The sequence below is a fragment of the Neomonachus schauinslandi genome, chromosome 2 (genome assembly GCF_002201575.2).
Source record: "Neomonachus schauinslandi chromosome 2, ASM220157v2, whole genome shotgun sequence".
Classification (NCBI taxonomy): domain Eukaryota; kingdom Metazoa; phylum Chordata; class Mammalia; order Carnivora; family Phocidae; genus Neomonachus; species Neomonachus schauinslandi.
The window spans coordinates 159,889,028-159,951,704 of record NC_058404.1 but is presented as its reverse complement, the minus strand read 5'-3'; the positions used below and the strand labels follow the sequence as shown (position 1 = coordinate 159,951,704).

The window sequence follows — 62,677 nt, the reverse complement described above, 5'->3', positions numbered from 1 at the left end:
CTCAAATACTGAGTACATATATAATTGTGATATCCTCTTAATGAATCAACCCCTTTTTCATTTTATGACTTTGTCTCTTGATACAGTTTTTGACTTAAAATCTATTTTGCCTGATATAAGTATAGCTACCCCTGCCTTCTTTGGTTTCCATTTGCATAGATTATCTTTTTCCATCCCTTCAATTTGAGCCTACATGTGTCTGTCCTTAAAGCCAAAACGAGTCTCTGGTAGGCAGCCTATAGTTGGGTCTTGTTTTTTAATCCAGTCAGCCACTCTATGCCTTTTGATTTGGAAATTTAATCCATTTGTATTAAATTAGTGATAGGTAAGAACTTACTAATGCCATTTTATTGTTTTCTGGCTGTTTCGTGTAGTCCCCTCATTCCTTTATTCCTCTTCTGCTGTCTTTGTGAACTGATTTTCTGTAGTGGTATGTTTTGAATCCCTTCTCTAGCTTCTGTGAATGTACTGCAAGTTTTGCTTTGTGGTTGCCACAAGGCTTACATAAAACATCTTATAGGCGTAACAGTCTATTTTAAGCTAACAATTTCGGTCACATACAAAAAATCCATTCTTTCATGCCCCCTCCCATATTTCATTTTTGATGTTGAATTTACTTTTTATGTGTCCATACAAATTGCTGCAGCTATAATTTTTAATTTTGCCCTCTAAACCTTTATACTAGTTTAGTGATTAACACATATTTTATTGTAAGAATACTGAATTTGATTATATACTTACTTTACCAACATGTTCTGTAATCCCCTAAGTTTTTACATTACTAAGTAGCATCCTTTCATTTCAGCTTGAAGAACTCCTCTCAGCATTTCTTGTAGGTCAGGTCTAGTGGTGACACCCTCAACTTTTTATCTGTTTGGGAAAGTCTTTAGCTCTCCTTCAATCTTGAACAATTTTGCTAGGTAGTTTTCTTGGTTGGCAGGTTTTTCCTTTTGGCACTTTAAATAGATCATCCCACTTTGTCCTCGTCTGCAAAGTTTCTGCTGAGAAATCTGCTGACAGCCTTCTGGGGGCTCCCTTACATGGAAGCAATTTTTTTTACCCCCTTGATGCTTCTAAACTTTTATGTTTGACTTTAACAGTCTTATAATGTCTTGGAGAAGATGATTCTTGGTTTGAAATTTTGGGGGACCTATTAGCTTCATGAACTTGGATGGCCAAATCTCTCCCTAGTTTTGGGAAGTTCTTAGCCATTATTTCTTTAAAAATTAGCATTCTGCTCCTTTCTTCCTCTCTTCCTCCAAGACTTCAATAATGAATAGTTTAATAGTATCTCATCATTCCACAGGCTTTCTTCACTCATTTTCATTCCCCTTTACTTTTGCTCTATCAAGTGACCTGTCGTCATCTTTCTTCTGCTTGGCTGAATCTACTGTTGAATCTATTGAAATCTTCAGTTCAATCACTGTATTCTTCAACTCTAGAATTTGTTTATTTTAATGGTTTCTACTTCTTTTTTGAATTTTCTTTTTGAGAATTTGTTGGGTAATACTGTTTCTCTAAGCTAAGTGTTTATATTTAATTCCCATGTTTAATTTTATTTAAGTGTAAAGCTTACTTCAATTGTCAAACTACAATATATTGATAATTTCAGACTGTCAAACTGTAAAACCTGGCTTAGCCAGTCTATCTGGGAAATTGGGAAACAAATACTGTACCCATTCAACAAGTGACACTGTCTTGATATAGTCTGCCTATGTGTTTTCTAGCAATATTCTCAGATTACAGGGCAAAACTTCTTTTATTTTTCACCCTAACCCTTACCTATATTTCCTCTCTTGTAGTGACTTCATAAAAAGATGTAATACTATATTTTGAAAAAATAGAATAACTACAGCAGTTGTGAATAAATTATACAATACAAAGTGGTACCTTAAATAATAACCAGTACCTTCATTTTACAAATTCTAAAAATTTCATAATTATTTGTCCTGTGTCCTTATTAAAGATGTCATTCCTTCTATTTAAAATATTCCCTAGAAATTCCAATTTCTCGAGAAAAATGCCTTTGAAATGTATCATAAATCTTTAGAGGCTATGAGTACATGTTTTGATTTTTATTTCCTAATCCATTTAAGTGTGCTTTTATTGTTTGAAAGGTATTTATTTAAATTAAAAATCTTAAGGTGCTCCAAATATTTTATTGACTACTGAAATCAAAATTAAGTATTCTTGTCATGTAAAGATAAGCTGTATATGCCCATCACAGAGAACTACTTGCTATCCTCATAAGTAGAAGAGACGACTAGGCTACTGGTACCTGAAAAACAAAAATTGTACTTTCAGTGTAAATTATCTGTAATCAAATCTTAAGAGAACTAGAGTATTTTTCACTTTATACAAAGGAATGAAATCATATTTATTGTTTAATGGATAAAAAACTATTGTACAAGACAGTTTCTAGAGTGCTTTTATTTATCCTACCAATTTCTCAAAACTTACATATGATTGATAATACATATACATGGTTTAAAAAGAAAATAGGACAAAAAGGCTTATAATGGAAAGGCAGCCAGCCTATCTGTCCCTTACCTGCAGTCCTGCTGCCTAGAAATAATCACTGTGTATTTCACTTTTTGTATTTATCTCCATAATTATAGGTAACATATCCTTGTCTTTATTATCAAATTATGTCTACTGACTCCCTGCCATGCAAGTGAATGATTTAGTTCACTTACATTACCTTCAATCTGCATTCTTTTCTCCTCATCCCAAAGTCAATCGATCCTATTGAGGCGTGTGAGACTAAGAGCTGAATTTAACTTTTATTTCATGTTAATTAAATTGCTAGATGTAGCTAGTAGCTACCACATTAGGTGGACAGCTCTGTATTACTCCTATCTTCTGGCATGTATTAAAGTTTTCTTTACAATCTAGTATTAGAATCAATTTTTGTATATGTTCTATAGGTGCTTGAGAAGGTATGGTGCCTATTTTCAAGGTAGAATTCAGCTTAACCTACAAATTTTGCTTATTAATTGTGGTACTTAGGTGTTCTATTGCCTTAAGGTTTTGTTTATTTGACACACTATGGTCTTCTACCAGTTATGCCTTTTGTGAATAAATCCCTAGTGTGCTTTTTGCCTTCTGATTATTAATTTAATTATTTTTGTACAGATATTTGGTACTTCATTATAAAATGAAATGTTACAATTAGAGTACTCATCTTTGTATTGCTTAATTCCATCCTCTTTGTATTTTACAGAACAGTTTTCTGTTACTTTTAATAAGATTTTTATTATTGTACTAATGGACATCTTTATAATCCTATCCATATATAATGAACTTAGTCCTCTATTTCTTTATATGCTACCTTTTAGTTCTCTACTACAAGCTATGATTCAATGTGTTTATTTTTCCTCCTCCCTTTCTCATCACTATATTTCAACCAAACACATTAGCTTTCTTACTGTTTACCTTTCTACTCTTAGGTATACTTCTATTACTACACTTACTGATTTTAAATGCTATTGACTTCTAGTTATTTCATAGGCAGTAATTAGCATACTTGGCACACTTACTCAAGCTCCCACATTCTTTCCCCTTTTCCTTTTGAAACTGATAGTTGTTTCATTATTCATGTACGTAGCAGACTAAGGTCTGCTCAAATACTGACTTCTCATTGAAGACTTCTCTGTTCACCCAATTTAAAATTGTAAACCCTGCCTACTCCCCTCACATTCATATACTACAACCCCCTACAGCCTGATGGGTTTTTCTCCAATAGTACTAATGACCATCTAACATACTTAATGGTTTCTCATTTAGCTTCCTCCAGTTGGAATATAAGCTCCCCAAAGGCAGGGCTTTTTGCCTACTTTGTTCACTGCTATAACACCAGCAACTAGAACAGTACCTGGCACACAACAGATGCTCAATAAATGCCTGCTGAATGAAAAAGATAAAGTCCACTACTAAAAGTATATTAAAAACTATAAAAGCAATGCTGAGAGAAATTACAGGCCTAAATGAATGGAGAGGTTATACTGTGTTTGTGGATCAAAAGACTTGGTATTGATATCATTTCTAAAATGATCCATAGAGTCAATATAACCAATCACAATCCCAGCAGCCATTTTTATATGAGTGGCCAAGTTAATCTTAAAGTTCATATGAAATGAAAGGAATCTAAACAAAAACAATTTTGAAAAAGAAGCACAGTGCTAGAGAACTTCCATTACTAGACTTAAAGCTACAATCATCAAGACATTAAGATACTGATATAAGGATAGACATATAGATCCCTACATAAAACAGATTTCATAAAGACCTAGACAAAATGGTTAGTTGATTTTTGACAAAAGCAGGAAGGTAATTCAGCGGAAAAAGGATGATCTTTTCTCAACAAATGGTGTTAGAACAACTTCCCTATGTGGGGGGAAAATTTTTTTAAAGAATCTCAACCCTTTCTTCATACTATAAAAAAAATAACTTGAAATGAATCAGACTTAAACACAAAAGCTAAAACTATAAAACTTCTATAAGAAAACATGAGAAAAATCTTTGAGGTAGATAAGTATTTCTTTGAACATAAAATTTGAAGCATAAAAGAACTGATAAATTATATTTCATCAAAATTTAAAACTTCTCAAAGGGGCACCTGGGTGGCTCAATCGTTAAGCGTGTGCCTTCGGCTCAGGTCATGATCCCAGGGTCCTGGATCGAGCCCCGCATCGGGCTCCCTGCTCAGTGGGAAGCCTGCTTATCCCTCTCCCACTCCCCCTGCTTGTGTTCCCTCTCCTGCTGTGTCTCTCTCTGTCAAATAAATAAATCTTTAAAAAATTTTTAAAATAAATAAATAAATAAATAAATAACACTTTTCAAAGGCACCATCAAGAAAATAAAGGAAGGCACAGGTTGGGAGGTAACTTTCACAATTCTAACATCTGATAAGAACTTCATATCAAAATATACTAGAGAAAAAGAACCTTTTATGTTTCAATAAGCAACCCATTTTTCTAAATGGGCAAAAGATTTGACTAGACATTTCACAAAAGAAAACACAGGAATGACCAATAAGCACATGAAAACATGCTCACTATCATTAGCTATTAGAAAAATGTAAATTGAAACCACAATGAGATATACCATTACACAATCACTAGAATGGCTAAAATTCAAAACAGTGACAATACCAAGTGTTGACAAAAATGTAGAGCAACAGAAACTCCTATTTCTGAGGAAGATATAAAGTTTCCCACTTGAGGAAACAGTTTGATGGTATCTTGTAAAGTTAAACATACAACCCAGCAATTCCATTCCTAGATGTTTGCCCAGGTGAAAAACCATGTCCAAAAATGTTTAGCAGTTTTGTTCAAGGACAAAAGTTGGAAGCAATCCAAACATCCACCAACTGACAGTTATAAACAAATTATGTCATATTCCATACAATGAAATAGTATTCAGCCATAAAAAGAAACAAACTACTGACAAGAGAAGTATCAAAAGCATTATGCTAAATGCAAGCCAGACCCAGAAGACAACATAAAGTATGACTTCTTTTATATTACGTTTGCAGAAAAGGCAAGAGTGTGTTAATAGAAAACAGATTAGTGGTTGCCAGTGGGGAGAGAATTTTTCAGGGTGACAGGAATTTTCGGTATCTTGATTGTGGTGGTGGATACAAGAACGCATCTGTCAAAATTCAGTAATACGTATACTTACATTGAGTAAACTTTACCACATATAAATAAATCCGAGTTTTAAGAAGTAAGCTAGGTCAAAAACTAAAATCCAACTACCTAATATACAATAAAATACTTAACACAAAATTGCTCATGGAAATTAAGTATTGTGTGTAGCTTTAAAAATAAGAAGTCCACATCCAGGTAAAATAGAATAGCTTACAGTAGGCTAATATTCTTGCCAAGAACAACTAGAAAAGCTAAATAAGTTACAAAAATCCTATTCTGCAGAAAGATGTGGAAAGAGAGAGAACAAGACAGTCTAAAATTCTAGAGAAGAAAGAATCTTTTAAAAGTGTTTAGATGATCTGCAGTTGTCACTGGGTATATTTCCTGATTATGAGCATGGGCTGGAGGCTGAAAACAGACTTGTCCTGTGCAGAACATTGATGCTAAAGAATCAAGAACTCAAAAGAGCTTTTCGTGTTCACACCGGGCTGGAGTAATAAAACTGGAAGACTGCAGGGACTTCAAGATCAAGGCTACTCTCTCCACAAGGACATCTGCTTAATTTTAAAACTGTGTAGGGTAAGAAGGCTAAATAGTTAACTGAAAAAACTGAAAAACTTTGAACAGCAAAGTGAAATTTCCCACCTTTGGCACTTCTAAGAGGACAAAGACCATCAGGCTTTGAAGTGAAAGTCCTGGAAGACCACACTGTACAAATAAGGCAAATAAGAGGAAGAGTATCATCAAACTACTAAAATAGCAATCTAGCCTCCATATAAATTAAGATGATTGGCTCCCCATTCTACCTGCCTAGAAGAAAAAGGGGACCCTGTCTGGCAAAACATACTCAGTAATGCTTACTTTATTTTGTTTTTAATCACAACGTCTGGTATTCAATAAAAGATTATAAAACAATCAACCAACCTGATCTAATTGACATTTACATAACATCAGCCAATAACAACAGAATATATATTCTTTTTCAAATGTACATATAACATTTACCAAGATAGACCATATTCTGGGCCATAAAACAAATCTCAATTAAAAGGATCCAAGTCATATAAAGTATGTTCTCTAATCACAATGATACTAACTTAAAAATAACAGACTTCTGGAAAATCCTCAAATATCTAGAAACTAACACACTTCTAAATAATGTATTGGTCAAAGATGACACCAAAAAGCAAATTAGAGACTATTTTGAGCTGAATGAAAATGGAAAAATATATATACATAAAATTTTGTAAGCAGTACTTAGAGGGAAGTTTATAGCACACAGGACACGGGGGAGGTAGAGAGGCAATCAATGACCTCAGCTTGTACCCTAAGAAACTAGAAAAAGAAAACAGACTAAAACCAAAATTAAAGAAAGTAATGAAGTTCAGAGCAGAAGTAGGAAATAAACAACAACAAAATAGAGAAAACTGGCTAAACCAAAAGCAGATTCTTTGAGAACCTTAACAAAATTAATAAATCTCTAGCTAGACTGATCAAGTGAAAAAGAAGACACAGATTTAAAGTCCTACTGAATCTCTATGGATTATATATTTAATTCACTATAGATTCTATAGATATTTAAAGGATATTAAGATTATAAACAACTTTACCAATAAATTCTACAACAGACATGAAATGGATAAGTTCCTTCAGAAACTTAGCATCGGGGGACGCCTGGGTGCCTCTGTCGGTTAAGCATCTGCCTTCAGCTCAGGTCATGATCCCAGGGTCCTGGGATCGAGCCCCGCGTTGGGCTCCCTGCTTAGCAGAGAGCCTGCTTCTCCCTCTCCCTCTGCCTATCTGTGCTCCCTCGAACTCTCTGTCAAATAAATAAATAAAATCTTTAAAAAAAAAGAAAAAGAAAAAGAAACTCAGCATGCATGTGAAGAGCTACATACAACAACATGACCAATAACCAACAGAAAAACAAACCATATAAGCAGACCAGTAGAAGATGCAAATACTAGAACAGACAAGCATTTAAGTAACTGATTTATATTCAGGAGAATTGGAGTATTAAAAATCTATAAAATAGGATTAATTCTCTAGCACTCAAAATCACAACGTAAAATTAAGAATACAATAGATATGTTTCAACAAAAGAGAAAATAGTTTTACTAATGGAATAAGGGTCAATAGAAGATACCCAAGTAAAATACTGAGAAAAAATTTAAGAGATATGTGGAACATGATCATTGACTTGTAATATGTCTAAATTAGAATCTGAAAAGAGGGAAACAGAAGCAATATTTGAAGAGGAATAAGAGAACATCCACAAATTAAAAAGCATCAAACTATTAATTCCAAAAGCTCTATGAACATAAAACAAAATACTATACAAAGCACACCTCAACACATTATAGTCAAACAGCTAAAACACTAAGACAAAAGAGAAAGTCTTAAAAGTAGTCAAAGAGGGGCGCCTGAGTGGCTCAGTCAGTTAAGGGGCTGCCTTCAGCTCAGGTCATGATCCCAGGGTCCTGGGATCGAGCCCCGCATCGGGCTCCCTGCTCAGTAGAGAGCCTGCTTCTCCCTCTCCCTCTGTCTGCCGCTCTGCCTACTTGTGCTATCTCTGTTAAATAAATAAATAAAAATCTTAAAAAAAAAAAAAAGTAGTCAAAGAAAATAAATAGACACATTATTCTCAGCCAGACTATAAGGTGATAATTACCTTCAATAAGACTGGCAGCCAACTTCAACAAAAAGCCAGAAGACAACAAAACATTTTTTAATAAAGAAAAAAAAATAATAACTACCAACTTATTCAGTAAAAAATATTCTTCAAAAAAGAATGTGAAATTAAGACAGTCTCAAATAAAAATGAAAAAAAAAAAAATCACTGTCAGTAGGTAGTATTGCCAGTATTAAAATATATACTAAAGGAAGCTATTCAGACAGAAGGAAAACGATCGCAGAAACACAAAAAGACAGGAAGGAAGAAACCTAGAAAGCGTAAATATTAACAAAAATTGGCTGCCTAAAATAATACTAATAATGCCTTATGCAGTTTAAAATATGTACAAAAAAATACAGAACAATAATAATGCAAAAAGGTTGGAGGAGTTAAAATGTAAGAAACTTGCATTATTGGGGAATGATAGAAGTAGTCATTTGTACTATAAGTATACTTGTTATAATCTCTGGAATAACCACTAAAGATATAATGAAAAAAATATATAACTCACAAACAAATAGGAGGAAAAAAACAATAAAAATAACTCCAAAGAAAGCAAAACAGAAGGGATAAAAAGGAATGAAAGCAGATGATTCAAAGAAGTCAAAGTTGATGGTAGCAGCAAACTTAGCAGTAAAAAAGTAAATGAACTAAATATTCTAAGTAAAAGGCTAACACTTGATTAAAATAAATATAATCTGTATTCACAAAGACATCCAGAAAACATGAAAGTTTAAAAAACTGCACATATCCCACTTACCATAAAATTGCAACAGGTATACACACATACACACACACACACACACAAATGCCTCAGAAAATACTGAAAAAAAAAATTTAACTGGGCTCATCCCTGAGATTTTAGGTGATTTTTTCCATCATAGATTTCCTTTGTAGTTTCTGGCACTTTAATTCTTTTCTAAGGAGCAAGACCCATTTTCATAAAAACCACAACACTTTTCAAAAGAAAAAAAAAAACCAGTTTACAAATTTTAATGATCAGCTCCAAGAAAGTACCAGACTTACAGAAAAAGAACATGATCAAGCCTAAAAAGTTAAACGATATAAACTTATTTCACACAATGAACTCTAATCTTGAAACTAAGAAACCTTTACACCTTTATAATTATAAATACATCATATCATCACCATCTCTGATGGAGACAAAAATTATCAGGTAAGAGTTGGAAATAGGTTTTCCCATTAACTAATGGTTCCCTGACTTCTCTTGCTTCTAATAAAAATCTGATATTTCCGGGGCGCCTGGGTGGCTCAGTTGGTTAAGCGACTGCCTTCGGCTCAGGTCATGATCCTGGAGTCCCGGGATCGAGTCCCGCATCGGGCTCCCTGCTCGTCAGGGAGTCTGCTTCTCCCTCTGACCCTCCTCCCTCTCATGCTCTCTGTCTCTCATTCTCTCTCTCTCAAATAAATAAATAAATAAATAAATAAATAAATAAATAAAAGAAAAAAAAATCTGATATTTCCATTGTACTATATGTTAAACTTGTAAAATAAAATTTAAGTCCTAACATTTTTCATTTTAATTTGTGGGTTGTTTCCTAAATAATTTTTTCTAATATTACCTCAACTAAAATTTAAGTTTCAACACAGAAGAAAACCAGTTACCAGTTTCATGAATCAAAACTTGGCAAAGGACGTCAAAAGAAAAATATACAACACCATGCATCTTGGAACCATGCTCTAGTAACTTTATTACTCTAACTCACATTAAAAGATCAAATATTCCCAAACTCTCTATATAAAAACAAAACTCTAAGCAACTTATTTAAATATATTTAAATTGGGAGGGAAAAAAAGGTTAAGAGTCCTATCTGGTATACACAATGAAAATAACAAAACCGGGAAAAACTAACATTTATTGACCACTTCACTATGCGATGCTCTTTGTTCTAAGTAATTTGCATGTGTTGTCTCATTTAATTCTCACATCATATTATAAACTAGTATCATCTTCCTTTTACAGATGAGAAATTGAAGTAACATTTGTCCAAGGTCATACAACCACCTAGCAGTAAAGCCAGGATTTGAATGCCAAGCAAGCTAGCTCTAGAACCTTGCACTCTTAATCACTACACCATGCTATCAATGTTAGTAATTAAGATCTTGTTAAAGTAGTATGCTTTCTTTGTTATTAAGTTTCAGGCCATAAATAAGCTTTATTTAGAATAAATAAATAAATAAATAAATAAATAAAACCAGATATTTTAACCATCTGGTCACGTCACTGAGACAATACCATCTAAAAACTTCCTACTTTTCACAACAGAAAAAAGTAAAAAAGCAGTCACTATCTAAAGTATATTCATTAAACCTGAGAAACTTCCAAAAATAGACAATAGAAGGCACACTAAAACTACTGCATTAAACTGTCTGTAAGATCTTATCTATTTTCTCTTGAAAGTAATTTAACTTAGTTTTTCTCCCCAACGTAAACTAGAAAATCCAGATACCTAGGAGTAGAATAAAATGTCACAGAAATCGTATATAAAGCTAATGTCAATTTTTTGGGTGATGAAGGAGTCTTTCCTTAGTGTTTACATTTTCCTTTTAAGGAAGTGTTTTGGAGCAAACAAAAAAAACCTCTCTGTTGAACTTCATTTTAATCGTGTGTATGGGCTGCTTCATAGATCCCCACCCTACTTAGAAGGCTTGTTATCCAGAAGAAAATTGTTATCCAAATGATTTATGCTCATGAAATGCAAAGTTAGTTTAATACAATTCAAAGTAAAACATAATTCAGAAATAAACATTATAAAAATCTTGGGTTCACTATTATGGATCATTATTAGATAATTATATACTTATTGTATATTTTTTCAACAAAAAGCACAAAAGTTCGGTTTAATCTGGATACTAATACAAATTCAGTATCAATCTACTGAAATACTTTTTTTTTAAAGGAGAAAAAAAAATCTCATTTTTATTATTAGAAAATAGAAGTAAAGAAAGCTTGCTATTCCTGATTTTTGTAGAGTCCCATTTACACATGACATACTTAAATCCACATGACTACTTAAATTCTAATTCAAAAGTGACACCATTTTAAAAATTGACTAAGTGTCCAACTGAAAAAGATCAGTTAGTAAATTACCACACATAGATGAGAGTACTCCACACCCATTAAAAATAATCATGTTGTAGAAAAATACTGACATAAAAATGTTCAGGATTCATTGTTAAGTGAACAGAATAATTTGTACTACAGTAGATGCATTATGAGCCCATTTTGTAAATATCATATGTCTTTAAGTACATATATATTTATATAATGGCTAAACAAAATGCAGGAAGAAAATATTCCAGGTTAACAATGGCACCTCTTTGTAGTGGGATTTCCAGTGATATGTTAAAATTTTAATTCATGCTTTTTCGTGTCTCCCAAATTTTCTACGTTAGGGATGTGCTATTTTTATAACTGGGGAAAGAGATTAAGAAAAAGACAAAGACATTATTTACATTAAAGCCATATTTTAATACAAATAACAAATTCTTAACTAGAGATATGACTTAACCCTTACTAGTAAAGCCCCCATCTGTGGTTTATTTTGTTTTGTTTTTAAATACAAAACCTCTTAACATGAACCAACCTGTATTCTTGTTTTCCACTATTCTGGGTGAGAATTAAAAATTAAAGTACCTGATTAAATGTGAACTCTGAAAAAAGATGGGAATTTCTGTCTTACTATTTGACCTCATAATTGTAGAAATTAAAATACTTCTGAAAAATAAATGTAAGTCACATCCTAAGCAATATAAGTCAAAAGCAAGTCACAAAAATTTATTTTTAAAAGTGATTTCTTTTTGCTGATTTCTAAGACTTAAAATAATAAGCAGAATTACATCTTTGTGAAATACACACCTAAAACAGGTAACAAAAAGAGTCGACACTAAAGAGGATGAGTTTAGGTACTTTAAAGTTTGCATAACCAAAAACATGGAGAAAAACAGGAATCCTAATTCACAGAAGTTACACTAACAGAGCTATATAAATGACTAACAAGTGGTTGTAAAGCAACCTATAAATATGCCATAATAATTATAGTTAATTAGTTGGAAATAAATTGCTCTGACATTTTATTCTTTAAATAATTCATACAACTCCATCTAGAATTTTAGACTTGGTAAAGGGAAAATGCAATCTTTATTAGTACAGTGTCTATAAGAAACGACACATAAAAAAATTTATGCATCTGCAAAGAACTGGAAGGAAACAGACACAAAACAATAAAAGGTAATTTTTCTGTAATATGGAACTTCAATTTTTTACAATGTTGTTTGCTTTCATAGTTTAAAATATTTGCAGCAAACATATTTTAATTGACATAGCACTAGAAGTAAAAAGTGGGTGAGAGGGTACATTAAATATGTACTTTGAGAAAAGGAAACAAGAAGCAATTTACTCTTAATACTAACATTGCCTGACATACTAGATGATAGATAACAGTTAACTGAGAAAATTAAATTTCCTAATATTTCTAACAATCCTGAAATCTAAGACAGGTTGTATTATAATCATCAAATTAAACATCAAATGGCTCTTTCCTGTAGACTGTTCTAAAAACAAACAAAAAAAGCAACTATCAGTTAGTCTTATAAATGTCTGCTATAATGATACAACTTAACTCTTTACTTACTCGTTAAAAGCTAAGATTTGAGCTTTCTAAATTTGTTCTATCCTTTCTTAACTATTTAAAAGGTTGAGATATAAACTCTTCCTCCAAACGCCATGCCTGTAAAAATAAAAAGCTGGAAACAGTCTCACCCTTATAAACCTTATATATGTTTTTCTCCTGGAATCTATCATTTCCTACCCTGTGTTATAATCATTACATACGTGCTCTTTTAACTACACTAGATTTCAGACCCACAGAAAGCAGGGTCAGTTGTACTGCATCTTTCTATGTATCTCACATAACTTAGTAAAGACTAAATAGTAAAGATTTAGTCTTGATTGATCCTCTGAACTTTCTGCACATTCTATCACCTGAAAAGAATTATTAGAAAGGTAGTGTTCTCTTGCAGGGGGAGAGAGGAGGTGGGTGAAGGTGCGCATACTCCTTGTCTGCTGTCAAGCAAGCACAAACCAGACAAAAAGGCCTTTTCTCTTCCTTTCCCCTTCAAAGGCTAGATTTCATCTAAGTCAATCAGCGTCTCTTAGTTAAGGACAGAGTCAGCCTTCAGAGGATCTGGAGAGGTTGATGTAATCTAGGGAGTTTCTAGCGGTCTGCAAGACCAGGTCAAAACCCAAAGAAAACCCTAGAATGGGGACTCTAAAGAGTCCTATAAAACCCAAGGAATCCAACTCTTTCACCTGAATACATTCTATAACCAGATAAATCTCACACCAGTACGATCTAACAGAAAATTGTAAATGTACCCCAAGCTGACTGGCCCCTAACAAGTGACAAGATGAGTATGTTCTAAGGAGTATACCATATGTTAAACTTGCTGACATACTCCAAGCTGTTTTCCTGTCCCGTGAGTAGTAACAGAGCCCATAGTAGAGGCAAACTGACAGAAGAGACAATTCAATTTTCAATATTAAAAAATCTGTTTGTAAATGCACAGAAAAAGATCTAGAAAGTTAAACAACAGTGTTAACAGCAGTTATCTCTGGGGAGGGATGTGAAATAAAAGTCTAAGTGTGGAAAGGAGGTTTTCATTTATATACATATTTTATTGTTTTCATCTTTCATGAGCATCAATTTACTTCTGTAATTTTAAAAATCATATTAAGTAAAATGCTAAAATGGGATTCCATTTTTTTCAAAAATGATTAATAAACCCAATGGAATTCAAATGAAAAATAAATGTCATTTTGCAGAAACTTGGCTACTATAGACCTACAGATCAAACAGAAATAATGCAATTATCCTATCCTACAAAATAAAAAGGAATATTGGTAACATAACAAAAATGCCCATAGCAACTGTCACCCACTACTCACCGTTCAATACTTTGATTATACAATATTAGCCACCAGAGGGAGTTTCAGTACCCTCCCCTCAAAATTACATCCACTCTAACCAAGCCCTTTTTCAATTTTAACCTAATTAAAAAGGTTACGCTAGCAGAAAAAAGAAATCTTAATACAATTTTTACAGCCATCCATAAATCATAAAAAGTTTTTATTTACTGCACCAATAGAACACTGCTTCTCAGTTTTATTTTAATTTTTCATAAGAACTATATTTACAAATTGACATTTCATTGAGGTGCAGGTCTGATTTCCTTAAGAGAAAAAAGTTTCCCAGTCTGAAAAGCAAACTACCTGGACAATCAAGTCTATCATCACTTTAATGAGGTGTTCATATTCTCCAATTACCACAACTTTGTGGTTAAAAAGTAAAATTTTATACAACTATGACTCCTAAAAAAAGAAAGGGGACACAAAACTAGCGTCTGAAAACAGCATAATCCAGCCATAATGCCCAATGTAAATAATGCCATTATATATTTTAGCAAAGCAAAATACAACTAAGCATCTTTATGAGTTACTCTGTGATGTCAGCATCTTAAAAATTAAAGTAGAAAGAGCCCAGCCTATCTTAAACTTTCTTTCAATGTTAGTTCATTTTTCTAAAAAACATTAAGATAAATCACACCGAAAATGGCCCAAATCCCAAGTAATGGAACAGAGACAGGCAGACAGACAAAACCCACATAGCAAATTACTTTGTAGAGAAGGATTTTTGTTTAATCTAGTTTGAGTCTGTAACATAGTCACAAAAAATTTTTAATACAAAGACATATACAGTGAACATCTCATTTCCCACCTCCCTTCATCAGGCTACTACTTCTCCCTCTCTCCCACTGTTATTACTTCCCCAGTATCCTCCCAGTTTCTTTATAATTGAAGAGAAAACACAAGTTCATATTCTTATTCCTCCTCAACATCTTTCTTAACACATAAAGTAGCACATTATTCACATTGTCCTACACCTTGGGGTTTTTTTTTTTTTTTCCCCTCTTTATAACATACTTTGGAGATCTTTTCATGCCAGTGCACAAAAAGCTTCCTCATTCTTTTTCTCATAGCTGATCATGACTAGCTCTACCACAACTTTCATCTGTCTTCTTCTGGCTAACCTTTAATGACATTCTGTTCATTCAAATACGTAATACCTAGTTAGTTTCCTTCCACCAACAAGATTTTAAAACAAATCAGATTTGAGGTGTCCCAGGGGATAACTTTCAAGAAAGCAACTCACCAGCTAAATTATATCCTTTTCAGAACGTTTGCTTTTGAAGCAGGTGAAGGGGCAAACATACCACAACTCTCTTATCACCAAAAATAAAAGCTACAAATTAGAATGCAATCTTCAAGTGAAATTACCTTTTTTTTGATTTGGGGGATCAGCATAATAGTCATATCAACAGTGACTGTAAAACTTTCTTCTTGTGCTTTTCTTTCACTGTAAAAGAAAACATTATTTTGGTTGTTTTTTTTTTTTTTTTTTTTTTTAAGGCTAGTAAGCCTTGAAGCCCTATAGCGTGGCATCCTAGTAGCAAGAAAACGACCACCTGATTCGATCTTTCATCCGCCAGGTCAGAGGCCGAGGCATTTATCTTTCAGGATCCTGCTGACTATTACCAACAGGACGACTTCTACATCAACGAAAACACTTCGAAGAACATAGGCTCTGCGGCGCTACGTGTTGGAAATTACACACCAGGGGCCAGAGCGCCAGGACAGACTCCAGCTTCGCGGGCGGAAAGGGATCTAGAACAGCCAGCCGCGGTGGTGACAGGGAGCGGGGAGGCGCGGGTCGCCAGAAGGAAGACCCGGCGCAGCGCCGCGAGCCCTCGAACCCGCGCAGTCGCCCGAGCTGGGCGCGCGGAGCGGCGCGTTCCCCGGGAACCGAGCCCCGGAACCACGACCACTAACGGAACCAGCCCACGGGCGGCGGCCGCCGCTCGGACTGCGGAACGCGGCGCGCGGGCCGGGCGCCGGGAGGGTGGGGGTTCCCCGGAGGAGCTGGCCGCCCCGGCGCCCCATTGGGCGCCGCTCCAAACGTGCCCGAGTTGTGACAGGAATAAAGTGGGTCACAAGGCCTAGCGGGTCCCCAGCGAAAGCCCTCTCGGCACCGCGTCTCTGGCTTTCCCGGCCGCGGGAATGGCCCCAGCCCGGAGGCGCGCTCCGGCCACCGGCCCCTCCGTGCACCCCAATCCCGCCCCTGCCCCGCAGGTAACCCCAGGAGCCCCGAAGGGCCCCTCAACAAGGGCGCGACTCCACCCCAACTCCCGGGAAAAGGCACACTAGGACGATAGGCAAAACTTGGGCTTCAGCTCCCGCCTTCCCCTCCCTCGGCCGCCGCCCCCCGGCCCCACACACACACTGCCCCCCGCTCCCTCCCCTTCCCCGCGCCCTCACCGTGTGGCTTGCTGCGGCTCCGGCTTCTTCCCTCCCCCACCCTGGAGTCTGGCTGCGGTGACTCGGAACCACTAACCCGGAGCGTCCAGGAGACACCGCGGCTCCCAGCACAAGCAGCACCTGGGGCTGTGAGTGGCGCCCCCCCCACCCACTTCCCAAAAAATTCACCGCTAGTGCCGCCCGCTGCTCCCCCTCCCTTCCCTTCCCCTCCTCCACCGGCACCGGGAGCACGCATGCGCCGCCGAGGCAAGCCTACCGGCGGACTTCAAGCCCCGGGCCCACCCGGTGGGGCGCCACTCACCGGGAGCGCGCACGCGTCGGCGGCCAGATTTCCTTCGCGCTCTCGCTCTCGGGGGTTTCCTTTTTAAGCCGGTAGCCGCAAGCCTAGTCTGTGATTGCGCTCGCTGCTGGCGCATGCGTCGTCAGTGACCCCGCTGGCTCCGACGGTCGGCGCTCTGAATTTGCCCCTCCCCTCACTCTCCCTTTCCCCGGCGCAACCCGGTGCGCATGCGACTTGCCCCGTTAGGCAGCGCGGAGTCGCGGAGGGGATCCCGGGCGCCGAGGAAACTCCGGCTCCCTCGGGCCGTGCGTCTGCGCCATCCGCGGAGGGAAACCAGGATCTCCCCGGCGCTCCCTTCCCCGTACTCCTTACTGGAAAGCCGGGGAGGCGGGGCCTGGTCGGGTGGAGGGTACGGTCGGTCGGGGTAGCGTTGGCGTTTGGTCCGGGCGGCTTTGGCTTTCGCCCATTGCGGGGAGCGAGGAGGAGAAGGGAGACCTGCTTGCCGGGTGAGGCATCCGGGAGCCCGAAAGGGGACCCTCTCTCCTTTGAAAAGCAAATCGCTTTGCCAGCACGCCAGGGAAGATTTTCCGGGTGTTGGCAGGCGGAAGGCTTTTTTCATTATCTAGCGGCATCACTCGTGTTTTCTCTCTTGGGGCTGGGAGAGGTTTTTTGCGAAGGTGGATGGACGTCCCGAGACATCTTTTCCTTCTCTCTGGAAGGAGCACGGCTCCAGTCGCTTCTTATTGGTTGGGTGGGCCTGCGGAGACCGGATATGCGCCCCGGGCTGGAGGAGGGAGGCAAAAGAGGGTCAGGATGTGTTCATTTGGAGTTTTTCACCTGGGGTTAAAGGCTTGGTGACAATGTAGTGGAAGATGGGGGATGAAGCAATGGGGATACACCAGGACCTGATTTGCTCGGCTTCCCTTGATAGAAAAATGTGTGAATACTTTCTTACGTTAGGGGAAATTACTTCCTTGATGCTTAAAACACACTTGATCCCCATGGGAAAGCACGTTTCAGTAGTTGTAAATGATTGGAACAGAGGTCTCTACAGTCCTAATTCCTAGTAGTTTTAATGAATGTCCTTTGGATTTAAAATAGAAGCCATCTTGTTTCAAAAAAATAAACAACCGTTTGGGCTATAAATTGTTCCCTTCGAGGTAACATTCACCTCAGTAAGCATTTAAAATTCTTGCTGGGGACGCCTGGATGGCTCAGTTAACCGTCTGCCTTCGGCTCAGGTCATGATCCCAGGGTCCTGGGATTGAGTCCCACGTGGGGCTCCTTGCTCAGCGGGGAACCTGCTTCTGCCTCCTGCTCCCCGCCCCCGCTTGTGTGCACTCTCTCTCTGACAAATAAAATCTTTAAAAAATAATAAAATTCTTGCTGAATGCTCAGAGGAAAAGTATCAAAATTGAGGAACTGAGGATTTTTCTGTCAAGAGTGGGAAAAGAAGGATTTGTTAAGCTACTCCATTATAAGAGCAGAAGGGATTTTCGTAGACATTTTTATTCAGCATTCATTCCCTATTCTGATCATTTCCTTTGGAAAACTATTCACTCAGTCCACGTGGCTGCAGCAGGACTCCAGGGGGAAAGCATATTTGAGTTAATCCTCTGCCTTAGGCTGGGTTTACCAAGAAGGGTGCTCTGTCTTTGACAATGGATTTAAATCTGGAAGAAGGATAGGCCCGAAGCCATCTCTTCACTAGTGGATTATTCTGAGAAAGAAGGTAACGTGGAAAACAGATTGAAAGATGGAGATTTGGCCTGGAAACATGTTTGATGCTGTGAATCCAATGTGGACTAAATAACTGGAAATTTCAGTTAAATTAGTCAGTTCTTTCATGTATTTGTTTTATTGTTTAAACCAGTGAGAGGTTTTCTGTCACTTGCTACCATGAATCCTAAGGGATGCTGGTAGCAGGAGAGGAGGCAAGGTTAATAATACCGATAAGGTAGGTTGCAGCCAGACCAGAGAGTCTGAATGCTTCCCCTATGACATGGATGTTTATATTCTGTTCTAGAGAAAGTGGATCCCTCCTCAGTTCTACATCATCTAGACTTCGTATCTTCAAAAAATACCTTTGCCCCTTTTAATGGTTCCATTGTCCTCTTAGTCACTACTCTCAACGTTCATCTTTGACTCCTTCCTCTCTCACTTTCCGTATTTAATCATTTACCAAGCCCTGCTGATAATCCTGTTTCTCTGCTCAGTGTTCTGCCACTGCTTGAACATTTCCCACAGTTTGGTTCACATTTTATCTGTTCCTCCCATATTCTCTCCAAGAAGAAAACTATCAGATGTTTCTAATAACTTTTCCAACTTCCAGATTCTACTTTTCCCTTAAACATTCTGTCTCATAGTTTCATAGATCCTAAATTTATTTCCCCAGCCTAAACACAATTTATATATATAATTTAAATATTCTGTTAATTCCTTCTCATACACCTTTGCTGTTACTTAAACTGGGCATTTCCAACGCTCTTTCAAACTGATTCTCCTAGCTGATGTCTTGATAGAGACAATATAGCTTAGTTGTTAAGAGTACAGAATTGGAAACTAAACTGTCTGGATTGAAATCCCACCTCTTAATATTTGCATGACTTTGAGCAAGTTATTTCTCTGTTCATTTTTCTCATCTGTAAAATGAGGATAATAGCAAACCTATCTCATGGGATAATTAAGGTATAGAAAATAGATGTAGTTGTGTACGTGTGTGTGTAAGTAATAGTACATGGTACATAAGAGATCCCATGTAAGTGTTGGCTAGTATTTTTTTTTAAGTAGGCACCACACCCAGCGTGGGGCTCAACCTCATGATTCTGAGATCAAGAGTCACACACTGTACGGACTCAGCCAGCCAGTTGCTCCTAAGTGTTGGCTATTATTAATGATATCCCCTTTTGTGTAATTCTTATGTCTCTTGCTCAGATTCTTCCCCTAGTTCCTGGGTCCCATCAGTTACAAAATCCTGTCTGTCCTTTCATAATACCTCTCTTATCCGTCCTTTCATTAGCATTACTAGTTTCACCATTATAGTTTAAATTGGAACATAGGAAATTTAAGATATGTATAATAGGGAATATAAGGAAAGTTTGTGGGGTTTTTTTAATTTTTTTAAAGATTTTTATTTATTTGACAGAGCAAAAGTAGGCAGAGTGGCAGGCAGAGGGAGAGGGAGAAGCAGGCTCTCCACTGAGCAGGGAGCCCGACGTGGGGCTTGATCCCAGGAGGGGATCAAGGGGATGAGCCACCCAGGCACCCCTGTGGGGTTTTTTTTGTTTTGTTTTGTTTTGTTTAAGAAATGTCCATGGTTTAGCCAATTACTAATACTGTTTCTAGACCCTTTAAAATAGAGGGAAGTACAATAATATGAGTTGGTATTACAGACTTTGTAGTCAAAGGTCTGGGCTTAAATCCTGGCTAATACTAAACTAAGAGATGCTGAACAAGTTAAATAATTTCTCTGAGCTTCAGAGCATTTATCTGTAAAGGTAGAAGAATAAGCATCTCAGAATTGTGATGATCAAATGTAAATTATAAACTGCTACATAAAGGTTGTGTGGTAAGGAATGGTGGTTTTAGATGTTTACAATTTGTTGTTGGAACCTAGGAATGGTTGAAACGACTCATAAATTTGTAACTCCAGCCTACACCTCTCATTTGGGCTCCATACATGTATGTCCAGTTGCCTACCTGATGTCTCCTCTTGGGTATCTCACATATCTTGCATGTCCCCTTCAATCTTTTCTCTACAGAGCAGCATGAATATTCTTTTGGAAATATGAATGAAATCACATGTTCCTACTTGAAACCCTTTTGTTTTCCATTTCATTCAAATTCCTAATCATGGTCATGATACCATTTCATCTAGCCCTTGCTATCTCTCCAATCTCATGTTCTCCATTTTCTCCTTTTCCCATAACACTCCCACCTAGAAATTTCCTTCAATTCCTTGCTAATCTCTCTATTCTCTGGCATTGGCACATGTTGTGCCCTTGCCTGAACTACCTTCCTACCATTTCTCATGGCTGGTTCCTCAGTCTTCATGTCTCAAAGTTCCAACTACCCGATTTTTAAGTAGGTCTCTCTCCTACCTCTCTGCTGCCCTGCCCCCCCACACACACAGAGTACCCACAGTTACTGCCTATTGTTGTGCCCACTGTTTCCTCCATAATACTAAGTTTAAGTTACATGTATATTTGTTTGACATTTGTTTTCTTATTAACTAACATCCCCACCCTCACATGGTAAACTCCAAGAGGCAAGAACTATGTTGTTTTGTCCACCACTGAAGTTGCAGCATCTGTTTCAGTGCCTGAGGTGAATGAATGAATGGATGAATGAATACATGAAAGGTAAAACATGCTAGAAAGAAGATTTTTAGGATTATCTTTATATCCTAGATTATGAATGCAGGTGGCAGATTATAATCCTATCAAAGCATTAGCCTTAATAATGTGTTTTAAAGTACAAAAGGGAGATAAACTGAAATCAAAAAGTGAAATATGATAACTTAATAACCAAGAGTGTGGAGGAAGAGCTAAAGAATGCATACAAGATATCTTTAAGGGGTTTGATATTGAGTGCTGCCCAATCACCTAAGGATCTCATTAAAACAAAAATTCTAATTCAGTTAGTCTGGGATGGGGCCTGAGATTCTGCATTTCTAACCAGCCTCCGGGAATGCTGCAAATTCCAGGACCGTACTTTGACAAACAACGCACTGTAAAGTAGGGAAGGGAATTGCATGGTTGGGCAGCAAGGAATAGAGAAAAATATTAGGTTGGGATTTTTGAAATATCCATTTTTAATAGGTCCAAAACTGTTGATTATTGGCAATTAAAAAAAATTTTAAGTTTGTATCCCATTAAATAAAAATCATTCAATGGAAAACAAATATTAAATAATTTCTCTGATTCTGACGAATATTTATACCCTACTGAAATGGGAATGTGTAAATGAAATAACTATGGAAGTAACACTGACCTGCAATGGCAGGTGTGAAGACTTGCCGGAATAATGTGTGTGTTTAGGCATGTGCGCACACACGCATCGTTTGAAAGACTGGCTGGAATCACAGCCACTTAAAACATGCTATCATTTTATGATTTTTACAAATGTTAAAGTCTTCATGAACTGTTCTTGTGAATAAAAACTTACTGCCACCTGGTGGATTTGAGTTAAGAGTTAGAAGGGAAATATATATCTTTTTTATTCAGGTATCTTAAATACTATGATACTTCCTCTGTTAATTTTAACTTTAAAAAAGAAAATAAATATGTATTTACTAAAAAAATTACAACTAGGGGGCTTTTTGCGTTTGGTTTTAACTGGAGATACGATAATATTTGTATTTATATGCATTACATGGTATTAAAGTTACATTTTAACTTTATAATATGGCTTTTCATTTCCACAACTTTTATCCTACTTAGAAACATATCCATCCATTTGTCAAAGAGAAGTTTAGGGGTTGAACCAGTAGAGGTTATTATTTCTCTTACATGTGTGCAATACTATACCATCTTGTGCAACTCTCAACTTTCCCTCCCTTCATCCCAAGATGTATGTTACCCTTCTTAGCTATCTCAGAGGAAAGGGATCTTCCTGATCCTTTGCAAAGTTAGATCATTTGGTTTTACCTTACCTGGTTACTGTATGCAAATCTGTATTTAACTTTCCTCCCACTTCCTCATTGTCTGCCGCCTCTATGATTCCTCCCCCCGACCCCTAAGAGCAGCAGTCTTTTTTTTTTTTAAGATTTTAGACAGAGAGAGACACAGCGAGAGAGGGAACACAAGCAGGGGGAGTGGGAGAGGAAGAAGCAGGCTTCCCGCCGAGCAGGGAGCCCGATGCGGGGCTCGATGCGGGGCTCGATGCGGGGCTCCTGGGATCATGACCTGAGCCGAAGGCAGACGCTTAACAACTGAGCCACCCAGGCGCCCCTAAGAGCAGCAGTCTTTTCTTGACTCCATGTTGACTGTCTCAATTCTCGCCAATTTATTTTTGTAATTTAATCATTTAAACGTAGTCTAGATTCTCTCACAAACATCAGTGAACATCTGCAATCAGAATGATGGGTCATCAATACAAACAAAGTAGAAGAATAAAATGTTATTGAACTATTACATGATGGATTTACCACCCCTTTTTCTAAAAGTGCTGTTCATTACTAAGCCAAAATAAAACATCCTATAGGTCTTCTGCAATGTCCTAATATTGTATACTTTTTCATGATGAATTCCTCTGTGATTAATATTAAAATATAGGTAAGCCTCACAGTATATCACTTCTGATTTAGAAACTTGACATGTCGGATGCCTGGGTGGCTCAGCCGTTAAGCGTCTGCTTTCGGCTCAGGTCATGATCCTGGAGTCCTGGGATTGAGTCCCGAATCAGGCTCCCTGCTCAGCAGGGAGTCTGCTTATCCTTCTGACCCTCCCCCTTCTCATGCTCTCTCTCTCTCATTCTCTCTCTCTCTCAAATAAATAAAATTAAAAAATCACACTTGTAACAAAAAAAAACTTTACATATCATGTGCTTCTGATTCTGTAGTCTATCAGTGAGAGTACTTAGTAATTTTCTAACTTCATAACAGAACTATTAAAAACAATAATAATGAGTGCAGGTATTTCTTATGTACTTTTCCGAATCCTTAAATTGTCTTTTTCTATTGAGTGGTTAATTTTTTTTTTAACAGGTAAGAGGTTTCCGGGAAAAAATGTATGGTCATAAATTTAAGTATTTTCACTCAAGGCCCCTAAATAATAGATTTTAAAATCTATTGATATAGTGGCACCTGACTGGTTTAGTCAGTAGAGCATGTGACTCAATCTCAGGGTCATGAGTTCAAACCCCACATGGGGTGTGGAGCCTACTAAAAAAATTATTAATAATAATAGGGGCATCTGGGTGGCTCAGTCGGTTAAGTGGCTGCTTTCGGCTCAGGTCATGTGGGATCAAGCCCTGCATCAGGCTCTCTGCTCAGCCGGGAGCCTGCTTCTCCCTCTCCCTTGCCTACTTGTGCTCTCCCTCTCTCTCTCTCTCTGTCAAATAAATAAATAAATAAAATCTTTAAAAAATAATAAGGAAAAGAAGAAGAAAATAAAAATAAAATCTATTGATGTGTAATGAAATTTCATGGTCATCTTTTATTTTATTTTTTTTATTGATGTGTAATGAAATTTCATGGTCATCTTTCATTATATTCATTCATAGGCCTCTTTGGGAGTAAGCAACACAGAGGACTTGTAATATTGGTGCTCTTATCCAACATGGGTCAAAAAGAGGATAAACCACAGAAAAATATTAAGGGTTCAGTACAAATTCTGGTTTGGTTGGAGGCAACAAATATTCTGAAATACCTGAAAGTTTTTGAAATGATATATAAGCTATCATTCTAATATAAATATGAAAATAAATCCATAAATTTTCTGACCTCTGATTATAAAGGCAGTGAAAAACATTCAGTAAATAATTTGAAGCTATTTATTAAATATTTCTATTTGGTATCATTATCACTGTTTGAACTATTAGTGTCATCATAAATAGAAGTGTTTCTAATTGAAGATACCATCACATCTACAATGCCTTTTTTGGGGTTTTCTTCTAAATCAGTCTGTATTGCTCCAACTTCTGCTAGTTTCCATTCAAGTTCTGCAATAAATAACCCATCATTAAATCAGATAAAAATCTTGGAAAAAGAAAATAACTCCTCATCTATATGAAATAGTAATTGATGCTAATAAAATTAATGTGTAAATGAGGATATATTTAGAACTGAGTGACAATGAAAGTACTACAATATCAAAACACATATTGGATACAACAAAGTTATACTTAAAGGGAGAAATTATGGCTAAAATGTTTATTTTAAATTGACTGAAAATAAGTGGCTTAAAAGTTCAAATCAAGAAGCTAGGAAAAGAACAATAAAGTATACCCAAGAAAAGCTGAAAGAGGAATATAATGAAGAAAAGACTTAGCAAAAGTAGAAAAACAAAATCAGTATAGGTGACCGACAAAATCAAAAGCTCATTCTTTGAAGAAACTAATAGACATACCTCAGCAAAAGTGATCACAAAAGGAAAGAAATCCATTCATATAAAGAATTTACATGGGATATAACCAAGGTAAAGATTCTAATATGGCTATGACACTATGAAAAAGTTATGCCAAGACATGTGAAAACTTCAACGGGAAAATTTTAACAAAAATATAAATTACCAAAATATATCTGAGAGAGAAACCAAAAGAATTGAACTGATGGCCAAAAACCCCAGTCCCTGTAAATTCATAATTTTGTTAAATTTATTCCTAAGTACTGTATGGATGAACAGAACATTTATGAGGCAGATTACAAAACACACTTCTGAGGAAAATAATAAAATATGTTACAAAATGTAATATATATATCTATGAGGAAAATTACAAAAAACAAAAGACCAAGATAAGTAATGAGATATATCTCATTCATGGATTGGAACATCCACTGTTATTGGATATCAAGTCTCCAACAAATCATCTATAAATATTTTAATAATCAACAGAATTTTTCATGTAAGTGGACTAATTCCAACATTCACATTAAATTTTGAAAAAGATTTGCCCTGCTGGAGACAATTGTAGATTTGTTATAAAGCTGTAGTAATAAACGCAGTGCTGTATTGATTCAGGGATAGACAAATAGTAAAGCCTTCAGAAATAAATTGAAGCATTTTTGGAACCATGAAAAATGACATTAGGAAACATTAAAAATCAGTGGGGAAAACACCTCACATACATTAGGATTGTTACTATACAAAACACACACACACACACACACACAGAAAACAAGTGTTGGTGAGGACGTGGAGAAACTGGCACTCCTGTGCACTGTTGGTGGGAGTGTAAAATGGGGCAGCCACTATGCAAAACTGTATGCTGTTTCTCAAAAACTTAAAATACAATTACTATATGATCCAGCAATTCCACTTCCAAATATATACCCAAAAGACTGGGACTAGAACAGATTATTTGTACATCTATGTTCATAGCAGCATGACTTACAAAAGCCTAAAGGCAGAAGCAACCCAAGTGTCCATGGGCAGATGAATGGATAAACAAAATGTGGTCCAAACATAAAATGGAATATTATTCAGTCTTAAAAAGGAAGGAAATTCTGACAGATGCTATAAAATGAATGAAACTTAAGGACATTATGCTAAGTGAAATAAGCCAGTCACAAAAGGATACTGTATGATTCACTTATATGAGGTATTGAGTGTAGTCAAATTCATGTAGTCAGAAATCTTGCCAAGACTGGAGGAGAAGGGAATGGGGAGCTATCGTTCAGTGGTATAGAGTTGCAGTTATGCAAGATGGAAAGAGTTCTAGAGATGGATAGTGGTGATGCTTGCACAACGGTGTGAATGTGCTTAATGCAACTGAACTATATACTTAAAAATTATTAAATAAGTAAGTCCTGGGTATGTAATGTACAGCGTGGTAACTATAGTTAAAAATAGTTAAGATGATAAATTTCATATTATGTGTATTTTACAACAATTTAAAAAATTGTTTAAATATACAAAAAAACACCAACCCCCCCCCCCACACACACACACACAAAACACGGACCAGATAATACGCTATTTATCATAGTGATTGCCTGTAAGGAGACAGGAAGGGGAATGGGACTAGGAATGAAACTATACATAACTTCAACTATATCTGTAATGTTTATTTGAACAACAAACAAACAAATAGCTCAAGCAAATGAATAAAAGTTCACATTTGTTATTTTTGGCAGTAATCAATTACATGAATGTTTGCTATATTATTGTTTGTACTCTTATGTGTTAATTTTTTTAATTAAAAGGATGAGGTTCAATGGCTTTCACATGATGGTGTGAGAAGAAGATTTTAATAATATAGATTAAAGCAGTTCCAAGAAATGACTAGATCAAGGATATGGCCTTAGAAGTAGGTTAGCAAGTAAAAATTATTACAGAAGTTAAAATTATAAATACTGTGCTATGAAAAAAAGAAAATAAAGGGAATTAACTGACAAAATCAGATAGTACGTGGACAAGTGAAAAATAAATTGTATAGAGAAAATATGCTATAGAAACTTAATAGAGAAGAGGAAGACAAGATTATGAACTGGTCCAAAATGACATAATGAGAGAAATGGAAACCTAGGAGAACCACAAAAGAATAGGGTATGAAAGAGAGACTAAAGAATGGTAGAGTATTTTGGGTACAGGGAACGAGTATGAGACAAAGAATAAAGGCATAAATGAATAAGGGGTTTCTGCAGTAGTGGTTGAAGAACAGCTTGGCTGGAGCAGAAACTAGAAAGCATTGAGTAATATAGTTGGATAGGTGGGCTGAAGTTTTCAAGCAGAAGATTCTGTATTTTTAACTTATTTCACACAAGGAACCATTAAGGATTTAAGCAAGTAGATGTTGTAATAAGAGTATTATTATAGGAAAATTAATCTGGAGGCATACAAGAAGAGACTAGAAGGGAGGGAAAACACCTTATGTTTTATGGAAATAAACTTTCATGATACTTGTTAATTTATGGAAGTTTTCACCTGTTTTTTTAAATAAACATTTTAAAAATAATATCCTTACCTTCCAGCTTGAGATTTATCCCTCCACATTCTATCATTCCAATGAATTTGCCTTCTATCTGACCATTTTTATAAACAAAAATTGTTGGTAAACAATTGTCATGGTAGTGTTGAATACAGCTATTCACGATGGCTTTAACAAATTTAGTTTCTGGAAACTTTCTTGCTAGGAGACTAAGATGCTGGTTAACCAACAAACACATTGGGATGCTAAAAAGAGAAATAGTACACAATATCTTTAAAAGCCGACTACTTATCTCAGTCTAATGAAGTAAGTGAAACATCTCCATGACAAAAAATGTATCTTTGGAAATGGGGTTTTTTAAATTTATTTATTTGAGAAAGAGAAAGAGGGTGTGTGAGTGGTGGGAGGGGCAGAGGGAGAGAATCTTCAAGCAGACTCCCTGCTGAGTGCAGAGTCCAATCCCTTGACCCATAAGATCAAGACCTGGGTGGAAACCAAGAGTCCCGAAGCTTAACCAACTGAGCCACCCAGGTTCCCCTCTTTGGATATTCTTCTGATATAACAGCTTATCAGCTCTCATCCTCTATTGTTACCTTTAGTAATGATAAACTTCAGAGTCCTCCCATATTTATTGTAAACACAATTATAGCCTGGGAGTGAAGCTTGCTATCATGGGAATTTGATGCCTAACTAAGGCTATCTACATCTGACTTAGCATCAATTTAATCAAGTTAGTTCCCAGTTTATAGGACCCAGGAAAAACAAAACAAGACAGCACACTTCAAGGGAATCCTTGGCAGTTCTGAGTTGAAACAAGGGATTCCAACTCTTTCCACCACCCCACCACCTTGGCCTTATTTCCACATGAGATTATGACATCCAAAGTGTCTCATCTCAAACTTCCTTGAATTTTTTTTTTTTAAGATTTTATTTATTTGACAGAGAGAGAGAGACAGCGAGAGAGGGAATACAAGCAGGAGGAGTGGGAGAGGGAGAAGCAGGCTTCCCACCGAGCAGGGAGCCTGATGCGGGGCTTGATCCCAGGATTCTGGGATCATGACCTGAGCCGAAGACAGACGCTTAACCACTGAGCAACCCAGGCGCCCCACAAACTTCCTTGAATTTCTTGACTCTGACATACTTCACCCACACTTTTCTTTGACATCCCAGTCCATGCAGCATCTTGTTCCCGATTATCCAGAACTATTCCCCATGAGATATTTAAGGGGCACCTGCCTGGCTCAGTTGGAGGAGCATGTGACTCTTGATCTTGGGGTCATAAGTTTGAGCCCCATGTTGGGTATAGAGATTACTAACAATAAATAAACTTTAAAAAAATTGATTGGAAGTCTCCAGAACCTACAATTCTTCCTGCTCTCTATCAGTTTGACTCCCAATATATCCACTCTTCAATTAGTTCCTTTTCTCTATCATTCACTCACAGCCTTATCAAACTGTTTCAGAGCCAATCCTTTACTTCATCCCACACTCATTTCACATGGGACCTTTCTCTGTTTGTTATTTTGCTCTCTCTTTTCCTGTTTTTTTCAATCTTCTCCACTTTCTATAAATATATTTAAGTTAATTTTTTAAAAGTTCCTTACAACTCTGTGTCTCCTTCAAATAACTACTCTCCTGTTCATAGCCCAAATAAAAAGGAAAATAATAATCTCTATGTTCTGTTCACTTCCTTTATTGAAAGGTTTTCCCTTTTTTTGGCTTTTTTGATTACACTTTTTTTTCCCCCCAGTGCAAAAAAAAAAAGGTGGTTTTATTAAAGCACAGGGACAGGACCCGTGGGCAGGAAGAGCTGCTGCGATAGCACTTTCTATTAATTTCCTTTTTATTTCTTTGACTTCCTTCTTCTGTCTATGACTCAAATGTAGATGTTCTTTGTGATTGTGTCCTTCTTCTCATACTAGACACATTCACTGTGCAATCTTATCCATTCTGACATCAACACTGATGAATTTCATCTCCTCTCCTCCCTCAAAGGAAAAAAAATGTATATCTGTATATATTATACAATTCTGTATTTTCTTAGTTTGGCACTGAGGCCAAAAATCTCCCTATTCTCTACAACATCTACTCGGTAATCACATCATGTTGCTTCTACTTCCTTATCTCATACCTAACCTCTCCTCTTTTTCTCCATTACCTTACTTCTTTCCTTTCTTATCTGAGCTTCATCAGATTATCCTAAGGGTCTGTTTCCAGACTTGGTTTCCCAAATTCATCCTTGATCCTGTTGACAAAGGGAGCTCAAAATGAAAATCTCACCATGTAACAACTGCCCTTCCTTCAAGCTTAAAATCCCTCAATGGCTCCTCGCTGCCTTCAGGATAAAGTCTGGGCTCTTCAGTATAGCTTTCAAGGTTCTCTGTAGTCTCTCTAGCATTCTTCTCTGCCTGCTACCATATTACTTAAAGCCCTCCAAAGCAAGATGCCGTCTTATTTCTGTATCTTTCTTCAGCTGGACACTCCATCTAACACACTCCATTCATCCTGTCTACTTCCTCTTTGGGGAATCTTATTTTTTGAGGCCAAGGCCAAGAATTACATACTCTGTAGAAAGTTCCATACTTCCTTCCTCCAAGCATAAAACTTACTACTCCCTCTTCATTGCTTCTACACTACTGTGTATAGAATTCAACTGTAGCACCTAAGAGACTTTATTATTATGTCTAGTTGTCTCTCTCTCTACTATACTGATGGCATAGACAGATGTTTTATATGCCTTTGCTTCTCCAGCATCTATAAAATCCTCAGAAATCCTCTTAATACTAGACAATGTTATATATCAATTCATAGAGCAAGAAATTAAACGCATTATACATTTAACTTATATTTCAGAATATGTAACATCATTTATTTTCATAATTACAACCTACTACAAATCTAGATACTGCTTTATTTTAGTGGGTGACCTACTTTAATATTAGAAAAGTATGTACTGCCTAACTTAAATATCAATTTTCCACACAAAGCAATGAACATAAATTGACTTTGTAAGTTTCCATTTTCCTCAAATAGTGAAATGAATCCACTAATATCTAACTTAAAGGAATTTTATCATACTGTCAGAATGAGAGCTGAGTCAGTGGTATGACAGACACTTACGGGGTAGGTGGGGTGAATGGCAGAATGTAGGTGGACATTGATGGTGATAGTGAAAAGTGTAGAATTAAGAGAGTATGGTGTAACAGATTATGTGATTATGTGCAGAGACAAAGTGGTTGCCTGAAGACAATCTGACAGCAAGTGGTAAGGGAACAAATTTGGTGTTGGGGTTCATGGGCCAGAATTTAACCCCAGAAGAACTATAAAATATAAGGGAGACCTCTGCATCAGAACATGAGATAAGGGCCTAGTTATGGTATTCAAGGCTCAAAATATACATTTGGCATAGGAATGATGTAAAAACCCACAATTGGAATTTGGGCACAGGTGTAAGACTGAATAAAATCAGAATCAAGGCTGCCCTGAAGCTTAGCCACTAAGCTCACTGGCCCAGGGTGATTCGATCCCCCTAGGGGACACTAGGCGAGCCTTCACTTGGATGAAGAGTTGGCCAAGTTCTATAATTTTAATGGCAAAAAGACATTAAAATTACAGAACATATGAACCTAGTTAAAAAACAAACTCTTGGGGCACCTGGTTGGCTCAGTCGGTTAAGCATCTGCCTTGAGCTCAGGTCATGATCCCAGGGTCCTGGGTTGGAGCCCTGCCTCAGGCTCCCTGCTCAGTGGGGAGCCTGCTTCTCCCTCTCCCTCTGCATCTCCCCCCTGCTTATGCTCTCTCACACTCTCTTTCTCTCTTTCAAATAAATAAAATCTTAAAAAAAAACCTCTTTTGTTCCTATAAAATTTATAGAAGGCAGCTAGAAACACAAATATATTTAACAGTTATACTCTATAATATGAAAAGTTATGAGTCAATCCATTATTAAAAACTAGACTTTTCTAAGGACTATTTGTCACACAAGTAATTATTTTCTGTTTTATAAATTTAATTATAGATTAATTTTCTTAAAATGTGTGTTTTATACCAACACATAAATGCATTTTCTTAATGTCAAGAAAACGAATATTTTAGGTAACTATCTTTGATTGCCCCTCAAAAAATCTTCTGGGGTCACAAATACTTAAAATATTATTTAGAAGATTCTTATTCTTTGAGTCCATCAGAGGAAATGAGAGTTTGAAACAGCCTAGCTGAAACTATAACACATTCGATCTCTTTCATGAACTTTTGAAAATTATTTGTCCAACCTAATCCTTTCTCTAGAAATAACCATTAAAGTAACTAATTTTGTGCTGTGATATGGGCATTCAGAACCAACATCTATTCTGCTAATCACACTGGGTCCCAGAAAAGATATTCAGTGAATCGCTTCAGTATACAACATTTCTCACACACAAATCCCATTATTGTAAATGTCAGTGTCTCTCATACTTACTTGTGAGGAACCAAAATCAGCAGCATTTACCAAGTGGTTTAACCAGATAAGTAGTATAGGAAAAATGGGAAATGATTCTTTTTAAGGCTTTAAACTACTCAAAAATTAGTTTCCAAGCATTTTAGTTACAATAACAGTAATGTCTTCTTTAATGGGACATGGTGTCCTCTCAAAATTTGTGTGAGGAACTGGTGAGCTGGTAAACAGCAGGGCTCTAATTTGCATAAATTGCTCTGTGCAGAGTTTCTGTGAGGACCTGAAGAGAGAAGAAATTTTTTATTCAGAGAACGAGATGAACACAAGGAGGAAACTGGCATGGCCTCTGTTCCTGGACTGGCGTGGAGCCCAGGCAGAGTAGCTGGGACCTAATGCTAGAGAGATTTGTGAAACCCTGGGAGCTTGCAGTGTGTCTGTGGCACAGAGTTGGGGAAAAGTCCACTCTACCCAATTATCGTATACCAGGCTGGTAAAGTCTGGGGACATTTGGGTTATGCTTAGTAAAGTAGGCACTATAAATTGTTTTAGGAGCACAGGGGAGTACAAGGGAATTGTTCTGTTAAAAGAGACTTAAAAGACATGATCTATCCAAATGCACTGCATGACCCTTGACTGGATCCTTCGTCAATTATTATTAATTTTGGAATTATTACTAATTTTGTTAGGTGAGAAAACAGTATTATGGTTATATAGAAAAATGCCCTTATATTTTGAAGATGCATGCTGAAGTACTCAGGAATAAAGGTTTATGCTGTGTATAATTTACTTTGAAATGATTCAGCAAATATATACACATGCACATAGCTACATACAAATAAAAACATACAAAAGTGGCAAAATGTTCATTATTGAATCTACCCAGCTAGTATTTAGGGTGTTCATCTTATCATTCTTTCTACTTTTTTGAATGTTTGAAATTTCCATAATAAGTTAAAAAAAATTAATGGCCAAAGAGTGGTTTTTTTTTTTTAAAGATTATTTACTTAAGTAATCTCTACACCCAACATGGGGCTCGAACTCACAACCTGAGATCAAGAGTTGAATGCTCTTTTGACTGAGTCAGGCAGGCACCCTGAAAGAATGCTATTTTTCTAAAAGGTGTGACAAGTTCTTTAAATTAGACATGAAAACATAATAAAAAACCTAACTTAATCCCTGAAGCCCATTACTCTCTACATGTATGTATATGTTAAAAAGAAAGCCACAAGGCCCAAGGTGGAGTTACTTGCTCCCAGGACAGCAAAGACTTAATTACAGTTTCAACCTCTCCAGGAGTCATATTTTAAGCCAATCAATCTGGAATTTTCTGGTCAGTACCAAATGAGGTAATCTGTCACATGAGCTCTCCATTCCCCAAAGGAAGATGAGGTGATCCATCTAATAAGAACTCCCCTCCCATTCCCCCCACTAAGAGAAGGTGACCTTGCCTGAATAATCCTTTCTTTTCTTTTACTAATAACTTCCTGTCCCACCCTCCTTGCTATAAAAACCTTCCATTTTGTACAACTCCTTGGAACTCCCCTCTACCTGGATAGGATGCTGCCTGATTCATTAATCACTTAATAAAACTAATTAGGTCTTCAAATTTACTTGGTTGGATTCTATTTTTTAACATTATATATGTATATATGTATGTGTGTGTGTATATATATATGTATATGCTTTCTTTTCTTGAATAATCTTTGTTATATGCTTTATAAAACCTCAAAACCAGACATAAATATCTTAAAACATTAGTATATTAACATTTTGCAAAAATGTGATGGTAATTACCTTGATCTGTATAAATGAATTATAACTGATACATCTTTTTCTGCATTTGTGACTTCATTCACGTACTGATTTCCAGAAATTTCTCTTAATTCCCCAAATTTTTGTTTTTTCCTAAGAGCTTTCCATTCCTGTAACCGCTTTTCTCTAATTAAAAAAATGAAATAAAAAAAGAAAATTGTCATAGTCTTCAGGTCATCCCTATATATAGTAACAATTTAGGGCAATGAATGTAATGCTAGAACATATCAGAGACTTTAAAGAATGATAGAATAACTATTAATGGTCTTATAATGCCAATTTCTTTTCTTTTTTTTTTAAAGATTCTATTTATTTATTTGAGAGAGAGAGAGAGCACAAGCGGTGGAGGGAGGAGACAGAGGGAGAGGGAGAAGCAGACTCCCCGCTGAGCAGGGAGCCTGACGCAGGGCTCCATCCCAAGACCTGGGATCATGACATGAGCTGAAGACCGACACTTAACCGACTGAGCCACACAGGCGCCCCCCAATTTCTCTTTTCATACGGGCATTTGTGTTACAGGTATTGCAAAGAATAAGGAGTTAGCTATTGACTTTTTGTTGTTGTAATATTTTATTTATTTGAGAGAGAGAATGAGAGAGAGAGAGAGCACAAGCAGGGTGAGGGGCAGAGGAAGAAGCAGACTCCCTGCTTAGCAGGGAGCCTTATGCAGGGCTCCATCCTAGGACTCTGGGATCATGACCTGAGCCAAAGGCAGATGCTTAACCAACTGAGCCACCCAGGCGCCCCAGCTATTGACTTTTAAATTTATTTTTATTTAAGACTAGGTCTTAATCATAGCTATAGAGAGTTTATTTAGACATTGAGCCAACAAATTCTCATACACAGGTTAAACACTTACTATGGAATATACATAATAATAGCTAATATTTATTGAGTGCTTACCATGGTACTAAGCACTGTTTTAAGTGCACTATATTAATTTAACTTTATCAAGTTAGTACTATTATTATCCTGTTTACATGCTCTTAACTATCATGCTAAGCTGAGCTTCAGTCCAAAGCCTTTGCAAATATGTGTAATTACTTGTTATAAATTTATTGCAGGAAGAGAAGTGGTAGAGAAGAGTGATTACTTAATAGTGTGATGGTCAACACTTCTCTTCCTCCTCTTCTCGCACCTTCTCCTCAGTTTTCTTTGTTATTTCAGTGGGTTGGGCAGGGAGAGTCACACCTAGTTTTGCCATCAGAAGGGGACATCATGTTCAACGGCCAGCATTTTTCCCCTAGCAATCATATTAATTGGGATTCAGTCAGAAAAACAGAAAGCCCTCCAGCTATCTTAAACAGGCTTAATCTGGGGGATTAAGTGCTTAACACACGTGATGTAAAAATGAAGACTATAGCCTGAGCTACCAGGAATGACTCCCAAAACAACATTGAAAACTGGTCTGCCAAGGGAGGAGCTTTCTCTGCTGCAGTCCAGGAACTGGGGAATCTGGGCCTACTGTTTCAATGTGTCCTACCATCAGCCTACACTGGGGATCAGAAAGCCACTGAAGCAACGGTTGTCTGTAGGGACCTATCTCCTTTGCAAAGACCGGAAGAAAATATTTGCAGAAGACATATTGTGTGAAGAACTATTACCCAAAATATACAAATAACTCTAAAACCTCAACAATAAGAAAACAAACAACCTGCTTTGAAATGGGACAAAGACCTTAACAGACAACTCACCAAAGAATATACTGATGACAAATAAGTGTATGAAGAAATGCTCTACAACCATGTCATCAGGGAAATGCGAACTGAAACAAGAGACAACTACATATCTATTAAAAGGGCCAAAATCCAGAACACTGACACCAAATGATTGAGAGGATGTGGAGTAATAGGAACTCTCATTCATTGCAGTGGGAATACAAAATGTACACCTTTTGGAAGATAGTTTGGAGTTTTCTTGTATAATTAAACATACTCTTACCATATGATCCAGCTGTCATGCTCCTTGGTATTTACTCAAAGGAGTGAAAACTATGTCTACACAGAAACTTGCACACAGGTGTTTAAAACAGCTCTAATATTTATCACTGCCAAAACTGGGAAGGAATCAAGATGTCCTTCAGTAAGTGAATGGATAAACTGTGGTATATCCAGATAATGTAGTATTGGTCAGTGCTAAAAAGAAATGAGCTATCAAGCCATGAAAAGACACAGGGGAACCTTAAATGCATATTACTAAGTGAAAGAAGCCAATCTGAGAAGGCTACATGCTGTATGACCCCAACTATATGACAATCTGGAAAAGGCAGGACTATGGAGACAAGATTATGGTTGCCAGGGATGGGGGGAGGGGCAGAGGCTGGCAAATAGGCAGACCATAGAGAATTTTTAGGGCAGTGAAAATACTTTGTATGATACTATAATGATGGTTACATGTCATGCATTTGTCCAAGCTCATAGAAAATACAACACTAAGGATGAATTGTAATGTACACTCTGGACTTTGGATGATTATGATGTATCGATGTGGGATCATGAGTTATAGTACATCTATCACTCTGGTGGGAGATGTTGATAATGGGGGAGACTATGCATGTGCTGGGGCAGGAGGTATATTGGAAATCTCTGTACCTTCCACTCAGTTTTGCTGTGAATGTAAAACCGCTTTAAAAAAAAGTCTTAAGTGTGCCCTGGATGGCTCAGTTGGTTAAGCGTCTGCCTTTGGCTCAGGTCATGATATCAGGGTCCTGGGATCGAGCCCATATTGGGCTCCCTACTCAGTGGGGAGGCTGCTTCTCCCTCTCCTCCTTCCCCTGCTTTCTCTCTCTCTCCTCTATCAAATAAATGGATAAATAATAAAAACTTAAAGAAAAAAGTATTAACATTTTTTGTTGGTTTTTTTGGCTGTAAATGAGGAATTTGCTTTAAATCACCACTATCAGGATGACTACAGAATTTTCCCTTGTTAATAACAACTTTTGAAAGGCTACAGGTTCCTTTTTCCTTAGATTCAAAGTGACAACAGAGATATGAAAGTAATGCCGTAAGTTGGTGGCAGTTAGAGTTGGAGTTTTGATATGGAATATGGGAGTGAGAGAACTTCCCCATGGAGTATCTCTCTTTAATCTCTGTGGCAGAGATTGGTTGGGCGGTCACTGGTGTATTTTCCTCTTCCAGGGTTCACGGGAAGACTACATTAGCCAGCTTCCCTTGCAACTGGATTAGGCCCAGGAGCTTGGATTGTGGCCAATAGAACAAGAGTGAAAGTGTTATGTGCATTTCTGTGACTCAGCCCTGAAATCTCCTATGCTATCACTCACTCTATCTCCCTAGTCCCCAAGCCTTGAGGGAAAGGATTCTGACGTGATGAAGAGAACCTAACGAAAAGAGCCCATTAATCATCTCAATAAATTCTGCTGACACAAACGATTACATTAGTAGGACTGCTATCCTTGAACAATCCTTGCATTCCTTGAATAACTAATTATTCATTATATGTGATTATTTTAATATACTGTGTTATTTGCCAATGTGGTATTTAAGGTTTTGGCATCTATGTGTCAAAAGCGAGACTGGTCTAAAGCAATGTTTTTCAAGTTAAGGCATGTGGACATTCTAATCACTTAGGTATAGCAGGTTCCACAGATGGGCATATTCCTGAGATCCAACCCAAATTTACTGAATATTACCTCTTGGTGCTGGTCTCAGGAATGAGCATTTTTAAACTTTATATTATGGACAGTTACTAACATATACAAGGTAAAGAGACCCGAGATGTACACATGGCCAATCTTCTTGCATCTACACCCCCATTATCTTCTCACCTCAAGGGCTATTCTGAAGCAAATATAAGACAGCATATAATTTCATCTGCAAATATTTCATTACATATCTCCAAAAGATGAGGATACTTTAAAAAATGTAACTCACATGGCACAATCACACCAAAAACAGTAATTCCTTAATATATTCAGATATTTTTCAAATAATCCTATTCTAAAATACATAAAATATCCATAAAATTTACCATGTTAACCATTTTCGAGTGTTCAGTGGCATTGAGTACTGTATCCATTTTTAAAAGTTTGCTTATTCAAATGAGGATCCAAATTAGATTTATAAAAATGGTTGTTATATATCTTAAATCTCATTTAATCTGCAGATTCCTTTCCATCTATTTTTTGCCCTTGCAATTTCTTTGTTTTTGAAGGAAACCAGATTGTTTGTCCAAGGTTTCCCACAGTCTGAATTTTGCTGGTTGCCTTATCAAAAAGTCAATTCACATGAGAAATATACATTTATTTTTTTAAAGATTTTATTTATTTATTTGATAGAGACAGCGAGAGAGGGAACACAAGCAGGGGGAGTGGGAAAGGGAGAAGCAGGCTTCCCGCTGAGCAGGGAGCCCGATGAGGGGCTCGATCCCAGGACCCTGAGATCATGACCTGAGACGAAGGCAGTTGCTTAACCAACTGAGCCACCCAGGCGCCTGAGAAATATACATTTTTATTAACAATTTTGGGTGATTATTTTGACCAACCAACCTAAGAATCATGAGTCTTATTTCCTTTCTTATGAGTCTTGTCTGATTGTTACAGTCAGGTTACAGTATCAATTAATATAACAATGTTTTATGCAATAAGTTAGTAAGCTTTCCATCTTTATAAAAACATAGAGATTATCTGTACCTTGAAAATAGAGAAAAATCACCTAGAGAACAAATTTTAGGAAGCAGCCTAGCTTCTCTCTTATGCTTTTCTATCTCCTATTGAGTCAGTTTTGGAAATTTATATTTTCTTCAAAAAATCATATTTTTAAATGATGCATATGCTCATATATCAAATATTCTCTTGGTCTGGCTTCTTTCATTTAGTATAATGCTTTTGAATTTCACCAAAGTTATTGTGTATATCAGTAGTGTGCTTTCTATTCTTACAGAGTAGTATTCCATTTCAGGAATATACAACAATTTGTTTATTCATTCACTTCGCATGTATTCATCATATCAATGGACTTTTAGGTTGTTTTGATTTAGCTATTATGAATATTCATGTACAATTATTTGTATTGACATATATCTTCAATTCTCTCAGGAATGTGATTGCTGGGTTATATGTTAAATGTATATGTAACTTCGTAAGACATTGTCAAACTGTTTTTTTTGGTTTTTTGTGTGTTTTTTTTAAATTTTATTATGTTATGTTAGTCACCATACATCATTAGTTTTTGATGTAGTGATCCACGATCCATTGTTTTCATATAACACCCAGTGCTCCATGCAGTACGTGCCCTCCTTAATACCCATCACCAGGCTAACCAATCCTCCTTCCCCCCTCCCCTCTAAAACCCTGTTTGTTTCTCAGAGTCCATAGTCTCTCATGGTTCATCTCTCCCTCCGATTCCCCCCTCCTCATTTTTCCCTTCCTTCTCCTAACACCTTCCATGCTATTCCTTATGTTCCACAAATAAGTGAAACCGTATGATAATTGACTTTCTCTGCTTGACTTATTTCACTTAGCATAATCTCCTCCAGTCCCATCCATGTTGACGTAAAAGTTGGGTATTCATCTTTTCTGATGGCTGAGTAATATTCCATTGTATATATGGACCACATCTTCTTTATTCATTCATCTGTTGAAGGGCATCTCAGCTCTTTCCACAGTTTGGCTATTGCAGACATTGCTGCTGTGAACATTGGGGTGCATATGGCCCTTCTTTACACTACATCTGTGTCTTTAGGGTAAATACCCAGGAGTGCAATTGCTGGGTCATAGGGTAGCTCTATTTTTAGATTTTTGAGGAAACTCCACACTGTTTTCCAAAGTGGCTGTACCAACTTGCATTCCCACCAACAGTGTAAGAGGGTTCCCCTTTCTCCACAACCTCTCCAACATTTGTTGTTTCTCTCCCTGTCCATTTTTGCCATTCTAACTGGTGTAAGGTGGTATCTCAGTGTGGTTTTGATTTGGATTTCCCTGATGGCTAATGATGATGAACATTTTTTCATGTGTCTGTTAGCCATTTGTATGTCTTCTTCAGAGAAGTGTCTGTTCATCTCTTCTGCCCACTTTTTGACTTGATTGTTTTTTGGGTGTTGAGTTTGAGAAGTTCTTTATAGATCTTGGATACCAGCCCTTTCTCTGTAGTGTCATTTGCAAATATCTTCTCCCATTCTGTGGGTTGCCTCTTTGTTTTGTTGACTGTTTCCTTTGCTGTGCAGAAGCTTTTTATCTTGGTGAAGTCCCAAAAGTTCATTTTTGCTTTCGTTTCACTAGTTTTTGGAGATGTATCTTGAAAGAAGTTTCTGTGGGCCATGTCAAAGAGGTTACTGCCTATGTTCTCCTCTAGGATTTTGATGGATTCCTGTCTCACATTGAGGTCTTTCATCCACTTTGAGTTTATCTTTGTGAATGGTGTTAGAGAATGTTCAAGTTTCATTCTTCTGCATGTGGCTGTCCAATTTTCCCAGCACCATTTATTGAAGAGACTGTCTTTTTTCCATTGCATGTTTTTTCCTGCTTTGTCAAAGATTATTTGACCATAGAGCTGAGGGTCCATATCTGGGTTCTCTGTTCTGTTCCATTGTTCTATATGTCTGTTTTTGTGCCAGTACCATGCTGTCTTGGTGATCACAGCTTTGTAATATAGCTTGAAATCAGGCAACGTGATGCCCCCTGCTTTGTTTTTCTTTCTCAACATTTCCTTGGCGATTCGGGGGCCTTTTCTGATTCCATACAAATTTTAGGATTGTTTGTTTCAGCACTTTGAAAAATGTCATTGAAATTTTGATCCAGATGGCATTGAAGGTATAGATTGCTCTGGGTAGCATAGACATTTTAACAATGTTTATTCTTCTGATATGTGAGCATGGAATATTTTCCCAACTTTTTGTGTCTTCTTCAATTTCTTTCATGAGTGTTCTGTAGTTCCTAGAGTATAGATCCTTTACCACTTTGGTTTGGTTTATTCCGAGGTATCTTATGGTTTTTGGTGCTATTGTAAATGGAATCGTTTCTCTAATTTCTCTTTCTACAGTTGCGTTGTTAGTGTATAAGAAAGCAACTGATTTCTGTGCATTGATTTTGTATCCTGCCACATTACTGAATTGCTGGATGAGTTCTAGTAATTTGGGGGTGGAGTCTTTTGGGTTTTCCACATAAAGTATCATGTCATCTGCGAAGAGAGAGAGTTTGACTTCTTCTTTGCCAATTTGAATACCTTTTATTTCTTTTTGTTGTCTGATTGCTGTTGCTAGGACTTCTAGTACTATGTTGAACAATAGTGGCGAGAGTGGGCATCCTTGACGTGTTCCTGATCTTAAGGGAAAGGCTCTCAACTTTTTCCCATTGAGGATGATATTCGCTGTGGGTTTTTCATAGATGGATTTTATGAGCTTGAGGAATGGTCCCCCTATCCCTATACTCTGAAGAGTTTTAATCAGGAAAGGATGTTGCATTTTGTCAAATGCTTTTTCTGCATCAATTGAGAGGACCATACGGTTCTTCTCCCTCCTCTTATTAATGTGTTCTATCACATTGATTGATTTGCGAATGTTGAACCACCCTTGCATCCCGGGGATAAATCCCACTTGGTCATGGTGGATGATCCTTTTAATGTATTGTTGGATCCTATTAGCTAGGATTTTGTTGAGGATTTTGGAATCCATATTCATCAGGGATATCGGTCTGAAATTCTCCTTTTTGATGGGGTCTTTGCCTGGTTTGGGGATTAAGGTAATGCTGGCCTCATAGAACAAGTTTGGAAGTTTTCCTTCTGTTTCTATTTTTTGAAACAGCTTCAGTAGAATAGGTATTATTTCTTCTTTGAATGTTTGGTAGAATTCCCCAGGGAATCCATCAGGCCCTGGACTCTTGTTTTTTGGGAGGTTTTGGATCACTGGTTCAATCTCATTACTGGTTATTGGCCTATTCAGGTTGTCAATTTCTTCCTGTTTCAGTCTTGGCAGCTTATAGGTTTCCAGGAAGGCCTCCATTTCATCCAGATTGCTCAGTTTATTGGCGTATAGTTGTTGATAATAATTTCTAATAATTGTTTCTATTTCCTTGGTGTTGGTCGTGATCTCTCCCCTTTCATTCATAATTTTATTAATTCGGGTCCTTTCTCTCTTCTTTTGGATAAGTCTGGCCAGTGGTTTATCAATCTTATTAATTCTTTCAAAGAACCTTCGTTGATCTGATCTATTGTGTTTCTGGTTTCTAATTCATTGATTTCTGCTCTAAGTTTAATTATTTCTCTTCTAATGCATGGCTTAGGCATCGTTTGTTGCTCTTCCTCTAGTTCTTTAAGGTGTAGAGTTAGTTGGTGAATTCGGGATTTTTCTATTTTTTTGAGTGAGGCTTGGATGGCTATGTATTTCCCCCTCAGCACAGCCTTTGCAGTATCCCATAGGTTTTGGACCGTAGTGTTTTCGTTCTCATTGATTTCCATGAATTGTTTAAGTTCTTCTTTGATTTCCTGGTTGATCCAAACATTCTTGAGCAGAGTGGTCTTTAGCTTCCAAGTGTTTGAATTTCTGCCAAATTTTTTCTTGTGATTGAGTTCCAGTTTTTTTTTTTTTAAGATTTTATTTATTTGACAGAGAGAGACACAGCAAGAGAGGGAACACAAGCAGGGGGAGTGGGAGAGGGAGAAGCAGGCTCCTGGCTGAGCACGGAGCCCGATGTGGGGCTTGAACCCAGGACCCTGGGATCATGACCTGAGCCAAAGGCAGACGCTCAACGACTGAGTCACTCAGGCGCCCCTGAGTTCCAGTTTTAAAGCATTGTGCTCTGAGAATATGCAGGGAATAATCTCAATCTTTTGGTATCGGTTGAGACCAGATTTGTGACCCAGTATGTGGTCTATTCTGGAGAAAGTTCCATGTGCGCTCGAGAAGAATGAGTATTCTATTGTTTTAGGGTGGAATGTTCTGTAAATGTCTATGAGGTCCATCTGGTCCAGTGTATCATTCAGAGCTCTTGTTTCCTTGTATTTTCTGCTTCGATGATCTGTCCATTGCTGAGAGTGGAGTATTGAGGTCTCCTACAATTAACGTATTGTTATCAATATGACTCTTTATTTTGGTTAACAGTTGGCTTATGTAGATGGCTGATCCCATGTTGGGGGCATAGATATTTACAGTTGTTAGATCTTCTTGTTGGATAGACCCTTTAAGAATGATATAGTGTCCTTCTGTGTCTCTTATTACAGACTTTAGTTTAAAATCTAATTTGTCTGATATAAGAATTGCTACCCCAGCTTTCTTTTGAGGTCCGCTGGCATGGAAGATAGATCTCCATCCCTTCACTTTCAGTCTGGATGTATCTTTAGGTTCAAAATGAGTTTCTTGTAGACAGCATATGGATGGGTCCTGTCTTTTTGTCCAATCTGCAACCCTGTGCCGTTTTATGGGAGCGTTTAGGCCATTCACATTCAGAGTGATTATTGAAAGATATGAATTAATTGTCATCATGTTGCCTGTGAAGACGTTGTTTTTATAGATTGTCCCTATAAATTTCTGTTGTAGATCACTCTGGGGTCTTTCTCCTTTTATAGAACCTCCCTTAATATTTCTTTCAGGGCTGGCTTAGTGGTCACATATTTTTTCAGTTTCTGCCGGTCATAGAAGCTCTGCATCTCTCCATCCATTCTAAATGACAGCCTTGCTGGATAAAGTATTCTTGGCTGCATGTTCTTCTTGTTTAGTACCCTGAATGTGTCTTGCCAGGCCTTTCTGGCTTGCCAGGTCTCTGTGGATAGGTCTGACGTTATTCTGATGTTCCTCCCTCTGTACGTAAGGAATCTCTTCCCCCTAACTGCCCTTAAGATGGTTTCCTTGGTTCTAAGATTTGCAAGTTTTACTATTACATGCCGGGGTGTTGGCCTGTTTTCCTTGATCTTAGGAGGGGTCCTCTCTGCCTCTAGGATTCGAATGTTTGTTTTATTCCCCAGTTTAGGGAAGTTCTCAGCTACGATTTGCTCAAATACATCTTCTAGTCCTCTCTCTCTCTCCACTCCCTCTGGGATTCCAATTATTCTGACATTGGAACGCTTCATGGTGTCACTTATTTCTCTGATTCTATTTTCATGGATTCTGAGTTGTTTTTCCCTGGCCTCCTCTTTTCCCTTTTTATCTATTATATTGTCTTCCAGGTCGCTTATTCGCTCTTCTGCCTCACTTACCCTAGCCGTTAGATTACCTAGATTGGATCGGATCTCATTGATAGCATTTTTAAGTTCTGCCAATTCACCTTTCATTTCTGCCCTTAGAGACTCTATGTTGCCATTAATTGATTTCTCCATTCTAGCCATTGTCTTCACAACTGCTAGCCTGAATTCCATCTCTGACATCTTGGTTATATCTGCATCCATTTGTAAATCTGCAGCATAAGTCATAATCTCTGAGTCTTTTCTGTTTTGGGGGCTCCTCCTCCTAGTCATTCTGTTGATGGGTGTTTGAGGGAATGTATAGAGTCCAAATTATTGACCAGAACCCAAGCAAGATGCACCTGTTTTCTTGGGACCTTAGGGTTGCTGGCCTCTTGTTTTCCCAGCCTGTCTTCTGGGGGCAGGGCCTGCCGTGCTGTTACTCAGGCAACCCTGTTTGGGCGGAGTTGCCCTGCCCCCCTGTGGCGGGGGATGGGCTCAGCGGGAATCAGTTTTGGGGGCTTTTGTTCTCTGGCAGCTTTCCGTGTCTCTTCCACGAGTCAGAGCAGAAGAGACCATTTCCAACTCTCTGCCTCAGAGCAGAGAGACCACAGTCTGTTCTTCAGTGAGCTCTCCAGGCCACACCATCTCCGTTTCTATCCGTGCTGCTATAAACTGCAGCGTCCTGGGTTGTGCGCCCCTCCGCAGCACCCCCAGTCCTGCCTCCAGGCCAGGGCCGTCTCTGCCCTTTGTGCTTCTAAAACCGCCAGCCACTCCCAGTTCGCACGTGTGACCCCTGGGCTCTGGGTTTCCGCCCCTGGGGCTGTCCTAAAGTCCTTTCCCCCCCAGTACTGGTCTGCGAGTCTGTGCCCCATCTGCAGCGCGTGAGGCTGTCACTCACCGGCGGTGTAGGATCCCCATGGCCAGGCACCCTCCCGCTGCCGTTTATCCTCCGATATCTGCTCACGGAATCAGGGCTCCTCACTTAGTACCTCAAAACCAACCGCCTGAGATATTCTGTTTGTAGAGATCCAGATCTTCTTACATCTCAGGCTGGTTTCGTGGGTGCTCAGAGTGGTCTGGTAGATATCCAGCTCAATTCCGGGGACCAGTTGAAATTGGGTCCCCTACTCCTCCGCCATCTTTCCTTCTGTCAAACTGTTTTCCAGAGTGGTCATGTGAAGATTTCAGTTCCTCCATTATATTTACATTTTAATTGCCATATAATTCATATATTAGCATGCCTTGAAGATATTGTGAGTTCGGTTCCAGCCCATTGCAATAAAGCCAATATCACAATAAGGTGAGTCAAATGAGTTTTTTGGTTTCCCAGTGTGTATAAAATTTATGTTTACACTATCTGTAGTCTGTTATGAGTGCAATAGCATTATGTCTAAAAACAACAATGTAGGGAACCTGGGTGGCTCAGTTGGTTAAATGTCTGCCTTCAGCTCAGATCATGATCCCAAGGTCCTGGGATTGAACTCTTGACTTTGACACAGATCACAGTCTTAGGGTTGTGAGATGGAGCCCCACTTCGGGCTCTGCTCTGCACTCAGTGGGGAGCCTGCTTCTCCCTCTCCCTCTGCTCCTCCCCCTGCTTGTACTCACTCTCTCTCTCTCTGTCAAATAAATAAACAAACAAATAAATAAGTAAAATCTTTTTAAAAATCCCAATCCTATCTTAAAAAAATAAATAAAAATAAAAACAATAATGTACATACCTTCATAAAATACAAATACCAAATAAAAACACTTTATTGCTAAAAAAATGCTAACCATCATCTGAGCTTTCAGAGAGTCATACTCACTGAACACAGATCCCATAACAAATTTAATAGTAATAAAAAAGCTTAAAATATTGTGAGAATTACAAAAATGTGATAGCCCTGAAGTGAGCAAATGCTTTAGAAAAATGGCACCAAAGCCTTGCTCAAGACAGGGTTGCCACAAACTTCCAATTTGTAGAAAGCACAATATCTGCAAAATGCAATAAAGTGAAGTACAATAAAGTGAGGCATGTCTGCACAATAAAATTCAACTCTTTAAAGTTTACAAGTCAGTGATTTTTTTTTTAACCATCTGAGCCACCCAGGCGCCCAGTGATTTTTTTTTAAAAATAAAGATTGATTGGGGCGCCTGGGTGGCTCAGTCGTTAAGCGTCTGCCTTCGGCTCGGGTCATGAACCAAGAGTCCTGGGATCGAGGCCCGCATCAGGCTCCTGCTTGGCGGGAAGCCTGCTTCTCCCTCTCCTACTCCCCCTGCTTGTGTTCCCTCTCTCGCTGTGTCTCTCTCTGTCAAAAAATAAATAAAAAATCTTTTAAAAAAATAAAATAAAATATTGATTGATTCATTTTAGAGAGAGAGAAAAAGCACGAGCAGGGGAAAGGGCAGAGGGAGAGGGAGATGGAGAAGACTCCCCACTGAGCGCAGAGCAGAGCCCCAAATGGGGCTCCATCTCACCATCCTAAGACCATGATCTGAGCCAAAGTCAAGAGTCAGATGCTCAACAGACTGAGCCATCCAGGCGCTCCCAATTCAGTGATTTTTAAAATATTCAGAAAGTTGTGTATCCATCACCACTATCTAATTCTAGAATATTTTTACTGCCCCAAAGAAATCCCACCTGCAGTTATTCCCTATTCCCCCATCATAGGCCCTAGTAATTAATAATCTACTTTCTGTCTCTATAGATTTTCCTATCCTGGGACACTTCATATAAATGGAATCATATAAAATGTGGCCTTCTGTCACTGGTTAATTTCACTTGGCATAGTATTTTCAAGGTTCAATCATGTAGCATGTATCAGTGCCACAATTCTTTACATGGCTGAATAAAATTCCATTGTACTGATACACCACACTTTGTTTATCTACTACCCAGTTAGTTGATGGACATTCACGTTCTTTGTACTTTTGGGCTATTATAAATAATGCTGCTATGAACATTCATGTACATGTACAAGTTTTGTATACATATCTATCTCAGAGTAATTTCTGGATCATGTGGTAATTCTGTTTAACATTTGAGGAAATTCCAGACTGTTTTTCTTTTTTTTTTTTAAGATTTTATTTATTTGACAGAGAGAGACACAGCAAGAGAGGGAACACAAGCAGGGGGAGTGGGAGAGGGAGAAGCAGGCTTCCTGCTGAGCAGGGAGCCCTATGTAGGCCTTGATCCCAGGACCCTGGGACCATGACCTGAGCCGAAGACAGATGCTTAATGACTGAGCCACCCAGGCGCCCCCCAGACTGTTTTTCAAAGCAGTGAACCATTTTACATTCCCACCAGCAATGTCTGAGGTTTCCAATTTCTCCACATGCTCACTAACTCTTATTGTCTGTCTTCTTTATTATAACTACCCTAGTGAGGGCGCCTGGGTGGCTCAATTGGTTAAGCGACTGCCTTCGGCTCAGGTCATGATCCTGGAGTCCCTGGATCAAGTCCCGCGTCGGGGGTCCCTGCTCGGCGGGGAGTCTGCTTCTCCCTTTGACCCTCCCCCCTCTCATGTGCTTGCTCTCTCTCATTCTCTCTCTCTCAAATAAATAAATAAAATCTTAAAAAAAAAAAAAAACTACCCTAGTGAGAATAAAGTGGAATCTCATGGTTTTGATTTGCATTTCCCTAATGACTAATTAAGTTGATCATCTTTTCATGTACTTATTTTCCATTTATTTTCCATTTTCTATTTAAGTCCTTTGCATGTTTTAATATTGGGTTATTTGTCTTTTATTGTTGAGTTCTAGGAATTCTTTATATATTCTGGTTAGTAATCCCGTATTATATATATAATTTGCAAATATTTTCTCCCATTCTGGGGGTTATCTTTTCACTCTCTTGACAGTGTCCTTTGCACAAAAGTTTTCAATTTTGATAAAGTCCAGTTTATCTATTTTTTCCTTTGTTGCCTGTGCTTTTGGTGTCATTTCCAAGAAATCATTGCCAAATCCAATGTCATGGACATTGCTCCCCCTCCATGTTTTCTTCAAGGAGTTTTATAGTTTTAATTCTTACATTTAGGTCTTTCATCCACTTTATTTTTTGTTTATCGTATGAGGTAGAAGTCCAACTTTATTCTTCTACATGTAGAAATCCAGTTTTCCCAGTATCATTTCTTGAAAAGATGAAATGGTCTTGGCACCTTGTTGAACATCATTTGACTATATATTTGAGGGTTTCTTTCTAGGCTTTCTATTCTAGTCTATTCTATTATTCATCTGTGTGTCTATCCTTATGTCACTGCTACATTGTTTTGATTACTGTCACTTTGTAGTAAGTTTATTTATTTATTTATTTATTTATTTATTTATTTATTTGAGAGAGAGAATGAGAGAGAGCAAGCACATGAGAGGGAGGAGGGTCAGAGGGAGAAGCAGACTCCCTGCCGAGCAGGGAGCCTGATGCGGGACTTGATCCCGGGACTCCAGGATCATGACCTGAGCCGAAGGCAGTCGCTTAACCAACTGAGCCACCCAGGCGCCCTGTAGTAAGTTTTAAAATCAGGAAGTTTGAGTCCTCCAACTTCGTTCTTTCTCAAGATATCTTTGATTTTCAGGACATGGATTATGTTTCTTTGTATTCATTTTGCCAATTTCTGCTCTTAACTGGAGATCAATTGGATTAATTTAAAATACACTTAAACTATGCAATGTTAAGGGCCTGACATGAAGCTTAATTTTAGTGTAAGTGCCTGACATTAAGCTTTTGATTGCTGAGGTATCCATTTCAAAAGATACACATCTTGAAAAACATATCGCCAGCTGTATGACACAGCTACTAGCAAAACAACCAGATAAGGAATTAGGCTGCCCCCACCTATGAAGATCCCTCTTTCAGACTTACTTCTGCCATTTAACTCTTTTTTGTGTTTCTTATGTGCATTTTTCCCCTTAATTCTCCCATCACTGTTCCTTTTTGTATTTAGTTGATTTTTATAATGTGCCATTTTAATTTGCTTCTTTTCTTTTACTCTTTTAGTTTTTTCTTAGTGGTTACCTTAAGGATTAAAATTAATATCTTATAAGGACCTACCTCGAATAATACCAACTTAGTTTGAATACCACACAAACACTCTACTGGTATACACCTCTATCCTTCCCCTTTTATACAGTTATTGTTACAGACTACATTGTTATATATTGTCTGTCCATTAACATCAACTTATAATTGTTGTTTTATATAATTGCCTTTTAAATCATACAGGGAAAAATAGAGTTAAGAACCAAAGTTGAGTAATTCTTTTATATTTACTTATGTAGTTATCTTTATCTATGTTACTTACTTCTTCAGAAGGCTTTGAGTTACTGTCTAGTGCTCTTTAATTTCAGCATGAAGGACCTCTTTAGCTAATTTTTTAGGGCAATTCTAGTAGGAACAAACTCACTTAGCTTTTATCTAGGAATATCTTCATTTCTCCTTTATTCTTATAGCACAGTTTTGCCAAATGAATAATTCTCAGTTGACAGTTGTGTGTGTGTTGTTGTTGTTGTTGTTGTTGTTTTGCAGCACTTAAAATATATCAACTCGCTGCCTTCTGGCCTCCAAGATTTCTGATGAGAAATTGAATGACACTTTTATTAAACGTCCCTCATATGTGACAAGTCGCTTCTCTCTCACTGATTTCAAGTTTCTGTTTTTATTTTTTCATAGTTGATTATGATGTGTCTTTGTGTGGGTCTCTTTGAGTTTATCCTACCTGAAATTCATTGAGCATCTTGAATTTACAGATTTATGTCTCTTCTCAAATTTGGGAAGCTTTCAGACATTATTTTTTCAAATATTCTCTCTGCTCTTTCTCTTTTCTTCTGCTGAGATTCTTACACTATATAAGTTGGCTCATTTAGTGTATCATAAGGCCAATTAGGCTCTGTTCACTTTTCTTCATTCTTTTACCTTCTGTTCCTCAGACTCAATAATTTCAATTGTCTTATCTTCAAATTTGATTTTTCACTTTTCTTCATTCTTTTACCTTCTGTTCCTCAGACTCAATAATTTTAATTGTCTTATCTTCAAATTTGATTTTTTTCTTCAGCTTGTTCAAATCTGCTTTTGAAGCCCTCATATATATTTCACTTCAATTTTTATTGTACTTTTTAGTTTCAGAATATTTTTTTCATTCTTTTTTATAATTTCTATCTCTTTATTGCTATTCTCACTTTGTTCATATGATCCTTTCCTGTCTTTGTCCATGTCTTCCTTTAGCTCTTTAAGCAACTTTAACTTAGTTGGCTTAATGTTTTTGTCTAATAAGTCTGACATCTGGGCTTCCTCAGGTATATTTTGTATCTATTTTGTTCTTTGAATGGGCCATACTTTTCTGTTTCTTTGTATGTCTTGTGATTTTTTTTGTTGAAAAGAACACTGGATTCTTATAATGTGGTAACTCTAGAAATCAGACCCCCTCCTCCTATGATTTCTTTTATTATCGTATGGTGTCTCTGTGTCAGGGATCAGCCTGAGGTAAAAGCATTAAGGTCATCTCAGGTCTTTTTCTGAGCTTTCATCTTTCCCAAGCCTTTTTAAATTCCCTCATTTATTTGGTAGTTCTTGAATGTCCAAAAAACAAACAAACAAATGAACAGATATGGCTCCTTTAAATCTTCTGGAAGCCACCTGAGCCAGTGAAAGTTGATACCATGGCAACCACTCTTTGTGCCTATACCTCAGAAGTAACAATTCATAATCAGAACATTAAATAATATTGAGGACAAAGTCTTTATTGTCCACTCTGGCTCCAGCAAGCTGTGCCAGAAACACAGGTTGCTGTCCAAACAGTTGCCTACCATGGGGCTGGGGATAAGGGATGGATAGCTATCACCACACTGAGGACTGAAATCAACCAATACTAAAGACAACTTACCAGCTAAACTTTATCTTAGAAGCTGCAAATGTTCAAATAGACTCCAGAGTTCCAAAGCTGTTGCTTGAGACAGTTTCTGCCAGTACAATAGTTATCTAGGTGGACAGATGGATTCCTGGAGCTTTCTACTCTGCCATCTTTCTTGATGTCAACCTACTCAGTTGTTTTTTGAAAGTCTCTCATATTTGGGTTTCTTGCATGTATTTTTATAATTTGACAGAGATTATGAATTATTGACAAGGATACTACATAGGTAATGTGTCCTCGGTGCATCATATCAGGAGTTACTTGATGTCAATATATATTATTGGTGGTGTTAACCTTGGTCACTTCTATAAAATGGGGTCTGCCAAAACTCTACACTGTAGACTTAATATTTCCTCCCTTATAATTACTAAATATTTTGAGGGAGACACTTTGAGATTATGAAAATATCTTGTTTCTATTTAAGCTTCCCCACTCATTTCAGTATCTGTCAGCAGGGCTGGCCCATGGAGATTATTACTCTGGTGTTTGATGATGACTTTCCTTTCTTTCTTTCTTTTTTTTTTTTTAAGATTTTATTTATTTGAGAGTGAGAAAGAGAGAGAGCACGAGTGGCGGAGGGGAGAGGCAGAAGGAGAGAGAGAGTGAGGAGCAGACTCCCCACTGAGCAGGGAGCCCGATGGGGGGCTTGATCCCAGGACCCTGAGATCATGACCTGAGCCAAAGGCAGACACTTAACCACCTGAGCCACCCAGGCACTCTTGATGGTGATTTTTCTATTTTCCTCATCCCATCTAACACTTATATATTGGAATTTTCAGTGAGGAAGAGGTGTTACTTTCTCTGAATTTGTTCATGTATTAAGTTATTGATTTATATCACTAGGGACTCCTGGATATTTATTTTGTCATTTAGTATTATGATTATTATTTTGTTGTTCAAGTTGTTCCAACTCTGGCGATTTTCCAATCTTTAGTTTGGCTCCTATACATTTAAAAGACATTTTTTCTTTAGTATTTCTTTACTTTCTGGTACCACAAGATGCTCCAGACTCATATTGTAATTACTCAACTCACATAGTGTTCTCCAAAGAACACTGGTTCCTGTTACTAAAGAATAGCATTTATAAAACAAGAGCTAAGATCTAGGTATACTCATGCTACCAGACTATTGCTGCTTCTAACTCAATTCACTGTTAGGTTTTTTTTCATTTTCATGTCAAAACAAAGCATTCTTGGGGCCAATCTCATTTGATCAGGATGTATTGTTCTTTTTTAATTGCTGGCCCTAATTTGCTAATATTTTGTTTAAAAATTTTGTGCCTATGTTCATAAGAGATATTTTTCTGTGATATTCTGTTTTTAAAATTTATCTGGCTTCAATATCAGGATAAGTTGGGAAATATACGTACTTGTTTTAATTTCTGAAAGAAATTTATTTATGACTGGTATTTATTTATTATATGATAGACATTATCTTAGAAGGAAATCTGTGGCTCTTATTGGTCTTTTATTGATATTTTCCACTTTACTTATATGTAACTTGATGAAGTTCCACTGTATATTATTGGATAGTTTTTTACTTAAGCAAAGGCAAAAATATTCAAGAAAAATATTCCACCTTATATAAAGTGAGTTGGCTTTAAAATGTTCTTAAAAGCACCTGACTGGTTCAGTTGGTAGAGCATGTGACTTTTGTTTTTTGTTTTTGTTTTTAAAGATTTTATTTATTTATTTACTTGAGAGAGAGAGAGAGAGAAACAGCATGAGAGCGGAGAGGGTCAGAGGGAGAAGCAGGCTCCCTGCTGAGCCGGGAGCCCGATGTGAGACTCTATCCCAGGACTCCAGGATCATGACCTGAGCCGAAGGCAGTCGCTTAACCAACTGAGCCACCCAGGCGCCCGAGCATGTGACTTTTGATCTTGGGGTTGTGAGTTCAGACCTCATGTTGGGTGTAGAGCTTACTTAAAAAAAAAAAACCTAAAATGTTCCTGGGGTGCCCGTGTGGCTCAGTCAGTTAAGCATCTGCCTTCGGCTCAGGTCATAATCCCAGGGTCCTTGGATCAAGAACCATCAGGCTCCCTGCTCACTGGGGAGTCTGCTTCTCCCTCTTCCTCTGACCGCCCTTGCTCATATTCTCTTTCTCTCTCTCTCTCTCTCAAATAAATGAATAAAATCTTTTAAAAAAACTAAAATGTTCTTAAAAACTAGTTTTGTTCTCTTAAAATCTATTCTGTAGGCAAAAATAGGGCTTTTTTTTGTTTCATTCTTATACTTCTCCATTCAAAAACTCATAAGTTGCCCAAATAAATCACTGTACCTATATATTTCAATAGCTCTCATATCTTCTTCATCAAATTCATCTTCAGCTTCCTTCAACTGTGCAAGAGTCATCTTTTCATATGGTTTAACTAAAACAAAATAAATTTTAGATAATTGAATTATTTAAAAACCATTTTTTACTTTATAGTCACAATTTATAGATAAATGGAGATAAAGAATATCTTTAATGTTGCAGGTTCTCCAATATATAAATCTATTCTGTGGCTGACTACTTCAGGTTTGTTTAAAGTGTGAATTTCCCTCCAAGTTCACAGAACTACCAAGCTACATTTAAAGTAGATGTGAACATCAATTAGACCCCATAAATTTAGATTTTCCAAGTACTTGAAAATCTTGACAAATGAAACATACTATTTACATAATCAGAATAGAAGGTAATCATGAGCTAGAGGAATATGGCAGAGAAAAGTCTCACTAGGTTAGATACCAGGACATTTCAGCTCTGTTACTAACTAGCTTGTGACATTCAACACATCAGTTAAAATTTTTACGTGTCAGTACCCTAATTTCAAAAGTATGGGTGGGATTTCTAATGTCCTTTCTCCCTCTAAGTTTATGAAATACATTTTCACTATCATTATCTCCTTCATCCAGCCCACTAAATGCATAACTGTACCCATTGCTTCTTTCTGTAAACGTAAAACCATTTCTTCAATTTCATCTTTTGGCTCTTCTTTTGGAGGAAGAATGCCAAAATCTCTTAAAATTTCATTCCATTCTGTATCTTCATTTGGATCCTATTAAAAAAAATAGAAAATCTATTAACATAGTTGTGCATTTTAATATGTGTATGTGAAATTGATACATAGCATTTTTAATTATGCAATTGTTCATGAGCTCTATGATAACTAGATAATTAGTTTCAAAGACTAGAACAAAGTGGCCTACTTTTTCCTCATTTCCCAGCACTAGTGGTACTACATACTTCAATAAATAGGATACAGCCTCTACCCTCAAAGTTACCTTGAAATGTTTAATAAAAAATCAATTTGGAACACATATATCAAATATTAATGAAGTAAACTCATAAATCATGGAAAATTCTCTGATGACTATAGAAGGCAAAACCAATTCACATCATGCACAAATACTGTTTTGTTTTTCTACATAGGCATTTAAGACCTCCATGTGAACATGTTTCTCTTTTCAACTTTATAGCTTCAAGGGGCTCTTACTCCCAAGCTAAATGTTAAAAGAGGCTAGGAATTTTTCCATAGTTTAAATTCTGTCTAATCATAGTTTGTTTCTATGAAAGTTAACCTTGTTTTCCTTGTAAATTAGACTTTGATATTTTATTTGCTTCTTTTCCAGAAGTTGTAATATATTAACTCTTTTCTTTCTAGTCTGCTGTCCATTTTCTCTAATATTTCCAGAAGAAGAGAGAACTTTATATACATAAAGGAATACTGTAGCAAAGTATTTGATAACCTTGAATGATCTCCACATTCTGGTATTCACATCCCTCCATAGCCCCCTCTCCTTGATTATGGATGGGAACTGTGACATGCTTCTTCTTTTTTTTTTTTTTTTAAGATTTTATTTATTTATCTGAGAGAGAGAATGAGATAGAGAGAGAGAGAGAGCATGAGAGGGGGGAGGGTCAGAGGGAGAAGCAGACTCCCCGCCGAGCAGGGAGCCCGATGCGGGACTCGATCCCGGGACTCCAGGATCATGACCTGAGCCGAAGGCAGTCGCTTAACCAACTGAGCCACCCAGGCGCCCTGTGACATGCTTCTAACCAAAAGAACATGGCAAAGATGAAGAAATGCCATTTCTGTGATTATACTCCATAATATTATAACTCCATCTTGCCAACACTCTTCTCACTGGCTGGCTTTGATAAAGCAAGCTGCCATGTTGTGAGGTGCCCTATGTGACTGTGCATAACCCACAATCAGCTAGAAATTGAGGCCCTTAGTCAAATAGCACCAAAAGAACTGAATTCTGCCAAATACCATGTAAGTGAACTTAGAAGTGGATCCTTCCTCTCTTGTACCTTCAAATGAGACCCCAGCTTTGGCTGACCCCAGCCACCAAATTTGTGGCGCTTTGTCATGTAACAATAAATTACATATACAAGTATCACCTTCTCCTCTTCATTCTATTCTTTGGCCAAAGTTTTGTTTTACTATACACTCTTTGTCTTTTACTGGTCTCTCTATCCATGAGATCTTCCAATCCCTATTCTTTCTATATGTCTCACAACAATAAAAAATCAGCATCAGTAGGAGTTCTGCACTTGGTAATGGTAGACTAGATAATTTGAATCAAGCCTTTTTGCTGAGAACATCTAATAAAATTTGAAAGCATTGGAGAATCAACAAGGCAGTGAAGAGAATTATCAGGAGAACATCTTAGATGAGAAAGAGAACTAGATAAGAGTTCTATGTTAGGGGCCATTCCTCTTGGATCCACTACCAGTTCTGCAAGAGGCCAAGAAGCTGAGAAATCAAATAAAGGCTCACAGATTTGAGCACGGTAACCAAAGACAGAAATCATTAAGAAAATGATAACTAGGAGATCATCGTATATTTGGAATTTAAGAAAACACTTTCTAAATAATTCATGGGTCAGAGAAAAAAATCACAATGGGAATTAAAAAGCATTAGGAATTGAATGATAACAATAAAGCTATATATCAAAAATATGTGCACTTCAACTAAAGCAGTTCATAAAAGAAATTTTATACCCTTAATTTGATATTTATATAAAATAAAAAAGGTTTAAATATTAAGAATCCAACCAAGGAAGTTGGAAAGTTCCAGAAAATCAAGATAAATGGTAAAAAAATAAAAAATAAAAAATAAAAATAAAGATAGAAAGACTGAAAGTAGAAAATGATGCAATGAAAAGCGAATATATTAAGATTAACAAATTGATTCTTAAAGATTAATGAAATTGATAAACACTTACAAACACATACCAAGACTGACCAAAAACAAAAAATGAGAAGGCACAAAACCCCAATATCCAGCAATGTAAAAGGAGAATTCTAGACAAGTGATACAATTTATTCAAGGGTCCTATCTATTGTATTTTGCTCATCTTTTTTTTTTTTCCTACTTTAAGGTGGAAGCTTAGATCATTGACTATGAACCTTTCTTTTCTAATATAACCACTTACAGCAATATATTTCCCCTTTACAAATTCTTTAGCTCCACCCTACAAATTTTGGTATGCTGTACCTTTATTATTATTCAATTAAAAATATTTCTCTTTTGTAATTTTTTACTGATAATTATTTGGAAGGATGCTCCTTAATTTTTAAATAATTTGAACTTTTCTAGATATCTTATTAATACTTTATAATTTAATTCTCTTTGGTTAGAGAACATACTTTGTTAAGATTTTGATTTTTTGAGGGGCACCTGGGTGGCTCAGTCATTAAGCATCTGCCTTCGGCTCAGGTCATAATCTCAGGGTCCTGGGATCGGGCCCCACATCTGGCTCCCTGCTTGGTGGGAAGCCTGCTTCTCCCTCTCCCACTCCCCCTGCTTATGTTCCCTCTCTCGCTGTGTATCTCTCTGTCAAATAAATGAATAAAATCTTTAAAAAAAAAAGATTTTGATTTTTTGAAATGTATTGACTTGTTTTATAACCCAGTATATGATGTATCTTCATGAATGCTTGAAAAAAGTGTGCATTCTGCCACTGATGGGCTTTCTTTAAAAATCAAAGGACGGTTGACAGATTTGTTCAAATCTTCTATTTTGTTAGCAATTTTTATATCTATTTGTACTATCAATTACTAAGAGGAGAGGTGTTAAAATCTCAAATTATGACTGTGGATTTGTCTATTTATCCCTTGAATTTGGTCAGATTTTGCTTTATGTATTAGAAGTCTAATTATTATGCAAATACACAGCTATATTTGTAATATCTTCCAGATGAATTTCTCCTTCTATCATTATAAAATCTTCCTATTTCTAGTAGTAATCCTCTTTGTCTTCTCTTAAAATGTGAACAATTTTGTCCATTATTTCTTTCAATTTTTTCTGCCTTCTTTCTTCACCTTCTAGGATTCCAGTTACATGTATGTTAGCCCATTTAATAATGTCTCCTCTGTTCATTAAACCTCTAATCACTTTTCTTTAATGTTTTTTTCTCTGTTCTTCAAATGGACACTTTCTTTTTTTTTTTTTTAAAGATTTTATTTATTTATTTGACAGAGAAAGACACAATGAGAGAGGGAACACAAGCAGGGGGAGTGGGAGAGGGAGAAGCAGACTCCCTGCCGAGCAGGGAGCCCGAAGCGGGACTCGATCCAGGGACTCCAGGATCATGACCTGAGCCGAAGGCAGTCGCTTAACCAACTGAGCCACCCAGGCGCCCCCAAATGGACACTTTCTACTGATGCGTCTTCAAGTTCCCCGACTCTTCTGCTGACTCTGGTTTGTTGTTAAGCCTATTCAGTGAATTTTTTTTTTTTTTATGTTATGTTAGTCACCATACAATACATCATTAGTTTTTGATGTAGTGATCCACGATCCATTGTTTTTGTATAACACCCAGTGCTCCATGCAGTATGTGCCCTCCTTAATACCCATCACCGGGCTAACCAATCCCCCCTCCCCCCTCCCCTCTAAATCCCTGTTTGTTTCTCCGGTCCATAGTCTCTCACGGTTCATCTCTCCCTCTGATTTCCCCCGCCCATTTTCCCTTCCTTCTCTTAATGTCCTCCATGTTATTCCTTATGTTCCACAAATAAGTGAAACCATATGATAATTGACTTTCTCTGCTTGACTTATTTCACTTAGCATAATCTCCTCCAGTCCCATCCATGTTGATGTAAAAGTTGGGTATTCATCTTTTCTGATGGCTGAGTAATATTCCATTGTATATATGGACCACATCTTCTTTATCCATTCATCTGTTGAAGGGCATCTCGGCTCTTTCCACAGTTTGGCTATTGCGGACATTGCTGCTATGAACATTGGGGTGCATATGGCCCTTCTTTTCACTACATCTGTGTCTTTGGGGTAAATACCCAGGAGTGCAATTGCTGGGTCATAGGGTAGCTCTATTTTTAGATTTTTGAGGAACCTCCACACTGTTTTCCAAAGTGGCTGTACCAACTTGCATTCCCACCAACAGTGTAAGAGGGTTCCCCTTTCTCCACAACCTCTCCAACATTTGTTGTTTCTCTCCCTGTCCATTTTTGCCATTCTAACTGGTGTAAGGTGGTATCTCAGTGTGGTTTTGATTTGGATTTCCCTGATGGCTAATGATGATGAACATTTTTTCATGTGTCTGTTAGCCATTTGTATGTCTTCTTCAGAGAAGTGTCTGTTCATCTCTTCTGCCCACTTTTTGACTTGATTGTTTTTTGGGTGTTGAGTTTGAGAAGTTCTTTATAGATCTTGGATACCAGCCCTTTCTCTGTAGTGTCATTTGCAAATATCTTCTCCCATTCTGTGGGTTGCCTCTTTGTTTTGTTGACTGTTTCCTTTGCTGTGCAGAAGCTTTCTTTTCTTGATGAAGTCCCAAAAGTTCATTTTTGCTTTCGTTTCACTAGTTTTTGGAGATGTATCTTGAAAGAAGTTTCTGTGGGCCATGTCCAAGAGGTTACTGCCTATGTTCTCCTCTAGGATTTTGATGGATTCCTGTCTCACATTGAGGTCTTTCATCCACTTTGAGTTTATCTTTGTGAACGGTGTTAGAGAATGGTCGAGTTTCATTCTTCTGCATGTGGCTGTCCAATTTTCCCAGCACCATTTATTGAAGAGACTGTCTTTTTTCCATTGCATGTTTTTTCCTGCTTTGTCAAAGATTATTTGACCATAGAGCTGAGGGTCCATGTCTGGGTTCTCTATTCTGTTCTATTGGTCTGTATGTCTGTTTTTGTGCCAGTACCATGCTGTCTTGGTGATCACAGCTTTGTAATATAGCTTGAAATCAGGCAACGTGATGCCCCCAGCTTTGTTTTTCTTTCTGAACATCTCCTTGGCGATTCAGGGTCTTTTCTGATTCCATACAAATTTTAGGATTGTTTGTTCCAGCACTTTGAAAAATGTCATTGGAATTTTGATCCGGATGGCATTGAAGGTATAGATTGCTCTGGGTAGCATAGACATTTTAACAATGTTTATTCTTCTGATATGTGAGCATGGAATATTTTTCCATCTTTTTGTGTCTTCTTCAATTTCTTTCATGAGTGTTCTGTAGTTCCTAGAGTATAGATCCTTTACCTCTTTGGTTAGGTTTATTCTGAGGTATGTTACGGTTTTCGGTGCTATTGTAAATGGAATCATTTCTCTAATTTCTCTTTCAACAGTTGCGTTGTTAGTGTATAAGAAAGCAACTGATTTCTGTGCATTGATTTTGTATCCTGCCACATTACTGAATTGCTGGATGAGTTCTAGTAATTTGGGGGTGGAGTCTTTTGGGTTTTCCACATAAAGTATCATGTCATCTGCGAAGAGAGAGAGTTTGACTACTTCTTTGCTAATTTGAATACCTTTTATTTCTTTTTGTTGTCTGATTGCTGTTGCTAGGACTTCTAGTACTATGTTGAACAATAGTGGCGAGAGTGGGCATCCTTGACGTGTTCCTGATCTTAAGGGAAAGGCTCTCAACTTTTTCCCATTGAGGATGATATTCGCTGTGGGTTTTTCATAGATGGATTTTATGAGCTTGAGGAATGGTCCCCCTATCCCTATACTCTGAAGAGTTTTAATCAGGAAAGGATGTTGCATTTTGTCAAATGCTTTTTCTGCATCAATTGAGAGGACCATACGGTTCTTCTCCCTCCTCTTATTAATGTGTTCTATCACATTGATTGATTTGCGAATGTTGAACCACCCTTGCATCCCGGGGATAAATCCCACTTGGTCATGGTGGATGATCCTTTTAATGTATTGTTGGATCCTATTAGCTAGGATTTTGTTGAGGATTTTGGAATCCATATTCATCAGGGATATCGGTCTGAAATTCTCCTTTTTGATGGGGTCTTTGCCTGGTTTGGGGATTAAGGTAATGCTGGCCTCATAGAACAAGTTTGGAAGTTTTCCTTCTGTTTCTATTTTTTGAAACAGCTTCAGTAGAATAGGTATTATTTCTTCTTTGAATGTTTGGTAGAATTCCCCAGGGAATCCATCAGGCCCTGGACTCTTGTTTTTTGGGAGGTTTTGGATCACTGGTTCAATCTCATTACTGGTTATTGGCCTATTCAGGTTGTCAATTTCTTCCTGTTTCAGTCTTGGCAGCTTATAGGTTTCCAGGAAGGCCTCCATTTCATCCAGATTGCTCAGTTTATTGGCGTATAGTTGTTGATAATAATTTCTAATAATTGTTTCTATTTCCTTGGTGTTGGTCGTGATCTCTCCCCTTTCATTCATAATTTTATTAATTCGGGTCCTTTCTCTCTTCTTTTGGATAAGTCTGGCCAGTGGTTTATCAATCTTATTAATTCTTTCAAAGAACCTTCGTTGATCTGATCTATTGTGTTTCTGGTTTCTAATTCATTGATTTCTGCTCTAAGTTTAATTATTTCTCTTCTAATGCATGGCTTAGGCATCGTTTGTTGCTCTTCCTCTAGTTCTTTAAGGTGTAGAGTTAGTTGGTGAATTCGGGATTTTTCTATTTTTTTGAGTGAGGCTTGGATGGCTATGTATTTCCCCCTCAGCACAGCCTTTGCAGTATCCCATAGGTTTTGGACCGTAGTGTTTTCGTTCTCATTGATTTCCATGAATTGTTTAAGTTCTTCTTTGATTTCCTGGTTGATCCAAACATTCTTGAGCAGAGTGGTCTTTAGCTTCCAAGTGTTTGAATTTCTGCCAAATTTTTTCTTGTGATTGAGTTCCAGTTTTTTTTTTTTTAAGATTTTATTTATTTGACAGAGAGAGACACAGCAAGAGAGGGAACACAAGCAGGGGGAGTGGGAGAGGGAGAAGCAGGCTCCTGGCTGAGCACGGAGCCCGATGTGGGGCTTGAACCCAGGACCCTGGGATCATGACCTGAGCCAAAGGCAGACGCTCAACGACTGAGTCACTCAGGCGCCCCTGAGTTCCAGTTTTAAAGCATTGTGCTCTGAGAATATGCAGGGAATAATCTCAATCTTTTGGTATCGGTTGAGACCAGATTTGTGACCCAGTATGTGGTCTATTCTGGAGAAAGTTCCATGTGCGCTCGAGAAGAATGAGTATTCTATTGTTTTAGGGTGGAATGTTCTGTAAATGTCTATGAGGTCCATCTGGTCCAGTGTATCATTCAGAGCTCTTGTTTCCTTGTATTTTCTGCTTCGATGATCTGTCCATTGCTGAGAGTGGAGTATTGAGGTCTCCTACAATTAACGTATTGTTATCAATATGACTCTTTATTTTGGTTAACAGTTGGCTTATGTAGATGGCTGATCCCATGTTGGGGGCATAGATATTTACAGTTGTTAGATCTTCTTGTTGGATAGACCCTTTAAGAATGATATAGTGTCCTTCTGTGTCTCTTATTACAGACTTTAGTTTAAAATCTAATTTGTCTGATATAAGAATTGCTACCCCAGCTTTCTTTTGAGGTCCGCTGGCATGGAAGATAGATCTCCATCCCTTCACTTTCAGTCTGGATGTATCTTTAGGTTCAAAATGAGTTTCTTGTAGACAGCATATGGATGGGTCCTGTCTTTTTGTCCAATCTGCAACCCTGTGCCGTTTTATGGGAGCGTTTAGGCCATTCACATTCAGAGTGATTATTGAAAGATATGAATTAATTGTCATCATGTTGCCTGTGAAGACGTTGTTTTTATAGATTGTCCCTATAAATTTCTGTTGTAGATCACTCTGGGGTCTTTCTCCTTTTATAGAACCTCCCTTAATATTTCTTTCAGGGCTGGCTTAGTGGTCACATATTTTTTCAGTTTCTGCCGGTCATAGAAGCTCTGCATCTCTCCATCCATTCTAAATGACAGCCTTGCTGGATAAAGTATTCTTGGCTGCATGTTCTTCTTGTTTAGTACCCTGAATGTGTCTTGCCAGGCCTTTCTGGCTTGCCAGGTCTCTGTGGATAGGTCTGACGTTATTCTGATGTTCCTCCCTCTGTACGTAAGGAATCTCTTCCCCCTAACTGCCCTTAAGATGGTTTCCTTGGTTCTAAGATTTGCAAGTTTTACTATTACATGCCGGGGTGTTGGCCTGTTTTCCTTGATCTTAGGAGGGGTCCTCTCTTCCTCTAGGATGCGAATGTTTGTTTCATTCCCCAGATTAGGGAAGTTCTCAGCTACGATTTGCTCAAATACATCTTCTAGTCCTCTCTCTCTCTCCACTCCCTCCGGGATTCCAATTATTCTGACATTGGAACGCTTCATGGTGTCACTTATTTCTCTGATTCTATTTTCATGGATTCTGAGTTGTTTTTCCCTGGCCTCCTTTTTTTCCCTTTTTATCTATTATATTGTCTTCCAGGTCGCTTATTCGCTCTTCTGTCTCAGTTACCCTAGCTGTTAGATTATCTAGATTGGATCGGATCTCATTGATAGCATTTTTAGGTTCTGCCAATTCACCTTTCATTTCTGCCCTTAGAGACTCTATGTTGCCATTAATTGATTTCTCCATTCTAG

The 62,677-nt window shown here is 37.5% G+C and overlaps 1 protein-coding gene and 1 long non-coding RNA gene across 2 annotated transcripts; both read right to left on the bottom strand.

Moving 5' to 3' along the window:
* Positions 1 to 2,149: 2,149 nt before the first annotated feature.
* On the bottom strand, positions 2,150 to 16,785 carry LOC110590744. The gene is made up of 3 exons (XR_002480971.1): positions 16,721 to 16,785; positions 15,683 to 15,761; positions 2,150 to 2,278 (listed from the first exon to the last, which is right to left on the bottom strand). It is a non-coding gene; the product is annotated as an uncharacterized LOC110590744 (long non-coding RNA).
* A 7,691-nt stretch (positions 16,786 to 24,476) lies between these two features.
* On the bottom strand, positions 24,477 to 53,861 carry PDCL2 (phosducin like 2; the record flags this gene model as incomplete). The annotated part of the gene is made up of 5 exons (XM_021701689.1): positions 24,477 to 24,662; positions 27,627 to 27,835; positions 33,820 to 33,963; positions 53,108 to 53,198; positions 53,747 to 53,861. Coding segments are annotated over 5 exons (714 nt in total), but the record flags the coding sequence as incomplete, so codon positions are not given.
* Positions 53,862 to 62,677: the final 8,816 nt, after the last annotated feature.